The sequence below is a fragment of the Suillus clintonianus genome, assembly GCF_016758775.1.
Source record: "Suillus clintonianus strain FC179 chromosome Unknown DEU56scaffold_179, whole genome shotgun sequence".
NCBI classification, from domain to species: Eukaryota; Fungi; Basidiomycota; class Agaricomycetes; order Boletales; family Suillaceae; genus Suillus; species Suillus clintonianus.
In genome coordinates, this window is record NW_024539403.1 from 1 (window position 1) to 67,605 (window position 67,605).

General features: G+C 49.2%; 18 protein-coding genes across 18 annotated transcripts in view; 10 read left to right on the forward strand and 8 right to left on the reverse strand.

Moving 5' to 3' along the window:
• Positions 1 to 608: 608 nt before the first annotated feature.
• On the forward strand, positions 609 to 2,140 carry DEU56DRAFT_985197 (uncharacterized protein; the record flags this gene model as incomplete). Its single annotated transcript, XM_041360049.1, has 3 exons — positions 609 to 1,104; positions 1,166 to 1,565; positions 1,618 to 2,140. The coding sequence occupies 3 exons, from the start codon at positions 609 to 611 to the stop codon at positions 2,138 to 2,140; spliced, it is 1,419 nt and encodes a 472-aa protein (XP_041201278.1).
• An 815-nt stretch (positions 2,141 to 2,955) lies between these two features.
• On the reverse strand, positions 2,956 to 5,143 carry DEU56DRAFT_192132 (MFS general substrate transporter). The gene is made up of 11 exons (XM_041344995.1): positions 5,060 to 5,143; positions 4,776 to 5,007; positions 4,699 to 4,718; positions 4,544 to 4,651; positions 4,403 to 4,488; positions 4,343 to 4,355; positions 4,067 to 4,288; positions 3,644 to 4,018; positions 3,481 to 3,597; positions 3,285 to 3,425; positions 2,956 to 3,220 (listed from the first exon to the last, which is right to left on the reverse strand). The coding sequence occupies exons 2-11, from the start codon at positions 4,956 to 4,958 to the stop codon at positions 3,040 to 3,042; spliced, it is 1,446 nt and encodes a 481-aa protein (XP_041201279.1). The 5' UTR covers positions 4,959 to 5,007; positions 5,060 to 5,143; the 3' UTR covers positions 2,956 to 3,039.
• A 488-nt stretch (positions 5,144 to 5,631) lies between these two features.
• Positions 5,632 to 7,603, reverse strand: DEU56DRAFT_749137 (major facilitator superfamily domain-containing protein; the record flags this gene model as incomplete). Its single annotated transcript, XM_041349406.1, has 9 exons — positions 5,632 to 5,983; positions 6,034 to 6,252; positions 6,311 to 6,460; positions 6,510 to 6,660; positions 6,712 to 6,915; positions 6,972 to 7,085; positions 7,138 to 7,245; positions 7,295 to 7,325; positions 7,376 to 7,603. The coding sequence occupies 9 exons, from the start codon at positions 7,601 to 7,603 to the stop codon at positions 5,632 to 5,634; spliced, it is 1,557 nt and encodes a 518-aa protein (XP_041201280.1).
• Positions 7,604 to 12,264: 4,661 nt separating this feature from the next.
• DEU56DRAFT_842397 (HAD-like domain-containing protein) lies at positions 12,265 to 13,387 on the reverse strand. The gene is made up of 7 exons (XM_041355032.1): positions 13,365 to 13,387; positions 13,251 to 13,324; positions 13,136 to 13,193; positions 12,982 to 13,084; positions 12,827 to 12,921; positions 12,709 to 12,773; positions 12,265 to 12,658 (listed from the first exon to the last, which is right to left on the reverse strand). Exons 3-7 carry the CDS (start codon positions 13,145 to 13,147, stop codon positions 12,400 to 12,402), a joined length of 534 nt encoding a protein of 177 aa, XP_041201281.1. The 5' UTR covers positions 13,148 to 13,193; positions 13,251 to 13,324; positions 13,365 to 13,387; the 3' UTR covers positions 12,265 to 12,399.
• Positions 13,388 to 14,368: 981 nt separating this feature from the next.
• DEU56DRAFT_692748 (uncharacterized protein) lies at positions 14,369 to 15,433 on the forward strand (the record flags this gene model as incomplete). The annotated part of the gene is made up of 3 exons (XM_041347166.1): positions 14,369 to 14,737; positions 14,849 to 15,001; positions 15,053 to 15,433. Coding segments are annotated over 3 exons (903 nt in total), but the record flags the coding sequence as incomplete, so codon positions are not given.
• A 390-nt stretch (positions 15,434 to 15,823) lies between these two features.
• On the forward strand, positions 15,824 to 17,132 carry DEU56DRAFT_874344 (uncharacterized protein; the record flags this gene model as incomplete). Its single annotated transcript, XM_041355947.1, has 3 exons — positions 15,824 to 16,566; positions 16,628 to 16,727; positions 16,785 to 17,132. The coding sequence occupies 3 exons, from the start codon at positions 15,824 to 15,826 to the stop codon at positions 17,130 to 17,132; spliced, it is 1,191 nt and encodes a 396-aa protein (XP_041201283.1).
• Positions 17,133 to 20,781: 3,649 nt separating this feature from the next.
• Positions 20,782 to 21,187, forward strand: DEU56DRAFT_919727 (uncharacterized protein; the record flags this gene model as incomplete). Its single annotated transcript, XM_041358321.1, has 2 exons — positions 20,782 to 20,936; positions 20,989 to 21,187. The coding sequence occupies 2 exons, from the start codon at positions 20,782 to 20,784 to the stop codon at positions 21,185 to 21,187; spliced, it is 354 nt and encodes a 117-aa protein (XP_041201284.1).
• A 100-nt stretch (positions 21,188 to 21,287) lies between these two features.
• On the reverse strand, positions 21,288 to 22,393 carry DEU56DRAFT_749156 (uncharacterized protein; the record flags this gene model as incomplete). The annotated part of the gene is made up of 3 exons (XM_041349410.1): positions 21,288 to 21,596; positions 21,656 to 22,153; positions 22,208 to 22,393. 3 exons carry the CDS (start codon positions 22,391 to 22,393, stop codon positions 21,288 to 21,290), a joined length of 993 nt encoding a protein of 330 aa, XP_041201285.1.
• Positions 22,394 to 23,106: 713 nt separating this feature from the next.
• DEU56DRAFT_919729 (uncharacterized protein) lies at positions 23,107 to 24,913 on the forward strand (the record flags this gene model as incomplete). Its single annotated transcript, XM_041358322.1, has 7 exons — positions 23,107 to 23,192; positions 23,247 to 23,375; positions 23,439 to 23,634; positions 23,692 to 23,862; positions 23,932 to 24,049; positions 24,099 to 24,514; positions 24,581 to 24,913. 7 exons carry the CDS (start codon positions 23,107 to 23,109, stop codon positions 24,911 to 24,913), a joined length of 1,449 nt encoding a protein of 482 aa, XP_041201286.1.
• Positions 24,914 to 27,255: 2,342 nt separating this feature from the next.
• DEU56DRAFT_842411 (HAD-like domain-containing protein) lies at positions 27,256 to 28,729 on the reverse strand. The gene is made up of 8 exons (XM_041355033.1): positions 28,509 to 28,729; positions 28,228 to 28,395; positions 28,113 to 28,170; positions 27,998 to 28,055; positions 27,841 to 27,943; positions 27,693 to 27,787; positions 27,575 to 27,639; positions 27,256 to 27,524 (listed from the first exon to the last, which is right to left on the reverse strand). Exons 2-8 carry the CDS (start codon positions 28,358 to 28,360, stop codon positions 27,266 to 27,268), a joined length of 771 nt encoding a protein of 256 aa, XP_041201287.1. The 5' UTR covers positions 28,361 to 28,395; positions 28,509 to 28,729; the 3' UTR covers positions 27,256 to 27,265.
• Positions 28,730 to 31,275: 2,546 nt separating this feature from the next.
• On the forward strand, positions 31,276 to 32,357 carry DEU56DRAFT_698014 (uncharacterized protein; the record flags this gene model as incomplete). The annotated part of the gene is made up of 2 exons (XM_041347268.1): positions 31,276 to 31,460; positions 31,523 to 32,357. Coding segments are annotated over 2 exons (1,020 nt in total), but the record flags the coding sequence as incomplete, so codon positions are not given.
• Positions 32,358 to 35,665: 3,308 nt separating this feature from the next.
• On the forward strand, positions 35,666 to 36,202 carry DEU56DRAFT_749147 (uncharacterized protein; the record flags this gene model as incomplete). Its single annotated transcript, XM_041349409.1, has 1 exon — positions 35,666 to 36,202. The coding sequence occupies one exon, from the start codon at positions 35,666 to 35,668 to the stop codon at positions 36,200 to 36,202; it is 537 nt and encodes a 178-aa protein (XP_041201289.1).
• Positions 36,203 to 44,085: 7,883 nt separating this feature from the next.
• Positions 44,086 to 45,174, forward strand: DEU56DRAFT_919734 (uncharacterized protein; the record flags this gene model as incomplete). The annotated part of the gene is made up of 4 exons (XM_041358323.1): positions 44,086 to 44,271; positions 44,320 to 44,505; positions 44,563 to 44,799; positions 44,851 to 45,174. 4 exons carry the CDS (start codon positions 44,086 to 44,088, stop codon positions 45,172 to 45,174), a joined length of 933 nt encoding a protein of 310 aa, XP_041201290.1.
• A 158-nt stretch (positions 45,175 to 45,332) lies between these two features.
• Positions 45,333 to 45,950, reverse strand: DEU56DRAFT_695255 (uncharacterized protein; the record flags this gene model as incomplete). Its single annotated transcript, XM_041347211.1, has 2 exons — positions 45,333 to 45,498; positions 45,547 to 45,950. Coding segments are annotated over 2 exons (570 nt in total), but the record flags the coding sequence as incomplete, so codon positions are not given.
• Positions 45,951 to 46,132: 182 nt separating this feature from the next.
• On the reverse strand, positions 46,133 to 47,486 carry DEU56DRAFT_749138 (uncharacterized protein; the record flags this gene model as incomplete). Its single annotated transcript, XM_041349407.1, has 3 exons — positions 46,133 to 46,431; positions 46,536 to 47,093; positions 47,150 to 47,486. 3 exons carry the CDS (start codon positions 47,484 to 47,486, stop codon positions 46,133 to 46,135), a joined length of 1,194 nt encoding a protein of 397 aa, XP_041201292.1.
• Positions 47,487 to 47,591: 105 nt separating this feature from the next.
• On the reverse strand, positions 47,592 to 49,141 carry DEU56DRAFT_749141 (uncharacterized protein; the record flags this gene model as incomplete). Its single annotated transcript, XM_041349408.1, has 2 exons — positions 47,592 to 47,792; positions 47,939 to 49,141. 2 exons carry the CDS (start codon positions 49,139 to 49,141, stop codon positions 47,592 to 47,594), a joined length of 1,404 nt encoding a protein of 467 aa, XP_041201293.1.
• Positions 49,142 to 53,045: 3,904 nt separating this feature from the next.
• DEU56DRAFT_896330 (casein kinase I) lies at positions 53,046 to 54,151 on the forward strand (the record flags this gene model as incomplete). The annotated part of the gene is made up of 3 exons (XM_041356417.1): positions 53,046 to 53,121; positions 53,182 to 53,456; positions 53,507 to 54,151. The coding sequence occupies 3 exons, from the start codon at positions 53,049 to 53,051 to the stop codon at positions 54,149 to 54,151; spliced, it is 993 nt and encodes a 330-aa protein (XP_041201294.1).
• A 12,598-nt stretch (positions 54,152 to 66,749) lies between these two features.
• The window catches only part of DEU56DRAFT_905420 (uncharacterized protein), a gene marked incomplete at its 5' end in the record, with an annotated part of 982 nt that continues 126 nt past the window's right edge, over positions 66,750 to 67,605 (forward strand). The window contains 2 exons of the mRNA XM_041356718.1: positions 66,750 to 67,179; positions 67,258 to 67,544. Of these exons, the coding sequence (XP_041201295.1) occupies positions 66,750 to 67,179; positions 67,258 to 67,499 (672 nt within the window). The 3' untranslated portion in view covers positions 67,500 to 67,544. The remainder of the gene's footprint in view (positions 67,180 to 67,257; positions 67,545 to 67,605) is intronic.

Here is a 67,605-nt window from a genome sequence, read left to right on the forward strand (position 1 = left end):
CGCATTCAAGTGGGAATCTCCAGCGGGGGGGGGACTTGTCACTTGGTGCTATTTTTGATAATCAACCTACCGATCAGACTCGTCCATCAGATGCGCATCTCATGATCCAGGCCCAGTCATCAGGCGGAAGTAATGTTACCTATAGATAGACTGAAGAAGCACGATGCCATCAAACGAAGGCCAGGAACCAGGTCCAGAGAACCGTGGATTGAGCACCGGACCAGGATCCTCCACTGATATATTAGCCCTATAGATTATAGACAACTGCGGACCTTAGGAATACATGTATCAGTATTGCCCTCTAATTGTAAGTACTTGATGTATTATTCTTACAGTATGGCCTGATAGTGAATGTGCGTGGATCATCGGAGATGTTTGGATGTATAGTTAAATCAAAAGACTCGGAGCTCTGAGCTTTTCCTGCAATCGGCACCATTTCATAAACAGTCCAACTCACGTTTCAACTCACGCGCACGTCTCGCACACGTTTTTCTTCTACCCGATCTCCCACCATGTTCACGTACTATACACCAGCCTGCTACACGCTCGCTCGCCACATATTCAACACACCGTTAAAGAGAGGAGCTTGATGAACTCTCAACTTCAACATGGCTATCTCACCCTTAACTATCCTGTTACTGTTACATATTCCATTTGTTTACGCCTCACTGCCAAGCCTCAATGGCACCAGCATCTCTGCACTCGATGCTAGCGAGTCCCCATCCTACGGTAATACCAGAACCTTGTGGGACATCATCTGGAGTTGCGCTGCAACTCTATTCGCATGCACATGGACTGCCATCCACCCAAACATCCCGGGTATGGAGGAGGGGAAATGGACTGTTTTCTCTCGTCGCCTAGGCATCATGATCATGGCGCTGATTCTCCCCGAACTCATGATCACCTGGGCCACATTGCAGTTTCGGAATGCTCGTGACACTGCAAAGAACTTCAATGATGCCTTTGGTGCCCAACTTCACCGGGCCTGCGGCGACGATCTCGATATAGAAGAGAGCACTTTATCTCTTAGTAACATTCCACAATCAGGTGGTCGGAGGGATAGTCCACACCTGAGCGCTGCCCATGCTGCAGGTCGCAATGGAGGTCGGTTACATTCTCGGACCTTTCGGTTAGCGGTGACTAATGTTTAACTGATGTCTCATAGGATGGACAACGACGCATGGATTTTTCGCATGGATGGGTGGATTCATGCTCTATGTTAATGGGAAGCCGCGAGCCACTCTTCGACCTGACGAACTTTGGCGCTTGGTTCATAAGGAATCCGTGGACGTACCCATAATCGTGGAGGCAGACATAGAAGATCGAAGCAAGGGCGATGCACTATCCAAAGGCATTGCCATTCTCCAGCTTGCGTGGTTTGTTCTCCAGCTTGTCGCCCGTTATGTCCAGAACCTTCCGATGACACTGCTTGAAATTGACACGCTGGCTGTAGCCGCCCTGACCAGCATTTCTTATGGATTTTGGTGGAAAAAGCCCAAGGATGTTAGGCGTCCTTATGCTGTTCATTGGAAAGCAACATCTCCGCCAAGCATATTAGCCTACGAGTATGTCGTCAACATTCATCCCCAAAATTATTCTCATTCACATGCATTATAGAAAGACAGATTCAATGTTTACCTGTGAAAACTGTCTCGATTACTGTTCTTCTTATCTCTATCCCGTTTTCAGTCTTATGGGCGCCGCAATGACCACTTCTCCCCGTGCCGTCCGAGAACGTCGGGTTCCATCTTTGGGTGGCTATGACGGTAATGACGATCATGATCGTAATCATATCATTACACTTTTCATCGGATGCTTCAGTGGCATGGTTTTTGGAGGAATACATTGTCTAGGCTGGAATAATTTGTTTCAGGGGCACACAGAGCAGATACTATGGCGTGCGGCTTCCCTTGTGATACTATCCGCACCGGTGTCTATTCTTTTGTCGTTTAGCTATGCCATCTGGGGGGAGTTCTCGGATGTTGGCACAGCTATCGCAATTGCCGCTGTACGCGCCAGCCTTTTCATATATATTGTTGCACGCATTACACTAGTCGTACTTTTATTGATGAGCTTACGATCGCTGCCTCCTGGTGTATACGATACAGTGGCTTGGACCAAGCTTGTTCCCCATTTGTAGTTTTCTTTTGCATACATCGCGGTCATGATTATGAACTTGCTGCCTCTTCATGGAATCACCAATTTAAAATGCGAGTTAAGCTCAGGTAACAAAGTAAAGCCATACTGCATGAGTGTGAAGGAACGGCGAACACGGTTCCAATATATGAATGTGACCACAACGCCGTCCATATAAGCTGCATGCAATCAAGGAGATCTGAGCATCGTATGTACATTTCTTCGCAAAGTCTGAAAGGGAGGAGGCTTGCAAGCAGCGGGGGCACTGCAGCGGAAAGTGCGGTTGGCAAGTGGGTCTCGCAGGATCTAGGTTGATAGAGCTCGATGCTCATCGACATCAGGCAATACGCGACATATTGATTCAGCGTGAACATGCATGGAAGCTGCAGGAGTGGTTAGAAGTCGTCTATGTCGTGCACGAATGCGTACGTATAAGTCATCTGATTCATCGAATCGGAACAGTCTCCCATAGTTAGACCAATCGACGAAAGTTGGTTGTTCCTTTGTATTCAAATTCATAGAAGCCTCACTCCGAACAAACGTGCCGGGACACTATATGCATCCCATGCCAGCGCACGTCAGGACGCCAGATATATTATGTCTGCTTGTATTTGGTCCACAAGAACAGAGAGCTTTTATATACATGGGCAAGTGATAACGGATAAGTCAAGGACTTACAGTACAGTACATACAAATCGTGGCACCCCAAACAAGGACCCCGGAAAAATATCGTAGCCCCCGCTGACGCGCCAGTTCCCGACTCTCTCTCGCTTATTTTGCGAGCTGTGAGGCAGATATACGCAGTACAAAGAACACAGTAGAGTACATGAGATGAAAGAAAGGGGAAATCAGTGAACGGAAAGGAAAGGAAACACGAGAGACGGACAGGAATCCTACATGCTACTATACTAGATATTTAAAGCTCTCGTTATCATCTCCATCCTGCTTCCACGCATTCTGTTCATTCAAACGTTTCAGATACATATACATCCCACCACCTATGCCCGTTGACACCCCAATTGCTGCAATGCAGACGGCATAGGAATACCGATATGTCGGGCCCCAGTGAGACTGCCAGACGTACCTATGAGATATGTGCAATTGTGGATGATGAGCGAGACTCGGAGACAAGATCAAATATCACTAACGATCCAGCAATATTTCCTGCTTGGGCCAGTGAATTAACCAAAGCAACAGCCACAGCTCGCTTCGCGGGTTCCCCAGTGAAAGTATTGTTGACCCAGCTCCAGAACACCATGTAACCGGCGTTGACTTGAGCCATCAGAAACCTGTACGCCTTTGAGTACAAGAGGCAGAGCTTTATAAGCACATGATGCCACTTACAGTGAAAGATAACGTGCAGCCGTGTTCATCGTGCACATAGATATGACGAATCCAAGGACTGTGACTGCATTAGAGGCAGCAAAGTAGATGTAACGCTTTTTCTTCTTATCAGAGTACCTGATTGTCCATGAGACACGACTATCGATAAAATTGGTTTACCTACCTCGAAAGAGCAAACGAACCTATTGTAGATAATACCCATGGAGGAGCGCAGAGCAACAGAGTTACAGTCGTGTTGTATCCCATTGTCGCGCTGAGGGTCGGGAAGTAAGCGAAGAATGACTGGCCTAAAAGCTGGGCAATGTATGCAGCTACAAATGCCCACACCTTCCCATCAGACAAAGCATCCCACAGTCCTTGCATGCTCGTCCTTTCCCTTACCCCAGCCCTACCTTGACCATCTTCCACAAGGCGAGACACAGCAAGTTCTCTTTCCTCCGGAGTGAGCCATTTCGTGTTGTGTGGGAAATCGGGGAGTATGAACAGCGCGCAAATTGCAACAAACATCGTAATGCCCCCCTCGATAAAGAATAACCACCTAGAGATCATTCAACATAATTGGGCGAGACAGACGACAATTTCTCACCTCCATGCAGCATGACCAAGTTTCCCCTGCATGGTTTGAAGTATACCAGACGCAATCAGGGATCCGAAAGCATTGCTGATCGGGATTCCACAGGAAACGACAGTTACTCTCAAAGCAAGCTCGTCTCGTTTGTACCACTGAGATACAAGAAATAAACTTCCAGGGTAAAAAGGACCCTCCGCAAAGCCAAGAAAGAAACGGGCGAGAACAGCCCCCGTAAAACTTGTGTCGAGCTGTCAGAAACTACATAGCATTATGGGAGGCGAGAAGATATACTTTGTTGTGGTCCCTGGGTACCATTAGTATTCATTTCGTGAAAGATCGATGTCGACAAACCTGTTAATGCCGATATCGCACCCCATACCAACATACAAGATGGAAGAAAGATAGAAGGTCTCCCCAGCCAGTACAGAAACATATTTCTGAAAGAAAAACAGGCGTCAGTTGATTTATCCCCTGATAATGGACACAACTCACGCTGGCACTTGCATCGTGGTGTATCCGACGAATAGGATCGACAAGACCGTGGCGTATTGTTGCCCCTGCAGGTGCAGATCCTGCTCAAAACCTTGTAACCGAGCATTGCTGTTGATGTCGTGAGATTAAAACAAGTATGATAATGCGTCACACACGAAATGTTCGTTCTGTCGATCTAGTTATGGATGCACAGTTACTAAGCGATGTCATACCAACTTGAAATCGAGCTCACGTAGTTGAGAGTATAGATCACCACGATTATCGACATGCGCAAATCGAGCTTCTTGACTAATCTTCGTTCAAGATCTTCGCGAGTACTAGCATACGCCTCATGACGGGGTAAGCTGGAGGGCACCTCGAAGTCGCCGATCGCGCTCGTGATATCACCCATCTTTGTGTCGTTGTGAGTAGACATCGATCCAAAAGATATGCACGCAACTAGAAGGCCTGGAAAAGGCTACCATCTTTTATCTCCCCAAGTCAGACCAATAGAAGATACGTTCATCATAGCCGTACCTGAGTTTTAATCTGTCTGATACCTACAAGAGTCAGGTGAGAGGGGTTGGAAGGCCTTAGGCAGTGTGGTGGAGATGATCTTGTTGCGAGGGGGAGCCAAAGGATGTCATATCTGACGAGATGAAACACCTTCGTGATCCCTGACTGTGAAATCAATTGGCGACTGGACGGCCCGATAGACATTCGGTGCAGACTGGCGGAACCGGCATCGGGAACCAGTGGTAATATTCCCTGGGCTGTAGTAGCAGGCCGCTGAAATGCCGACTGCATGAAGTACTTCCACATTTATCTACCCGCAGATCCGAGTCTTCCTGCACGAACGTGTATATTGATTACGTCAATTGAAGCGCACGCGCAAAAGATCTATACTTACATAACAGAAGTCAGACATGCAAGCATGCAGTAAGTAATATATATAACAGCAATAACAGAACAATTTCCCACTCACGTCAACCTGATCTCTATGTAAGTACATTAGAGGTCGTCAAACTTTCATCCAGGACTAAGAGGGTAGTGGTGTGTAAGTAACCGATATAAACAAACCGGTCGCCAAAAGAAATAGACACTTTAGTTTACTTCGGAAGTTCGGGCATGGTGATTACGTCCGCCTCAACAGACTTGTCGTCACTGTGGGTGATGTGTTGTGTAGGGGGGCCGTCGTGCGTCGGTTGGGGCTTGTGATCTGTGCTGCGGTCGTAAAAGATCGATATCGAGATGAATTGAAGAGCGACAACTCCAATGACGAACCAAAACGTCGCAGCTCGTCCGGCGTACTCATGCGAACCCCCATGGTTGGCCTCTACGGACGTCTCTATTGCGCTCATAGCAGCAAGACCTATTCCTGATCCAAATTGAAGCGCGCCGTTATAGATGGCACCAACTGTGCCAGCCTTGGATGAAGGCGCAGCTTGGAAAATAGCAATGCTGTGGGATAATTAACAGTGTTCAGAAAACCACGGTGATTTGGAATTTACTTCGAATGTGTAAAAGTCATCATGATTCCTGCGCTGCCTAGTGAAAATGCTGGGAACACATACAGCCAATAATTCTCGGACTTCCCCCCGCCGAGCGCGAGCAATAGGGTGGCGGTCATGCACAATGATAGACCAGTGAGAATAATCCACTTAGGACTGAAGATGCGAGAAAGTGATCCTGTGAAACTCGTAGCGAAGGCTACGATGCCAATCGGCGCCCTAGTGAGCAAAGATGTTCTTAATGATCGGCGACGTGGAGTGATAACGAAGGCCTTACATGTGGACAGCCGACGATATTACCGACCACTTAAACACGTTTTGCCACATGATGCTAAACGTGAACATCACTGCATTCCACCAGAAGGAGGGCAAGAGTGCAACGGCGAACAGAACGGAGAAGTTGTGGTAAAACCACGTCTGGGGTGGTCTGGTACAAGATCAGCCAATGATTAGTACTAGAATTCCCGATGACATACATTGCAGCTTCGTTCACAGGCAAGAGTGTTTCCCAGTAGAAAAACCCAACCACCATTAAAATCGAAACGATCAGGAGGACCAACACCATCGGGGATTTCCAACCAACAGTCGAACCGGATGTTACGGCGAAGATGAACAAGATGAAAGCAACTATCAGGGCCCGTGAGTGATGCAAAGAGGATTACGCCGCAACATTTGTACCAGTTAGAATGACTATGCCAACCAAATCAAGAGTTTTCCATTTCGCCTTTTCAGGATCAAAACTGCCTACAGTCTCTCCAATTTGTGACGGAATGATGAAAAAACAGACCAGAGCCACCGGAGAAGCCACGCAGGTTACAAACCAGAAGACCCAATGGTAAGAAGCCCATTGGACGAATATTGCGCCGACCAAGACACCACCCACTATGTAAAGGAGCTGTGAAGCCTAACTTGCAAGATTAGATATGCGGGATGCTCACTGTTGGCGACCGCACCGCAGCCTGCGAAGAACCCTACTGCCCGAGCTTGTTCGAGCGGATCGGGAAATACCTTGACCAGGAGTTTTAGGGCGGAGGGGATCGTCATTGCAGAAGCTAAGAAGCGCTCTTCGTCAGCAAGAACCAGCACAGCAGCGAGAATGGTCACCTATTCCAGTCATTGCTCTGAGAACAAGGATCGGAATTGTGGTGTCAACAAATCCGGCACACAGCGAGAGGATGCCAAGACCGGACACTCCTCCGATGAACACAGTTTCTGCGTGCCATTTAGCATGAATGTTTAATAAGGGCAGCATAGCGCTGACTTGGGTTGTATACGTCGCTGAGACGGCCACTCTAAAACAATGTATTGAAGTACAAGTGAGAGTTAACGGAGGAGCACGCACAATAAGCAGGAATGATGAAAAAGTTAATCGGAACGCACTAATCACCCAAGTGGATTGAGCTTCGTTCATACCCATGGATGCCTCGAGTGTAGGGATCGCAGACAAGAGAGCTGTTGTACTGAAGGTATCCATAAACTGAGCAAGACAACACATGACTAGCAAAACGAGTTTGCGGGGAAGAGAAAGTCTTTTGGGTTCATCATCTTCCAGGGAGAGGGGCGACGACATCATCCTGAAAAACCATGGACAATACTGAAAATTTCAGGCAAGATATTATATTCAGGAGGTCAGGAACGCACCAGCAGGCGAATGGCTGATATGAAATTGGTTGGAACGTAGTAGTATCTTGATGACCAACTAATTGAGTCAGAATCCCGAAGTACATCGTAGCCACGACTCACCGACTCACTGTAATCTCAACTTCGGGCGGACCCAGAGACCCTAGATATCAGTCATTGGGTGATCAAGAAGTTTGAAAACAATTTGAAGTGGGATCTTGCATAAATCATTCCATTGCCACCTCGGAGCTCAACTCCCTTGAGTTTTTACCCTGGGGGCGAGGGCAAGATGTACCGTTGCGTGGGCAGAAGCTGTACTTTTGAGGTATGATGCATGTCAGAGGAAGAGCGTTATGCCTCGTATGGAAGCGCACTGAGCGTTGGCAATGAGATTATGATGACGTGTATCTGGCCATAGGCTACGGGGACCAGCAGCTGGAAGGAATAACTGTCTTCCTTCTACTATTAGGTTCTGCCTACGGGACTAGAAGATCAGTGACATTTGTTAAGATATTTTGAAATGAAACCTTAGTAACAGTTCGTCCAACTGGTTAATCTTACACTTCGTGGCGCTATCGACTCCTATTCCCAATCCTTCTGTCAGACAAATTCCACCCTTATCCGAAAGTTATCGGGACAAATTTGGTGTCAACGCTCGTGTTTGGCAACTCAGCGTTGCGGAGGCATTCAAGGGGCTTAGGGGACCGAGACGTCCTTCAGCCAGCAGGCATTGGAACGAGCAAAACACCGGGGATCTGGATGCCATTGCTGTTCCAGCAAGGTGAGATTCAAATAACCATCGCCCCACTTAACATGCTAGGGAACAAAATCACTTGATGGGGCTGGTGTAGGAATAGCAATCAATGGCGGAACTGCTACACCTACGAACTTCTTGGTGAGTGCTGTGACTCACAGGCGAGATTTACCATACCTATTAATGTCGAAGGCCATTGGGTTCTAAGGTATGACGCAATCACTGTTAAAGAAGCAGCCCCGATTGTGTCCCCAAGCGGCCGCTGAATTGAATACCGATGACGATATGCGAGACCCCGCTAATCAAAATCCAAGACCGGGTATGATCTTAGCCAGTCGGGCTCCAACAAGGCGAAGTAAAACAATGTGTATCCAGTCGCATAAGCCGCAGGTAGCTCGGAAATGGCCTTGTATACAGATATAGTGGGGGCTGGCAAATGGTTGACCTTCGGGCTTCAACCAGGGACGTCTCAGAGCCCAATCTGAACATGTCTTTATTTCCGCGGCGCGTGAAGGATGGATTTGTCGGTCATTCGCAGCAGCTTCGTATTTCAAAGACCTGGGCCAGTGCATGTCGCCAACTTGACCAATTATCATAAGCATGGATTCGATCATTTAAACTGGTTCCCTTAGACCGCCCTGCAATCAACAATTTCACCGAGTCAAATTCGGAGTCATCAAAACAGCGGCACTGTGAATGAGGGAGCCACCATGCATCACTCACAGTGACCCACATGCTTCTAAGTAGAATCATACTCCGCACCTTTTCCCCAACGTTTAAGTTATTGTATATTTTGGGTTTCTTCCGTATGATGTAAACCCTGTAGAGGATGGTGTCTTTTCCTATGAGAGCTCAGAAGCGACAGATTCTCTGTCTTCCTGAAGAATCCATGGAAGAAGGTAGAAGAGACTGCAGTGATTATAAGCACACCGTACTCCAGGGGGGCGTGAACTTTGAAGTTTTAAATTTCGAACTCTGCGGTGTTAGTAAGCTACTGCCCGTCTGCGTCAAATTACGCAATGATCACGTGCCTATACCACATACATAAAAATTATAAACCCTCTAGACTATGATCACTCGGAGATTCAGAAGTGGCAGCATTTCTGTCCCGAGTTCGATAGAGCATTCCAAGGAGGAAGGAAAGAGGAAGGTAATGGGCGTGAATTTAATGACCGCTTAACGGGTTCATGATGTCCTGCTTAAACGCTGTGCATCTTTGGTGCATCGCATACTTATCTCCGGCTTCAAATAAGATTAATGAGATTTTGCGTCGGACATGTAACATTTCTTGCCGAGGTCTCATCCAAATCATCACCTCGTTGGTCTAATAAGTCTACTGCAGACAGTAGGTAGGTCACTTACGGCATTCAGCCACGTTGGTCGGCTTGGATATTCCCGTCGTCTCGAGCAGTTCTTTCCTACGTTCCACATTCTAGAACCACGACGTATCAGATCAAGCATGATGTGATTACCAGTTCTGTTGGCGCGTTGTAAGATCGATCCCATGGCTTGTTCCGGACGTGCCGAACCTCATTTTCCTCAAGCACGCTGACGCCATGATTTAAATCCCGTCAAAAAAGCCACAACAACGAACCAAGTATTTTTGCTAGAGTGCTGGTCCTAACTGACGGTGTGCTCTATAGTTGAATGGTCTTGTCGGATGAGATAGGGAGCCATCAGAAGAGATGGCAAGCGAGCAGATCCCCGGTGTAAGGATGATCGACCTATGCTCCTTTAGACGAATTTCAGCACCCGACGGCGCTGTTGTATGATGCGTAGACTATTTTCTTGCTGTCAAGCAACTGGCACGTAACGCTTCTAACCCACTAGTTAGGAGCGTTGATCAGCGTTTACGGTACGCCAAACCGTGGCACCGTAATGTACGGTCCACCGATCTAGATGCAAATTTTAGGGCTGAATCTGAAGATCTGATATTCGCCTGATTACAATGACCCTTCTCCACATTCCACATATAACAATCGTTGCATCAGCCAAGCCGCTTGCGAGTTTTGCCGTTGGTGGAGAAGCACACCGAATTCATTCAGCCTATACACTTCACCAGCCAACCGAGTAGCACGTACTTATTTGTATTCGAAATCCCAAACGACATCATGGGCAGGGCAGGGTAGCGGAGATCTGTATCACGTCCACCATTCACGATTTGTCTGTCGTCCTGCGAGACGGCGACTGTTCGCACCCCGGTCTGGTATCCATTGAATGATCATCCTACCCAATGCTGCTTTCCGCATATCCCACGTTCGTGAGGTGAACGTTTGAACTAGTCGACTATCTTTGAAGAAAGTGGGAGCACATACTCTGCGCTGACGCCAGCCGCCGCCCTCTCAAAATGAGATATACATATCTTGGTGGGTCACCAGCGAGGTCACCACGTCCGCCTGATACCTGGGGGTGTACCGTATATCCTATGTATCAGGCGCCCTAGATATGTGACTTTGACCTAAATAGAGAGATGGATGATCATTAGAATTTCAATTTAACTAGGAGCGCACGTTCGATATATTCTTGCTTCTTGCGTTGTGAATCTTGTGTGAGGAACGTTTGAACTGTTACATAGGGTACGGTTGAAAAATCGTCACGACTTTTCAATAGCTGTTTATAAACAGATCTAGACCGCCTCGGACCATTTATCAACAGCGTGAATATAGTTTTCACGGTGAAAAATTGTGAAAATTTAGAAATTCCAGTTGGTCACCCTCTTTTTCGACACTGGCACAATATTGTCCTGGGCCACTCGAACATTCTGGGAGCCGACGACAGGTACCGCATCTGTAAACCAGAAATTTGTCCACAGATATGGTAATTTCTGGCAGTTTCCCACAGCCACCCAAAGTGGTGACAGTGCTCACAGAATGTACAAGTCGCTAGGGCTGGCCACCGTAACCGTATACGGTTACGACCGTACAAGTTACGGTGGCCTTACGGGTACCACCCGTATCGTACCGTATGACATACGGCTTGCTGAAAACCCTCGACGGTACGGCACGGGTCACTTTACGGGTATAAGGACAGCTATACGGACATACGGGAGACGAAAAAAATAGAGTTATCGTGCCGACTGAATAAGTCTCCGAGCAGAGCAAATCAACACGATCCTTCAACTCACTTTGTAGTGTCGCCGACTCAGCAACTCTTGCACCTACACACCTAGCCGTGCCACAACTGCTGGAATCCCAATCGTCCACCGCGAGCATCGCCGAGACGGCCGACAAACAGATACCCAATGACGACTAGAACGTCCGAGCGCAAGGGTAACGGGCCAAGATAACGTAGTATACTCACCTGTTAGTACACGTTTCATCAATGCGCTCGGGTAACAAGGTGAAGCCGTACTGCATGATTATGAAGGAACGACAAACATGGTTCCAATATATGAATGCGACCAAAACGTCGTCCAGATCTGCATGCAGTCGAAGAGATTTGAGCATCTTAAGTACATTTTTTCGCAAAGTCCCTCAGCGCGCCACAGCCATCATGAAAGGGAGGAGGCTTACAGGCAGTGCCGCAGTGAAGATATTGTGGCGGAACATAGGATTGTCAATGGCAAGTGGCTCTCGGGCCCAGGATCCAGGTTGATGGAGCTCGGTGCTCATCAACATCCGGGAATCCGCGACACATTGGTCCAGCGTGAACATGCATAGAAGCCGCAGGTGTGGCTGAAAGTCGTCTAGGTTGTGCCCGAATGCGTACGTATAAGTCATCCGATTCATCGAGTCAGGACAGTCTCCCATAGCTAGACCAATCGACGAAAGTTGGTCGTTCCTTTGTATTCGAATTCAGGATCATTCCCTGAAATGAACTCACCCCAAACGAACGTGCTGGACATTACATGCATCCCATGCCAGCGCACGTCGGGACGCCAGAAATATTATGGCTGCTTGTATTTGGTCCACAAGAACAGAGAGCTTTCATATACATGGGCAAGTGATAACGGATACGTCAAGGACTTACAAAGTATATACAAATCGCAGGCTTCAACTTTGTCGAGCTTCGCCCATCAGCCTCGCCAGCTCGTGAAAATCTTTAACCACAAGATCCACTTCACCACCGTCCTTCTTGCTACGCATACTCTCCCTTACTTCACGCGAATCTTCAGTAGGTCGTGGTACGTATATCGTCTTGAAACCGACGCTGGCGGCAGCAAGGAGGTCTAACCTGTGCGCAGCAACCATTGCTATCTTGTGAGGAGGTAAAGAAAGGTGGTATGCTGCTGATAGATAGACCAGTTTATTACTGCTCGGGTATTAGTGTGCGAGACAATCAAAGTGGTGATGGAGACATACGGCTTGTAGGATCCGAAATTTTCCGACGAGAAGATACCATCCCAGGGAACGCCTTGGTTCTTTGCCTGTAACGTTGATTAGAAAAGATATTTGGTGCGTACTTTGGCATCTCAATTACCAGGTCAAGAAGCAATCTGAAGTTTCCATTTGATAGAGCAAGGATATTGACATGACGTTTGAGTTCCGTCAGGCCAGGGATGGTGTCCTGGTACACTTTTAAGATTAATGGTTTAGTACTGAGATATTTCTCTAAACATTTCTAAACATTCGTACCGTCCAAGTTGTGCCAAATCATTGTAAGCTCTTTACGATCGGTATCCCCCCAGACTTCTGCAAGATGAGACCACCGTGGTGTGGTGAGCATATCATCCAGGATCTGCGGTGCCGTTAGACGCAAGTCGTTTATATGGTGAGTACAACTACTCACTTGTCGATGCATAATGTCTGCGTTAAAAGTACCCTCCTCGCCCTGGGTGACTCTTTTGCTATATGAACGTGCACGTCATGATCCGGAAGCCAAGATCAAATAGCAATGAACTTGCATATATGCATAATATCCGGCTCTCCATTCTTGTGCAAAATCGACTGCGCCCTGCGAGCCTAATGTATGCTAGCACTGTGAGAGTATTTACGAGACTGTGGAGCCTGCTACTTACCTTCGAGAAGCAATCCCTTGCTAAGGCGGGCTACTTGCCGAGTGACTGTACTGTGCCAGTTAAGGACGGTACCGAATACGTCGAACAAGCAGGTGTCTATTTCGCAGAGGTCGAGGTGTTCGGTGCTTGTCATGGTCGTTGGGGAGGATGAGTTCCGGGAGCCGGATCAGTTGGAGTCAATGTCGAGTCACATGCCAGTGGCCGTGCATCATTCTACACGCGTAGGTGCATGTGAATAAGAAAGCCTTCAAGCTACCCATCAAACTAGCGCGTCGAGTCTGGATGCGACGTCATTGTTCTCAACAGAAGGTCACATACCAGACAGTCCAGAGTCCAGACTCGACGGCTAGCTAAGTATGATCAGTCCACCGCTGGATCGGTGTGGAAGTTGTAGCGTATGTTGAAAAGTGCGCGGGATCATGGTAGCGGTGGTGGTGGTGGTGGTGGTGGTGGTGGTATCTCCTGGACCATTCGCAGTGCAAAATCTGTCGTCATCATATATTGCACAAGAAGGGGGACACTGATCATGATCGATCGATGATGAGTTGATTTTAGAAGCAAATATGGTGAGAAGTTTTCGGGAACTGCCGATTTCTCATTAATGGTTTGGACATTTAGCAAATCTGCTGGCTGTACAGACTCCAACCCATTCACTCGTGGGGAGAAGTCCTCTCGATCCTAGAGCAGCCACGTTACAAATAAAACATAACATTAGTAATCATAATATAGCCGAAATTTTGGAGGACAACTCCCCACAGAGCGACTGGTAAAACTTGTTGTGGCGCGATAGTAAGGTCTTGTTTGTCCCGCCCAAAAAAAATCAACCTGCCGCCTATCTCACGTATGTGTCAGCCTGTGTCCCGCCCTCCCGCCCCGCCACTTCCATATATGGGTACTACGTACACACACACACTGAACATGTAACGGAGCAGGCTGTATTACAATTAATAGTGTAGTATCCTTAGTACAAGACAATGAAAATACTTCTGTACCCCCGTTGCACAATGTCCGCCAATCCTCCAGCTAGCGCCGTGAACACGATCCTTCAACTTATGCTGGCAAACGAAGTTTCACTCTGGGATCTCACGAAAATGGTGTTGTCAACACCACGGCCGAACTATCAACCAATAAAGGACTCACTTCGGCAGCATGCGGTTGAGATTTGCTGTCTGCTCTTCTCGTCGGTTGGATGTCGTGAGATCGTGTTTAGCTGGGCTTTTGAAATAGTTGTCGAGGTTCTGTGTGAAGAAATAGTTGATCTATCGAGCGAGTGCAACGGCCTGCACTTCAAAGCGTCAAAAACGACGTCTACACAACTTGAAGATTCGTTTATGCGCACACTTGCGCTAAAAATCAAAAAAGTCGCACCAAATGTATTCAAGATGTTGCTCGCTCTGCTGGATGCAAACCCGGGGCGCAGGCGAAAATTCTCGGTGGCGGACATTACAGAAATGTTGCGAGAATACGAGGAAGGTGTACACGAGGACGAGGAGATGGACCTTGGTGAATTTGGGGGGGACGACTCTGCCGTGATTAACGAGTCAGATTCCAACAAAAGGAGGCACGAGAATGACGAAGGGAAAGCACGGAAACGGCAACGACGAGCTGGAGAAAGGAATGCAGCACTAATGATAATAGTGCGTGAGTTCTCAAACAACAATGTGCAGATCTGAGCTGACTTACCGAAGAAAACAGTGATCTGCGCGTGCATCTTTGCGCAGAACTCAAACGAGCGCTGCAACACACTGCAGTGCATCTTCGGCATCTTTCTGCACTCATCTGGCGTACCGCAGAGAGTTATAGATGTACTTGCACATGCTGGCTTCTCTATCAGCACGCAATCCATTACGACAGCCGTAAAATCCCTGTCAAAAGAAGCGGGCGTTCAAATCAAACGAGCAGTGCAGACACTGACAACAGCACTTGCCTATGACAACTTCGACATCGATTTTAAGACCGCACAGCCAACAATCGAGCATCAATCCCAATTCGTCAGTTCAACTTCTGCAACCGCAATACCATTGTATGGTGTTGATGACCCCGCTGTCCTTCGCTGCTCGCAGGAGATACGACAGCGTGAATTGAGCGGTGCGGTAAGGGCATCCCTAGCTGCTGGAAAACTCACAGCGAAGGATTTGCGCATTTTTCATCAAGAACATTCTTACGGAATGGCCTTACCAGGACAACGAATATCTCCACGCGAGGAAAACTTCGCCTGGCACGTTCGCGACATCCTGCTCAACCACGGTGAGCATTTCGACTTCCTAAAACATCAGAATGGCAATCCAGCCATTGTTAACGCCATCCCGCTGCACAAAACGACACAAATACCTTGCCGAGCGATGCCCATTAAACAATCAACGACCGATGGAAACATTGAGGTGATGGACAGCCTTTTGAGACAGGGCGGAATCGGGGAGTGCGAAGACGTCAATTTTGATCCGCAGTACGATGTTGATATGTCTGAGCACGTCCTCCTTGTCCATGGAGATCTTTTGACAAAGGAACGGTTAGATGCGATTGTCAAATCACGACGCATCGAGGACACACCAAAACGCCGCTTTCAACACGTAGTATTCGTTCCTGGTCTCTTCCATTTCAAAATGGCGTGTGCTGATGCGCTGTGGCGGACGTGGATACAACCACAAGCTGGTCGAACGTGGATACAACCACAAGCTGGTCGAACAGATGTCAATAGCCTATGGCAGCATGTTGGGATCTTGAGGCCACGCGAAACCGGGAAATTCGCGTCGAAACCGGGCTTTCGAAGGATGCATGACGTGATCCATCACGATCTCTGGGCGTCGATACTCGACTGTTGGCTGGTTGAGGCTCAAACAAGAAACAGTACATGGGACTCACTCGAAGTGTTTGCAAAATATCCACCAACATGGGAGCTAATTGTTGAGATGTCAGAGTGTATTGTCAACAAGTACGTTACCAATACAACGATACTCATGCACCTGCGCCAACAACCCACACAAGAGCGCGACCAGCGATTTGAAAACCAGGTGCTCCGTAACCGCGACGAACTACTCTACGTTGACCTCTGTCATGCGTTGAACAGCGGGGACATCGGACGAGTCGAGGCCTCTTTCTTATCGTGGATCTACATATTCAAGGCAACAAAAAAGCATAAATATGCTTATCATACAGCGCGCTTTATGGTACAAATGCGATACGTTTATCCCGAGGACCTACAGTGCGTATGATTCTGTCAGAGTATGTTGCACATTAACAAAATATAAATATAATACCTATAGACGAATAATCCGGCTGAATTGGCTTTGCAACCCCACAGGAAAGGCGTTCAAATTTCGACCTGTGGACTGGCTTGTGGAGCGGAACAATCTGTATACAAAGGTTCGAGGTTTTCGTCAGCAAACTAAAGTAGAACACAGCTTGACAGAACATTGGTAGGTCATTTTTGCGGGGACAGGATCAAATCACACGCTTCAACACATCATCAACGAGTCCCCTCTGATTGAGCTTTATCGGGAGTGCCACGTCATGATTGAGAACGGATTCCATCTGAAAAACCGCACCATGAAGCATGCGCCGCCAGATATGACGAAGACACTACAAAAACTGCGTGATGAAATACAAAGCCACTCACCACATAAATTCGTTGCTGGAAGACGTGCTGATTATCGAGTGGAGGATGAGATTGTTGAAGGGATGACCATGTTGATGCGGGACAAGGAAGCGTTAATGGATTGTGATGGAGAGGTGGATGTAATGGGGCCTGAGGACGTCATTGATTATTGACGCTACTGCTAGTAGCACCACTAGGGACCGTGTTTTCTTGATCGATGTTGGAATTGGAACCAGCCCCGCGCATTGGACAAAGACGGTTCCTTGCTGTCGACAGGAACTCAATTGCGATCGGTGCAGAACAACAGTGGACATACCATTATGGCCGACTTGCTTGCATTTGGAACACACTGTTGCTTTGCGTGGTTTCTTGAGCGTCGTGTTGCTACGGACGCTTGTAGAGAGGACTGATGGGTCAAGCGCTGCTTGGGGTAATGTATTGGTGAGTTGAATGTTGGGTTGTGGTGCTGGTACAACGGCTGGGGGAGGATAGTGGTTGCGAACCAAAACCAAGACATTTTCGCCATACTCGTCCGCGTAGCACCAATCCGTTAAGTCTCGGAGGGCAGAAACATCAGATAGCTTTGAGTGGTGGGAGAGATCAATGATCCGTGTTAAGATCGGATCAGGAAGAATAAGGGCAGGACCAAAAAACGGATCGTTTATCCCCAAATCAACAAGCAGCTTCTGGCGCCAGACATTGAGGTCGTTCCGTAGTGCATAGTCCCTTGCGTCCATCTCGTATGCAGCAAGCTTGGTTTTCCGTTTTCGCTTTGGCTTTACTGGAGGAGAGGTGTAGAAAAGTAAGAATGCGTGGGGAGTGCAAACGTCACAACAGAACCGTGGCTTCATTGTGCGCTTCTCGCATCTCGTACAACAATAACCATTGTCATCATCTTATGTTATAGAATCATCAGGAACAGCCATCACATCAGAACACAACAAGACTCACCAATCAAATTATTCCCAAAGTACTCATCTGTTATTCTGCGCCTACAGATCGTTCGATTTTCAGCATCAATGAAGGCTTCCATGGCTGCTACCTCGTACTCTTCTACGTCTAGACCAGCAGATGATGGCAGGAGCTTGCCAGGAGTTAGTGTGGAAGCGCTGACCGTATTCCTGTCAGGTGCAACGGTATCATTAATTTCATCAGCGTCTGATTCACTGCTGCTATCATCGCTCTCGTGACGTTCAGGCTGTTCACAAGTCCTGCCCCCATTATTCCCCTTTATCACGATAGCTCGTTTCACGTCGCCCACAGCCCCTTCAAGGCATACCACCTTCTTTGGAGAACCCTGTTGGACTCTCGCTTTCCGTTTCCCATGTTGTACCTTCCTCACATGTCCCCTCCTTCTCTTGTAATCCTTTTCGACAAAATATATTCCGCTTGCCTCAATGGAAGGATCTCGAGCAGCGCGACCTAGCCGTTGCATCAATGTACACAGACTGTGTATGTATCCCCATTGGACTACTAACTCAACGTCTCGAATGTCAAGTCCCTGATGTATCACATTAGCATGGATGTTTGATTGAAGGCCAGCGAGACGGAGCGAACTGACCATTCCCGCAGCATCCGTACAACACATCCCCCACAATTCGCCTCTGCGTAACTTCTCCATCATGTCGGTTCTGAATTCCTGCGTCATTCCGGAGTGAAACCAGACGATTTTGTGCTGGAGCTCTGGACGAAGCTGACTGTGCAGGTACTCGGCCATTCTCTGCGAGTCTTGTCTCGAGTTACAGAATATCATGAATTTTGGGGGACGTATTGCTTGTAGCAAGTGAAGAACGCGATTGATGTCGTGGAAGCTGTTCGCTGAATGTAGCATCTCAATAACGGCGACCTGTATGTTGCGTCGGTCGTTCGAAAGTCTGATCACTGAGGTGTTGTCATGGCGCATATTCAGAGACGCTAAGACATCTTTCAGGATGTGTGATGGCAAGGTCGCCGAGACAACATGAAAAGGTACATGCGATGGAAGCAGCCAGCGGAGTCTCCCAAGATGACTATATTCAGGACGAAAGTCCTTGCCCCATTGACTAATACAGTGCCCCTCGTCAACAGTGATATTGAATAAGTGCGCCGTAAAGTCTCTCGTTCTCCATATATTGTCGAAGCGCCGGTCGTTAATAATAAGCTCGGGGCTCACGACGATCACTCGGTATTTACGGCTCTTGATATCTGCCTCGTAGATCAGGGTGACTGCAATGATAGTGAAAAAGACTTTACATACCTTGAATTGTGCTGTCTGTTGCATTTGCGCCAGTCAAATTCACCGCGGAAATGCCCAGCTGCTGCAACTCAGTGATGTTCTGGTCACCGAGTCCGTTGAGCGCAGTAATAAGGACTATGATGCCATCATGATTGAAAAGAAGAGGAATCCAGAACGTTAGCGTTTTTCCCGCCCCCGTTGGAGCAATGGTAATAACATCCTTGCGATCCAGTTGTGCTTGAGCACACTGCAACTGAAATTTGCATGGCGCGATGTTGAAATTGACTTCAACGGTGTCCTCGATCACTGAGGCATCTGGGATCGTATATCGTAGAGCAGACATTGCGTGATAAATCTTGTCGAAGAAGGGTTTCGCATCAGGAAATTCACCGTCGCAGCACAGGCTTACATCAGCCTTCCCGAAAGGGAATAGGCGCGTGCTGTGCTGGCGGGGAGCGGGAGGACGACTTGTCAGCGCGTTCGAGGACGAACGAACGGTCCGACACGTTCGAAACGAAGGGCCATCGACGGGCGGCTGCTCCGGGCACGTACTGGCGCGGTTTATATGGAACTGGGCAGGCTGGGAGGCTGGAGGCAGAGGAGGGAAGGGAAGGACGGCATCAATTGGGTTGACGTGTTGACAAGGTGAGAGCCGAACTTGAGTGCCAGAAAGGGCCAAGCGAGCTGATGCCGTCAAAGAACCGTAAATTTCCCACAGAAACCGCAAATTTCTCGACCCGCAGCTGTCTGCTTGGTCTCTTTTTCTCGCAGGCGCGCCAGCCAAACCCAAGGTATGAAGTGTTCCCGCCTGATAACTTCACGGTCTCGAGATTTACCGTCCTACCTACCTAGGGTGACATACTGCCACGCGTGGCTCATATTTTTGGCTCGCCATCTCCGTGTTTGTGGGCGAGGTTGCCATTCTGCGGCGGAGGTCTCCGCGTTTGGCATTGATGACCTCAGGAAAACGGTTGACTGGTGATGCCGCTTGTTCGTGTGCTGTTGTCACTGTCGCGCTAGCGCACGTCGACGAGACTCTCAACTACTGGCTACCATCTGCCCCTCATTCTGGAGCCGAACACTTTTTGCTTTATTCCTTCCTAGGTGAACAATCCGCTCAAGCTCGTCCTATCTGGTGTTCTTAATATTTACCCTTCCTCCCTCTTCTATCCGCTCAAGCTCGTCCTATCTGGTGTTCTTAATGTTCACCCTTCCTCCCTCTTGTTCTATCCCTCGCCTACTGCCTTCTCCGCTCAAGCTCGTCCTATCCAGTGTTCTTAATATTTACCCGTCGCCCACTGCCTTCTCCGTCTCGAGCTCGTCCTATCTGGTGTTCTTAATATTTACCCATTGCCTACTGCCTTCTTCCGCTCATCCCTCGCCTACTGCCTTCTCCGCTCATCCTCATCCTATCTGGTGTTCTTAATATTTGCTCGCCTACTGCCTTCTCCACCTCGAGCTCGTCCTATCTTTTTTTTAAAAATATTTACCCATCACCTACCGCCTTCTCCGCTCATCCCTCGCCTACTGCCTTCTCCGCCCAGTCCTATCTGGTGTTCTTAATATTTACCCATGTTCTATCCCTCGCCTCCTGGATCTCTCCCTCCATGTTCTATCCCTCGCCCCCTGGATCTCCCTCCGAACCTCCACCTGCATCTATCGCTGGTGTGAAATGCCCAGCTGCCATTAGCATGAGGAGGACTGGGCTTGAGGTCCCCCCCCCACCGTTGCCGAGTCACTATCATGCTCGAAGACCAAGCGAGTGAGTTTGTGACCTGAGCATGTTGTTGTATTACCCCTCACCTTTACTCTAGTCTACAGGAACTTGTGTTCATGCTGTGTCAAGCCTACGCTTCTCGAGCTGCGCTGTGCTATATTCTGGCATTCACGCTGTGTCATGCTTACGCTCGAACTATGCATTCTTATCTCAATTATGGTGTTTTGTGTTCACGCTGTGTCAAGCCTACGCTCGAGCTACGTGTTCTCGTGGCGTTCACACTGTGTCACGCCTGAAGGCCTTAGAATCCTTAGTCGAGTGGTTTTTAAAAAATTCAATGCCCATTAATTCAATTTAATTGTGTCAATCAACTGCAACTACAGCCCACTGCCTGATTCATGCACACGAGCAAGTGCGACCACAGTTTGTGCATGGGTCACTGCCTGCTCGGTCCGGGTTGAAGTAGTCTTCTCTCTGGAGGAGAGGTGCATCATTCCACGAGAGGAGGTATTTGAAGATCGTTCCAGGGTTGTCGAAGTTCTCCGCCCAGCCTCCCCATGTGCAGATCTGCCGGAGTGGCCACCTTAGCACCATTGCAAGATACTGACAGCCTCCACGGCGGAACGAGTGGGTGCCATAGGGCCGCGGATCAATGCCGATGTCCAGGAGATTGTTGCGAAAGCACTCCAGGAAGGAGTCCGCGGTCTGAGGGCATGATGTATCAGCGGCGCGGCCACACCACGCAAACCACAAGCATTCCTTACCATTGCATCGTGCGGACTGGCACTAACTCCATCTCTGCCCATTTTTTTCCGAAACACGTACCCATTCACGTCAATGTTGAGCTCGCGACAACGCCACCACCAAGCTGCCCACAGGCGAACTGGACACATCCAAGGCTTCTCTCGGTTTTCGTACAAGTAGAATGGCACGATGCCCCCATATTGATGCGTCTTGCGGAAGGGCAGCATGAGACGGACACGCCGAGGATGCTGTGGTTGACAGTGTTCAAACTGAACATCATTCCAGGTGATACGAAGGACTTCCTCGAAGCGAAGCAACACGAGCATGGCCGTGTTGAACATCAGCTGAAGCATTAAGCGGGTGGTCGAGCCAGCCCAGTTCTGGGGTGCCTGTGCTTTCCGTTTTTTGGATGCTGGTCCGAGATCATCATCGACAAAGTTGATGTTATGCTCGTACAGTTCTTTCATGGTTTGTTCATCGATGGCGCGGGCACTGGTCACCACCTCACCTGCGCGAACCTGTTCCTAGAATGTGAGAACATGGGCCACAAGCATTGGGATGTGAGTGCTGACCTTCCGACGACCGAGGCTGATCATGTATTGCGATACCGTGACAGAGAGTGAAGGGTTTCCCCTGAAATGGCCTGGTCGCAAAGAGTCCTCCAGCCATGGTTGTGTGCCACGTCCATGGTCACGTCCGTACTTGTGGCTGATCGCGGCGCGCATCTTTTGTGCGGTGGCATATGTGACACGTGTCATGGTCAGCTCTTTTGCTTTTCCAGTGAATATATCAACGTCGTCGGCTCTGTTAATGCATTCGCCGTCAGCATGCATGAACGTGGCGGCAAACGCAACACACAAACCTGTCCATGATCCACATTGCGATCCATTCTGGAAAGTCGGCAGGGAGATCTGGGTAGAGGTCCTCGACATCGTTGGCGTGCTTAACCTTGTCGACGTCGCAGCAGAAGTTTTTGAACTGCTCCCAAAGCCTGAAAGCAAGGCAATTAGATGTAGAATATGGCTGGGACGTGAAGATGTTCACCTTTTGTATTCAGACAGTGTGTTGCTCACGATGATGTTCTGTGAGGCTGTCTTCAAGTTTTTCGACATCATGTCACTGTCTAGCTTGCGCTTTTTCGAGGGTTCCGCTGGCTGGCGTAAGTAAGTGCCACTCGACGACTGCTGCTTGTCGTCAATGTCAGCAGCAGCCATCAATGACTCGATCTCCTCCTCCTGGTCATTGGCAACAGCCTCGTATGTTACCATTGCTGCAGCATCAGTAAGGTAGCGCTTTGCACCCCCTAGAGGAGGTGTGTGCAGCTCCATGACACGAGATATGTCGTCGATGGTGGTGGCCATGGTGCAGACGGTAGTAGTGGTATCATTAAGCAGTGTGATCGCCGAGAATTGAACCCCCTGTCTCAGGAGTTCGGCTAAAACGTCTCTCTTGCCACCCACTCGTCAGTACTATGCCTGCCGTGGAGATCATCAGCCTACCTGTCCTGGGGAAAATGCTTGGAGTAAATGAGCAGCCAGAGATGGTAGATTTTTGCATGTGGATTCTATTTCACTCACCATGATGAAGGTAGCGGCTGACTCGAAATCACAGACGGCAGGACACAACAGTGAAGGTGCTGAGAGAAAAGCTCAAGGAATATGGCCTCCAGTCTACTGGAAAGAAGGTCGACCTCATCGAACGACTGCGTGAGTATGCGACTGACGACAGTAGCTGGAGACTGTGAGTTGATCATCAGGCTGGGGCTCCATCTGATGTTCCTGGCAAGCTGACCGTGCTTCACAGCCTCTTCCAACCCGCACAAAAGGGCACGAGAGGAAGCTACACCGGTAAACGAATGGCGAAATTGTCAGCGCAGCGCATCACGTCGCAGTTTGGGGAGCACGAGCTGACTTTAGTGCAGCACAAGAGCAAGCGGGGTGGCATCAGCCGCATGGTGCACAGTCTCACACCCGCTGACATCAACAGCAATGATGCTTGGGTAAGTCTCGAGGCCTCCGAGTGTTACCAGCGCATGCTAACGGGCGAGATTGGCAAGGCAACTGAAGTCCTGCAAAACGTCGAAGCCTGGCAGAGCAAGCCTACTACCACACGACAAGTCACTGCGCTGCCCACTCCTTCACCACCAACAGAATCACCGTGCTCGACTCAGCCCAACTTGAGGAACCCACAAATCTCACTTCCTGATGAGGCTGAACTGACTGCTGAGGTGCGCTTGCATCTTGTTTGGTGGAACGTGCACATCGGCACCAAATTAGCTAACTGAATTCCTTATCAGGATGGTCGAAGCCTGAGTTTGCGCTTCAGACGCTTGGAACGTACCGTCGCAGGCCTGGAGGACACACTCATAGAGCGCGCATATGACCTCGAGATTGGGATCAGCAAGAGGGTCACTCGTGAAATTGCCCCCCCTCTTCAACCATGCCAACTTCGATCATGCGTCAGGCAACAGCGTGCCTCAGCACCCACTTTGGCCTCTTCAGCCCACAGACCAGCCTGCAGCACCAAGGCTGTCCAGCATTGTACCGACTGTGACTCACCCAGCAGTGTCTGCATTGTCGATGCAGGCCGTCACCAACCCAGTCCACGTACCTGCGCAAACCATCCCACCAAGAAATCTCGCCGTCGTCCAGCTCGAAGATGGAGAGCTGGCATTTGACAAGACCGCTGTCATGCGCCCACCGGCAGTGCGGTTCTCGACTGATGTCAGTGCTCTGTTCAGAGAGTGGCACTGCTTGACGTACCTGGTCGTGAATGGGCGCGGAATCCCCGTCAAGTACTGGGGGGAGGTGTACAAGAAATGCGCGGGAGAGAACAGCAAGGCGTGGGCGCTGCGAAAAGTTCAATGGGGGCAATGGAAGGTGAGTTATAGTTAGTACTCACGCACAAGACCTTCGGACCGCTGATGCCTTCCATTTGAACTACAGTTCATCGTCGAGGAGCGGTCACGTTTCGCGTCAGACGACGCATTCTGGGCAGCCTGGAGTGACGCCAGTGGACAGCGTGCTGGATACACCCAGATCTGCGACACTCTGCAACGTCAGCGTGTGCAACAAGATGCACAGGACGCCGCAGCGGCTCGCACATTCTTTGGCGGCAGCCTCGACCACTCGGATGCCAAAGGGGCCTTCGCATACCTGAAGTCTGGTGTGGCAAGGCTGATGAGCAAGGATGTCGACGTTGCTCGCAAGTGGAGGGACTTACTTTCTGCAGACAGCGCTCTCGCCCAGCGCTGGGAGGAGACGCGCAGCCCTCGCTAGTGAGTTGGTACGACGACAATGGCAAACAATGGCAAACGACGACGACGACGGACAGCGTGTTTTTCCCGTCGTTTGGAACTCGGACTCGAAGTTCCACTGGTGCACGTTGTTGGACTGACCTGTCCGAGCCATCTGCCTCTTCCACCACCTACCTTTGGCCTTTTCCTTCCCTTTTCCCTCTTCCGTTTGTACTCGCTCCTTCCCGCACGCCCAGGACGGCATTATTGTTAATTCGAACATAGTACACCTAAATCCCCCACTAAACTCCCTAGCTAATTCGTACCTACCTAGAAAACCAACCACCTACTTTGTTATAATAGAGGCACCTTTCCCTCCCGCTTACTCCCTGGCCCCGCAAACGACGAAACGCGCAGCATCCGCCCTTGTTTTTCCCCCTTCCCCCTCCGCCAGGTGCCAGGGGTCCCGCCACCTCAAACCGTGAACCACACCGCAAATCTCCCACGGCCGACGGTGAATTTCTCCCAGGAAGTAGGAAGGTGATATCTTAATACCGTATATGGAAGTGGCGGGGCGGGAGGGCGGGACACAGGCTGACACATACGTGAGATAGGCGGCAGGTTGATTTTTTTTGGGCGGGACAAACAAGACCTTACTATCGCGCCACAACAAGTTTTACCAGTCGCTCTGTGGGGAGTTGTCCTCCAAAATTTCGGCTATATTATGATTACTAATGTTATGTTTTATTTGTAACGTGGCTGCTCTAGGATCGAGAGGACTTCTCCCCACGAGTGAATGGGTTGGAGTCTGCTGGCTGTACAGTAACATGTGGTCAACGACGACGACGAAAAGCTTTGTGTATTCAAGTCACTAATTGGGACGGCCGTCTATCATCCAGTTCCTGTCATTGTCATTCACAGGACTTGTCTTAAACATCGTTCTCCAAGCCGAGCGGCTCAAATCTTACCTCTGCATCGAATTCTGCTGCTTTCTCGTTGCCAGTCGTTGGTTGTGTTGTAAATTTTCTTCCGGGTTGTCGCTTTGTCACAAGACCCTTGCGCATCAAGACGTGGGCACTAGCGCTGAATCTGCTGTGTCATATATGCACGGCCACGCTATTCAAAACAGCAGAGATTATCATGAGGCAACAGACGCCGTATCCCGTGCCCTCCAACTCTACCATGACTTCCACCGGTACGCTGTCCTGCTATGCATTTCGTTTGTTTGCGCTACACTGCCAAATGGTACCAGCGTCCCTTCACTCGATGCCAGTGATTCTCAATCCAGCAATAATACCAGGACCTTGCGGGACATCATCTGGAGCTGCGCTGCGACCTTATTTGCATGTACGTGGAATGCAACCCATCCGAACATGGTCGAATTCATTATGGTCATCGCGCTATGATCACCTGGGCCACGAATCAGTTTCTAAGTGCTCGTGACACTGCAAAGGACTTCGGTGCGCAACTTCACCGGACCTGCGGCGATGAAATTTCAATATCGGATGGAAGGAATGGTCCACGGTCGAATCCTCTGCGTGCTGGAACTTGCTCGGCCTGTCGGTCATCGGTTACTAACCTACAATGACTCTCTCACAGGATGAACGACCACGCATAGGTTATTCGCATGGATGGGTGGATTTATGCTCGATGTTTGACAAGCCGCGGGCCACTCTTATATATATTGTTGCACGCGTTACACTAATTATACTTTTATTGCTGAGTTCACTTACGCTGCATCCCAGCGTAAACGACACTTTGCTTGCGTCGCAATCATCGAGATAAGCTCCACACAATCGAATAGGGGTTATAAGCATATGTACATTTGTACATCACAAAATCTATCAGCGTGATACGCTCCAACGGTGTAAAAGGGAGGGAGGCTTATAGGCAGTGAAAATATTGCCGATCTAGAGGACAATGCGCTTCGCAAGTGGATCTTCCAGGACCTCTAAACATATTAGTCAAGGAGCTCGATGTTCATCCGACGACGCGCGACATGTTGACCCAGCGTGAACATCTCCCCTAGCCAGACCAGTCGAAGCAAGATAACCCTTTCCTTCATGTTTGAACCAGGACTACTAGTGGGGGATAATTTTTTGATGGGGACTCGCTTTGGAGGAACGTTGTGTGCCAGGACATCGCACGTATCATATGCCAGCGTACGTCAGGACATTAGAGAAATTGTAGCAGTTTGCGTTTCGGCCATGAAGAACGGAGATCTCTCATATGTGTTGCGTACACGAATATCCCCTTGTCCTCGCATCACTAGGTGCTAGAACAAGAAAGACAGCTTACGGAAAATACCTCAATAATTTGAATTTGTTCGTTCGCTGCATTCCCAAGCGTTCTCACCGCTGGATGGGACCTACAGGATATATACGAATCGCGGGCTTCAACTTTGTCGAGCTTCGCCCATCAACCTCGCCAGCTCGTGAAAATCTTTAACCACAAGATCCACCTCACCGCCGTCCTTCCTGCTACGCATACTCTCCCTTACTTCACGCGAATCTTCAGCAGGTCGTGGTACGTATATCGTCTTGAAACCGACGCTGGCGGCAGCGAGGAGATCGAACTTGTGTGCAGCAACCATTGCTATCTTGTGAGGAGGTAAAGAAAGGTGGTATGCCGCGGATTGGTAGACCTGCTTGTTGCTGCTGGGGTATTAGGGTGCGAGACAGACGTAAGAGTGATGGAGACGTACGGCTTGTACGATCCGAACATTTCAGACGAGAAGATACCATCCCAGGGAATGCTTTGGTTCTTTGCCTGTAGTGCTGGTTAGCGAAAGGATTTCATGTGTAGTGCGGCGACTCAATTACCAGATCGAGAAGTAATTTGAAGTTTCCGTTTGATAGAGCGAGGATGTAAACGTGGCGTTTGAGTTCTGTCAGGCCGGGGATAGTGTCCTGAAACGCTTTTGAGGGGTCAGCAGTCGGGTTCAAATGGTGTTACACTGCAAGTTCGGACCGTCCAAGTTGTGCCAAATCATTGTTAGCTCTTCACGATTAGATTCCCCCCATATTTCTGCAAGATAGGACCAGCGTGGGGTGGCGAGCATATCGTCCAGTATCTGTGATATTGTCAAACACGGGTCGTGTGTATGCACGCTCAAGTCTGAACTCACCTCTCGATGCATGATGTCGGCGTTAAAAGTACCCTCCCCGCCACGGGCTACTTTTTTGCTACGTAAAAGGGCAGATCATGATTCAGAAGCAAAGGGTGCAAAGCAATAAATTTACACATGAGCAAAATATCCGGCTCTCCATTCTTCTGCAAAATCGATTGCATTCTGTGAGCCTGATGTATGCGACATGGCGATCAGTGAGAATTTTATGGGAATATGGGATCCGCTACCTTCAATAAGTAGCCCCTTGCTAAGACATGCTACCTGGCGGGTGACTGTACTGTGCCAGTTAAGGACGGTCCCGAATACGTCGAACAAGCAAGCGTCTATTTCGCGAAGGTCGAGGTGTTTGGTGCTTGTCATTATTGCTTCAACAGACGGAACAGATGAGCCGGGAGCTGCTGGGAGTTCCTGGAATGGGTTCAGGTGGTGTGAGTATTCGGGCACATGGCACCATCACTGCACACGCACACTAGGGTAGAGAAGAATAAGGAGGCTACCTACTACCTACCAAACTGACGCGTCAAGTCTGAAGCGCGTGTCGAAAGGCGCCTGGTGTCTCCTGGATCAGCCACAATGCAAAAGTTGTCGTCATCGTGTGGAGAGAGCAGTAAAACCTAGCGCTGGACTAGCACTAGTCTACTAGTAGTGGACCTCCAACTGATCATGTGCCATCATCGATCAATGATTCATGTAAGTACGGGAATTGCCGATAGCCCTTTTTTGGAAGTGTGACTTTGTCGAGCTCGCTATGGTCAACGACGATGAAAGGCTTTGAGTACTCAGAGCTCACTAATTGGGATGGCTTTCTGTCATCTAGTTCCTATAATCCTCATCCACGTAGTGACTTGCCTTCGACGTCATTCTCCAAGTCGATGAGCAGCTCGAATGCTACCCCTGCATCGTATTCTTCTAGCACATCATCACAAGACGCTAATGAACAAGACTCGGATTGCTATATAATCGATGTTCCTAAATCTTCAACAGGCGATATATTCAACGAAAAACACGGTTCTACGCGTGCTGAATTCAAGGTACGTTCGTTCGCGTTTCTTCTGCTACCACTGCGGTTTACAACTCCACTCAGCGCGTATCATCGATTGAATCGCATTCAGCCGCACAGATGCCCCAACTCTTTCACCCGTCTAATCTCGACACACAGTTTCCATTCCAGCATGCTCGCGACACCTCGGCTGCCGTGAGCGTGTCTTTCACTGACAGGTCCATCATCCTTACGTATTCTTCTCCACAGGATGAAGATTTGACCCAACCTGAATCGTATCTTTCTTCTTCACAGCACAGCACCCGGAGCGTACCAACTTCACTCTATGTCGCGGAGTCCAACTTATTCGACCTGTCTATACCTCCTCTCCTAGCTCACAACGACGTGATTGAGTTGACTGATGATGAAGACCCTTTCGGACATAATTCTATCAATAGTGCTAGCGATCATGACAACGAGGATGAGGAGATTGCTGTAGACGATATGCTTGTAAGTATTACAACATCACAACATTAACGTTCCTTAAACCCACTTTCTGACCATTAATTGCCAGACTGAATTATTTCCCGCGCCCGATTCGTCTTCAGGTATTGTCCATTCTTCAAGATCACCCTCGCCCGAAATGGGCGACTCTCTATTCACACCTCCTCCACCTTCCCGTAAGCCCCGCAGACGCATCGTCCTCGACTGTGTATCTGTGCCACCCTTTCCCAAAGGCATTACCAGGGCTGATTACAAGGCCTCGAACGCGTCCACTAGCGCACCTCAGCAGGGTGTAGAGCACCAGTCAATCAGCCACGCCCTAGCCGCTGCATTCGCTCAAAATGACCGGCCGCCGTCACCCTCCCTCAATCGCAAGGGAAAGGAGCGCGAACGCCCACGCCCCGCTCCCGTACGTCCGAGAAAGAAGTACAAGCCTCGTTCTCGAAATTTCGGAGATGACGTTTCTACGGTACCCACCCAGATCTTGGACGCCCAATATCCTGCCCTCGAGCTTGACGTTCGCGAGCTGCCAAAATTTCTGCCACACCACGAGAATATCTTGCAGTCAAGTACCTATTATATCTACGTCAAACGCCTTCAACGCCTTCACGCAGAACTGCATGAAGGTTTACCGGAGGTGATTGCGGAGATGAGGGCTTTTGCGGTCCCGGACGATGAGAAAGACGACGAACTTATCTTGCCTCATGTTCTCGCACCGCTGTTTGAGGATAGGCCGGATATTGAAGCAGCGCTGACATCATACTGGGCACGCTTCCCTCTCAAGAGTTCCTCTCGCAAGGGTCAATCTTCGTCCAAGTCCAAGCTAGGATTCGCTAGCACTGTCCCCGGAACCCATGGTCCTTCACCCCCAATCGCCGTTAACGACATCTCGCACTATACCGCACTGGAAGAGGATCAAACCCTTGACTTTAGCATGGAGATGGATCAATATTTGAACGACCTTGGAGATTCTCCTGCGAAGTCGTATCCCCCAGGCATTAAGGACACTCGGTCCGCGCCAAATGCCTTCCTTGGTTTCTTGCACAATATCCCGCGGCTACCCCATGACGCAGCGTCGGCTACGCGAAAAGATTCAGAGGACAGTTTCTTCGGGGTGCCTCCTAGCCCGAGGCTAGTACCCGAGTCTCCTTCGCTACAGCTCACAGACACGTACGCTACAAATCCCTCACATAACCTGGATGCTAGTTTCGATCTTGCGCTACCTGAGGATGGCCAGTGGTCTCTGTCCCCTACCATAGAGAAAAATCGCATATCTCCAACAAGTATTTCTTCTTCAGGCAGCGCAGGTACGATCGATCCCTCGCTGCTCGGTGGTAGTGAACCGCCTCCCAAATCGCCTTTGCCCCCATCAACAAGTGCCCTAAATTCGAAGAAACCACCAGCAGGCCCTATCATATACGTGCGCAGGCCTCCAGGAGTGTCCGCGTCGCAGGAAGCACCAATGCTCTCAGGCAATGCGCCCGGCAAGTCGAGAAGAAATGTTCAGATCAAATATCGTACAAGTGAGTCCGTGTCTGTCACGGATGAAGGCGACGCGGCAACTTCAGCGAGAAAGCCGGATGACCGGGAGGTTAATGATAACGGGGGGTGGATTGCTGAAGCGATTACTGATCCACCGGCACAACCCGGGGCGCGGCCAAGTCTTAAGATACTGATTCGTCGATCGGGCACCCGTACAAGCTCTGATGGGTCATTTGCGCCGTCCAAAGCGTCGACCCCAACTTCAAGTTCTCCTGCTGTATTTGCCACTCCACTTCCGGAAACGAAACGTCCTAAGGTCCATGCACCTCCTCCAGCTCAAACCCCGCCACAAGACGATGGCGAGCCTGATGTCGTTAAGACATTCTGTCACCACTGCCGAAACACGAACACCAGACCCAAGATGCAATGTTCCAAACGCCGTCCAGACCGCCAAATCTGCGGGAAACGGTTTTGCAACCGATGCATCCTGAACCGGTCTGTCGTCTTCCCCCTTTACTTCATCTCCTTTCCTCATTAATTGCGATGTATGTGCTCAGGTACCCTGAGATGACGTTTGTTCGCAATTACAAGACATTTGTCTGTCCGGTCTGCCTTGATACCTGTAACTGCTCCTCATGCGCGCGGAGACGCGGGGAGGAGTACATTTCCATGCGTGGAGGTGGATTTGCGGGGTCTCGCACCAAGTCGGGCATTGTACTCATCCCTGACAGTGCCCATGCAGGCCCAGTCCAGGATGACTCAATGACGCCTGAGCCTCCTGAAAGTGCGCCACAGACGATGTTCTGGGCTCATGTTTACGGTCTTGAAGGCGAGCGCGTCGGTCGTGCATTTATTGACGACGCCAGCGCCTCTGCCCCTGTTCGGCCCACGCAACCCACGAAGCAGCGCGCCCAAAAAGGACGAGCGAAGCAGAAAGTACAAGCGAAGGCGAAGGCGAAGAAAACACCGAGGGTATTCATCGGGACGCCTCTACGGGAGTGGAAGATCCGCACGATTAAAGACCTCGAGCCTAGCGCTGAGATCCCGCCTCTCGTCTCGGAAGAAAACTACGAAGGGAAAGGGAAGGGCAAAGCTGTTGAACGACCGCGTGTTTATATCGGCGATGCGAGGTGGTTACACCTACCATATGCGCGTATGCCTGTGTCGTCTCAATCTTCGCGCGCGTCATCGCCGGACTCGGAATTGGAGCTGGACTCGGATGGGACGTTGACGCCGTTGGAGGATTTGGAGGAGGAGATGGGGTGGCCGCAGCCTGAGGTGGGGGAGTCTGTGACTGTGACGTGGGGGTCGACGCGTGTGCAAGATCGGAGTGCGTCTAGTTCGTTGTCGCCGGATGATTTGGTCAAGGCTATTGGGGTTGCGTTGGCGGCGACGCGTGAGGGTTCGGGAGAGTAATGGTGATGCTGTGAGTTGTTTTTGCATAAATTTGTTTTTGTTGTCTATAAGGGCGGCGCGTAGTGAGGTAGGCGTTCATGGTACTACTACTACTACTTAAGTACGGTATGCTCCACATTGGGTTGTGGGGTACCGTTTAATATTGCATGGCGATCCTTTAATGTCGGATAATATGTGAAGGCGATTATTTGGTGACTTTCCGAAGTATTTGAAAGTCTTGGTCTACAGCAGGATTTGTACCAGAAGAGCTCGAGAAGGCCATCGGACGTTGGAAACATTAGAACATAATTAATGTGAGGGAAAACATACTGGTAACTTCATGATTTGCATCACATTGAACCCCTAGCAACCAGGCTATAGTGCCAGATTGAAGCATAAAAGTGTATGGGCAAATAAGCAAAAAATGGCTAGTTCTCCGGCGTTGATCTTTCAGCTCCGTTTTTTTAGCTGACACGCATTTGACTTATAGCCAACCCATGAGGCTCTGTTTAAACTTTACATCGACTAAAAAGTACGCAAATTTGTTCATTATTACCATTTCGCTAATATTACACGCAAAGGGTGATTCATCAGGCAAAAACTGGATGCAAAGCAAATGACTCCTACTCACAAGTTTAATGCAGGAACCGTTTTGATCACAGCAGTCACGGATCGTGTTGCACTTCTCGTTCAGCGCACTACATCCTTTTGCACTGACAGATATTACAGATGCTGTCAAAGCAACAATAATGGTGAGGAAGGAGAAACGCATTGTTTGTGCGAGGAGGTGGGGTAGACGGTAGGAAAATGACCTGCTTTTATCCTATCGTGAATTAATGCTTAGTGTTGCCGACAGGATTCGATTTGACAGAATGGTTATGCCTGGCGGATGATACTGTACAACGAGAGTTTAGGCAGAGCCTATCCCTTCCGATACGAAAGCAGTCGTAACATGCCGTGCGCCTACGACCCTGATCCTTTGTGTTTTGATATTGGATTATTGTCAGTCTTGTATTTGCATTTTAGTGGTGCGTGCGCACCAGTCCTCGTATCCAGTAGTCGAGAGGTAACGTCCAATGATTATGAGCTAATAATGCGACGAGGAGTACTAAGTTTTAGTTAGGTGAGAACGCGAAGCGCTTTCCAGTTCCGATTTGCCTGATTGTAAGAGACAGGATGGCCTGCGAGGTTGGAGGGGAAATCCCACTGGAGGAGTGCGACGGCCAATATCAATGGGCCATGGGCTGGGACAGGGTCATCAGCTGGTGGGCGATATTACACACTATGACGTGTCAAGGACTCAGGGCTCCTTACAGATAAACGGCCTGTAAAAGATAAACCAGAAGTTCAGTTCGCCCTCGTCAACGAAGGAAGGTGATACCACAAGACGTAGTCCAAGGCAAAATGGTCACAAAGTCATAACCGGCGTCAGAATCGATTTGTTTCCTGCTGCGAGCTGTGTCGAACTGGAGGCCATGAACCGTGTCTTGGCTAGTAATTTTGGCAAGTATGATGTGTTCCAAACCAGCGAGACCTCCTGGTACACATACTGCGGTCCGTGCGGGAGGCTCAAATAAGATTTTCAAGTGACCAGGATGTTAACAGACGGTTCTATTAGGATCCCACTCACTTGAAAATCCCACAAAGAAGAGTGACCGCCTGACCGATGGGCCAGTATGGGCGCGTTTTTGTAGAATCTGCGAACGAACTTCTTCATGACAGCCATGTAACGCACAGCATGTGCTTTCACCCCTCTTCAGTAACAAGTTCATCGAACCTGCCTCTCCATTTCTGGTTTAGCTACATCCTGTGCGGGAGCGCTCCAACCCAACCCAGCTTGCTTCCTGTGAACCAACGAGCGCTAACTCAGTCCCCACACGCAGTGTCTTCTTTTCCACGTGAGGTTATCTGTAGGTGTTCGCAATCAAAGTTCTGTCGAGAAAGATCTCTGTTTGGAATTTGAGCCACAACATACGCAGCACCAATATTCACCATCAGAATATATACATTGCCAGTGTGAGGTCGAGTCGCGCACCTTGTTACTACGCCCAGTATTAATATCTGAGACCTGACAAACATCCATAAGTGAATAAGACCGAAATGTATATAAATCTAGACATTTTGAATGAATGCACCGATTGCAAGGCATCCCAAACTTACATGAATCATCCATGAACTTCCCGCCGTTTGTGGTCGGCTTCAACACTCCGAGTCGTCGTCGATATCCATAAAACCTCTGAAGGTAGAATCTGGACGGTACTGGTGGTCCAGGTCATCGGGACATGTGCTATGGCGCAAGAGAGTTCCGAATAACCCCTAGAGACCACCGCGGCGAGTGTTGAAGACAAGGAGAACGATCCAGAATTTCATACTCCGACTCAACTTCACTAGTGACACTAGTACTGTGTTTCAACATCTCGACGACATTGGATCAAATCGAACGGTTTTCCGGCTGATACAACCTTTCCAAATGACTACGATGCATGTTCTTGGGCCGGAGCACACTGGTCTGTATTTCCATTTCAATGTCGAGAACTGAAAGGCGCAGCGCTTTCCACTGATGCCGATTCAGAATTTGGTTGGTACAGGAAAGCTGCACCACGGCGCCACCACTCAGATTATAGATTCCTGAGCGCGAGGTCGACTTCCCACTGACGCTCGCCCGCGAGCGCATCGAAATTGGGGGTGTTGAAGAACATTATGCTTCCATTATCTGCTAATGTCAGGTATTACTCATGATTCAAGTTTGATGACTCTCGAGTCTCGTTGCAGGAAGCATGCATAGTCAAAGTTTAGCAGATTAGTGCGGTACACACCGCCGGCTGATATGCGCTCTTGATTAACTAACATCAACTCGTCTGAAGTTCGCAAGACTCTTATCTATGCTCTAGATCTCACCTAGGAGATCGGGCATTGATTTTAGTAAAGTTGATTCTCGCTCCTGTGCTTATGATGCGGTTTCTGAAGCTCAGCTTTTTGTGCGTGCGCACCCCCTGAAAGCAAACTCAGGATATCTAGGGTGTAGTATGATGTTTGAATCTGACTGATTTTTGTGGATGACGTGACCAAGCGCGTTCTAGAAATTATTGGTACGGAAGCAATACCACTCTTACATAATTACACTCATATTTCGAGTTTTTCGACTCAGTGGCTACATTTGTGCCCCTAATCTACATCGGGGTCGATACTCTCCAATTCCATAACAATTAATTTACTCATCACTCATGCCTCGAATCAACTTTCGTGCCCTAGCTAACAGACGTATACGTCTTTACTCTCGTCCGGCGGTACAACATATACTCGATATGTTTGCTAAGATTCCAGCTGATACAACTGTCCCAAACGATTACTATGGGGCTTACTTCTCAGTTCTTTGGAATACCTTCGGCTATCCTCCATATACAAGCCATCCAATGTATGAACTCCCAGAGTGTTACAAGGATCCAAGCCTCCTTCCAGAGGGCAAGACTGCCGACGACTTCTTTGTCACCTATGCTATTACACTCGAAAACAACCCTCTCCTCTTCCTTGAAATAAAGCCTCCTGGTCAACTCAACGACCTCTCGGCTAGGATTGCTGCGGACAAGCAGATGAGGGAAAGATTTATTAGCTTTAAACCCCTAATGACAACACCCAGATTCTATGGTGTCAGTGCCATGGGACAGAGGCTTGCCTTCTATGGCATGGACAAATCCAGCAGCTGTGTACTCCCCAAACTTCCAACGTCGGGAGATATTCCGATTGATTGGTGGAAGACGGACATCACGACGAGAGCTGGACAACAAGAGTTTAATGGGGTTGCACGGGATGTTAGAAACATGACAGAAGAAGTTACAACGTAAGAACCGTTATTGTGTTTGCTGGTGGCACTCTAACATGTTTTGCTTGGTCTAGGGCTTTTTGGCGTCTGTACCCATCCTGATTATGATGGCACCTAGCATGGTGTGTTCAAGACCATGCGAAAATTAGCTTCACTCTGATTCAGGGAGACTATGATTCACGTTCTGGCCTGTATTTTGAATCGCCGTCGAGTCTTTGATTATAGTAGTTGCATATTTTATTATCATCCTCTGTAAGATAGGTACACTTACGTTCTCGCAAGGGGATAATCAAGTCAACTGCGACGCAAATAGGCAAAGCAAACATACGTCTAGGGGATCATGGAGCTCATAAACTGTGTCCATGCGGGAGGATGAGGGAAGGAGTTTGCGTTGAAAGCATGCTCCGTACCACGCACAGCATGTGCTTTCACCCCTCCCTTCAGTAACCAGTTCATCAAACCTGCCTCTCCATTTCTGGCTTAGCCATATTCTGCGTGGGAGCGCTCCCACCTTGCCTCCTGGGAACCACTGTGCGCCAATTCAGTCCCCACATGCAGTATGTTCTTTTCCACTTGAGGTCATCTGTAGGCGTTCGCAATCATAGTTCTGCCGAGAAAGATCTCTGCTTGGAATTTGAGCTACGACATACGCAGCACCAATATTTACCGTCGGAATATCTACATGCCAGTGTGAGCTCGAATCGTACACTCGACTCGATATCACACACCTTGTTGCAGTATTAATACCTGAGACCTGACAGACGTCCATAAGGCTGAAACGTATATAAATCTAGACAATTAAAATGAACGCACCGATTGCGGACCATCCCAAACTTACATGAATCATCCATGAGCTTCCCGCCGTTAGTGGTCGAACACTCCCAGTCATCAACGATGTTCAAAAAGTCTCTGAAGGGAGAGTCTGGACAGTACTAGTGGTCCAGGTCATCGGGACATGTGCTATGGCGCAAGAGAGTTCCGAATAACCCCCTATAGACCACCGGTACTAATGTGCGATTCAATCATTCGGATTGAGTGAGTACTTGTTTGAATACAAGGAGAACGATCAACTCATGCTCCGACTCAACTTCATTACTGCCTTTCAATTTCCGATTCGCTCCCTATTGAGAGGCGAGAACTAGAGTACGAGTCTCAGTCACGGTTAAAGGGACTCCATTCAATGTAGTACTACGAACCTAGAGTACGAGTCTAATATATATAGTGAGTACAACAAAGTAAGGATGAAAGAAATATAATACACACCTCAGTCACGGTTAAAGGGACTGAGGTGTGTTAGCGCGTGTTCGTAGTCTTATATAGAGTTAGAATACGGTGAAAAACGGAAAGAGAAAATAAGTAAGGTACGTCCCAATGTCTTGCATTTATATACGTCAAGGCGTTGTGACGTCCTGGTCGCCCTGGTCGCCCTGGTGGTTAGGCGTACTCTCGACACTCCCACTCGCCATACCACGCAGGGTAGTCTGACGGAGACCCATCTCCTCACGGTGACGATTCACGGCTGGACGAGGCAGCGCTTTCGTGAGGCTATCGGCGAGCATTTCCGAAGTCGATTTGTACTCGAGTCTGATCTGATTGGACTCGACGAGACTGCGGACAAGGTGATAGTGCACACGAATATGCTTTGCCTTGTCGTGGAACTTGGGGTTCTTCGAAAGGGCGAGGCTGGCTTGATTGTCACCATAGAGAAGGGGGGGGTCGTAGAGATCAGGGTCAACACGGAAGTCGTGGAGTAGTTGGATGAGGTATAAGGCCTCGCGAGAGGCATTCGAGAGTCCAATATACTCTGCTTCTGTTGTCGACGTCGCAACGACAGACTGTTTTTGTGCCTTCCAGCTAACTGGACCACCGAACAGCTGATATACATACGCGCTCGTCGACTTGCTGTCATCGCGATCTGCGGCATAATCAGAATCTGAGTGGCCTATCAGCCCGTCATCAGTGAGACCGAAAACGAGTGTGAGGTCCGTCGTGCCGCGTATGTATCTGAGGAGATGCTTGAGTTGGCGGTGGTGATCAATGGTGGGGTGTTCCATGTAACGTGAGAGGGAAGAGACGGCGAATGCGATATCGGGACGTGTTGTACGCATGGCGTAGTTAAGTTCTCCAATAGTGCGACGGTATGGGATGGATGCGATAGCGGTCGCTTCGTCGTCAGTAGGACTTCGTGTCGCTTTCTGGAGCACAATGCCTGGAGACATGGGAGTACTGACCGGGTTACATTGAGACATCCCGGCGTTTTCAAGAATCTTCTCCAGATAGGTCTTTTGGCTGACAGATAGAAGTCGTTTCTCGCGATCACGAGTGATATGCATGCCGAGGAAATGTCTAGCAGGGCCTAGATCTGCGAGGTCGAAACGTTGGTTGAGTCGTGCTTTAAAGCTGTTGAGGAAGTCGCGGGAGTTCGATGCGGAGAGCATGTCGTCGACGTATACGACGAGCCAAATGATCTTGTCCCCTTCGTGAAGGACATATAAGCTGTGATCAGCCTCGCTTCGAACGAACTTGAAACCCTCCTTTCGCAGATACTCATCAAGCGTCTGATTCCACTCGTACCCCGCCTGCTTCAAACCATACAGCGCCTTCTCCAACTTCCATACCCAATCTGGATGCTCTGGATCCTCGAATCCGGCTGGTTGCTTGAGGTATATATCCTCCTTGAGTTCAGCATTGAGGAAGGCCGTACGTACATCCATTTGGTCTAATTCAAGGTCGAATTTTGCTGCGAGCGCGAGGAGGATTCGGACGGTATCGTACTTGGCAACGGATGCGAAGGTCTCCGTGTAGTCGACCCCCTCGACCTGTGTGTATCCCTGCGCAACGAAGCGGGCCTTGTGCCGAGTGATGTTGCCATCCTCGTCTGACTTCACTGAGAATACCCACCTGGATCCAATGGCCTTCCTTCCTGCTGGGAGAGGCACCAGACGGTGAGTCTTCAAGTCGCGCATGGATTGTAGCTCAGACTTGCAGGCGTCTGACCATAGCGGCCACTCAGGTAGGGAACGAGCCGCATTGATTGATTTTGGGATGATGAGTGGTGTAGGAGGTATAGGAGGGGTGTCTGTTGTATGCATGGCGGATTCATGAGATGGAGGTGGGTCTGGTAGGACTGGGACATGGGTCCAGCGCTCAGCTACAGGAACTCGCTTGGTGGGTATGGCCATGTCACTAGGTCCACTTGGAGCGATATAGCCAGGCTGAGTAGGTTGGCGTGGACGTGTGCTTCGACGTGGAGCTGGAGCTGGAGCTGGAGCAGGAGCTGGAGCAGGAGCTGGTGCATTGTGGGAATGATGGGACTCGACTGGAGCGTCTTGGGATGTATGGGACTCGACTGGAGCGTCCTGGGATATGTGGGACTCGACTGGTGGGTCAACATCACCTCCCACTGACACCTGTGGCACAGGAGGTGTAGCAGGGGTCATAGATGGCGGCTCACCAGATGAAGGAGCACCTCCCACTGAAGAACTGACACCTGGGGTGTCTCCCACTGGAGGATTGACGCCCTGCACAGAGTCTGCGCCAGGAATGAGTGGAGCAAGGGGGGATAAGGTGGGGTCCCCATAGAAAACGGCCTCGTCAAATTGGACATGACGGGACCGAACAACGCGTTTTGCAGAAGGGTCCCAGAGGATATAGCCAGCGTTGCGTACGTGCCCCAGGAGAAAACATCGGCGGGAGACGAACTCGTATTTGCGGCGGGTGTCATCAGGGATGTGAGAGTAGGCGAGGCAGCCAAATGGGCGCAAGTAGCTTACATCGGGCTTGCGGCCATAAAAGGCCTCAAACGGAGTCCGACCATCAAGAGCTGAGGAGGGGAGGACATTCTTGATGTGCGCAGAGTTCAGTATCGCCCAGCCCCAGAAGGAACGCGGGAATCCACTCTGGTGATGGGAGCTGAGGGCACGAGTAACAACCGTTTGGTGGCCACGTTCGGCGACGCCGTTTTGCTGGGGCGTGTAGGGCATGGTGAGTTCATGCTCAATCCCGCGCTCTGCCAGGTAATGAAGAAAGTCCTTCGATACGTACTCCCCACCGTTGTCGCTGCGAAGGCGTTTGATACGCCCGCCAGATTGAGTCTCCATCCACGGTACGAACTTCTTGAAGAGTTCAAAGACCTCGGACTTCGCACGCATAAGGTACACGAGTGAGTAGCGTGTGTAGTCGTCGGTAAATACCACGAAGTAAGAGTCGCCAGTGGAAGACGCGATACTGACGGGGCCCCAGACGTCCGAGTGTACAAGCTCTGCGGGTGCCGATGCTCGTCGTGCAGCAGCAGGGAAGGAGGAACGTCTGTGCTTACCCATGAGGCAAGATACACAGTGGATCATATCACCACTGGTACCATGGTGTGTCGAAGGAGGGAGTGATAGGCCGTCAACGTGTTCGCTCGCTTTCAGAACTGTTGAGAACCCTGCGTGACCCAATCGACGATGCCACGTGTGTAGGGATAAGGGAGTGGACGGTGACTGTATGAGCATGGCAGATGCAGTGGGTGCACTGGCAACGAACTGTGCATCGAGTAAGTATAGGCCGTTGCGAGAATGAACATGTGCGAGCGTTCGCCCGTATCCATCGTCAGCGCGAAGCATGCCTCCTTTGGAGGAAGAGATGAATGAGATGCGTTCAGACGCGAGGCACGACACAGAAACGAGGGTGCATCGCAGGTCAGGAACATGAAGGAAGTCAAAGTCCCGAGTTGTTGAGGAATGCTCATAGTGTAAGGCGAGTCGTACAGTTCCCCAGCCAGGGGCTAGGACCTCATGATTGTCGGCGAGTTTCACACGGATGGGCTTATCGAGCTTCGTGTAGTGAGCAAAACGCGACATATCAGGTTCCATATGGGCAGTGGACGTGGAGTCTACATGAATAGAGCCTACAGGCATAGTGAGGGAGGACGAGATATTGGCAGTATGCTCTTTTAAGGTGAGAAAGTAGGGAGACTGTGGTATAGTGTTGGGTGAGGTAGCGCCCGCATCAGGTTGGTCTGCCAATGGAGATTCCGTGTTAGCGGCGACAGCGGTAGGGGACGAACGTGGTGCTGACTTCTTCTCATCCTTAGCGAGGCGTGCACGACACTGTGCCCAGACGTGGCCAGCCTTCTGGCAATGGCCACACTTAGGCCTCCATCCTACGATCCAGCCGTCTCCCTTCGACTCGTCGAATCCCTTGGGAGGGACACGATCACTCGTCTTAGGAGGCGCACTATTCCCTCGATGTCCAGACAGCATGGCGACATGCTCTGGTGCGCTGTTGGTCCCTGCACGATGCAGCTCCTGGGTCTTCAACCGATTCACGATGTCGTTGAAGTCCAGTGAGGTGTCACTGTTGACGAGCGTCTGGCGAAGAGGGTCGTAGTAGTTGGGGAGAGCTCGGAGGAGGATGTGTACGAAGATGGCGTCTGGAATCTTGTACTCCTCCTTCGTAACAGTAGCACCGGATGTGGTAGAAGCTGGAGTAATTGAGGATGTGGATGGTGCAACTGAGAGTGCTGCAAGGTCCGACTTCAAGACAATGAGTGTCTGTAACGTCTCCGCGATGGACATGCTGTCGTGCGCCTTTGGAATCGTGAACAGACGATCGAGGTACTGATTGAATCGAATGGCTTTCTGGGGAAGATATTTCTTCTCCAGAGCGATCCAAGCAACATGTGGATTGTCGATATCTCGTAGGTAGACGAAGTCTTGGGCGTCAATGGCTGTGGAGAGGGCACTGAGCGCGAGGAGTCGGCGTTGTTTGTAGAGCTTCACCCGCTCGTCGTGCTTCTCCATGCGGAGGATGTTTTGATCAGAGTCGGAGAGTTGGGCTGGTGGGGACGGTTCTACTTCGTCTCCACTGACGTAGGGCCATAGCCCGATACCACCGGCCCACATCTTGAAACCTGTCGCCCACTGTGAGTAATTAGAGCCGTTGTGGGAGAAATCGTAGAAGTCCGCTATAGTGATAGCGTACTGATCCTGCTGGGTGCGAGAATAGTAGTCGACCCAAGGGGATAGCTCTGAGAGCAGTTCCTCAAGTATGAGCGAGGGGAACAGTGAAGAAGGAAGTGATGCGCTGAAGACAGAACAGCTGTGTACGCGAGGAGATGCGGAGATGCGAGAATGCGCGGAGATGCAAGGTATGTGGAGATGCGAGGTATGCAGATGCGGAGATGCGAGGTATGCGGATGCGGAGAAACGAGTGAATATCTAGAGGGTACCAGGTATGCGAACGAGTAGGGTACCAGGTATGCGAAACGGGTAGGGTACCAGGTGTCGGAACAGGTAATCGGGTAGAGCGAACTAGGTACCAGGTATATGCGAAGACGTGCAGAAACCGCCTTGCAAAGGAACTCAACTAGGACTAGCAATAGTCAACTGTCAATGGCGATGCGAGCGTTCGCGCGGGATGAGAAGGCAAACAGATGATTGCTCAAGCAAGGAATGACAAGGTAAAACTAAGCTAGTGACTCCGCAACACACAACCAGAGAGAGGGAATGTAGGAAAGTGTTGGATACCAGTCCGCAACGTAGTATATAACAGAGTCCGTAAGAAACCGGAACTGTATAAGCGAATGCATATGTACGCGAAGTCGGAGGGGGATAATATGTAAGTAGCACTATGCGACCTCGTGCATGGGAACTGATATGTAACTGGCCCTGCGAACGGTTAGGAATGACTAACTAAGGATGAGAACGCACCAGTGAGGACGGACGGATGCAGACAGGACATGGACGGATAGTGCGTTGCGATGCGATGAGTGCGCAGATTCCGCAACCTCGTGTGATGGTCCGCAACGGCCTGCGGAGGGTATGCGTGACTTTGTCCAGTAAGGGGAAATGGTGCCGTACGGGGCTGCAGACAGGGCGTCTCCTACACCGTCGAGAGTAAGTTTCTCGTGCGGGTACTTCTCGGTCTTCGGGAGAGAGTCCGATGATGTCATAGTGATCGACAGTTAGGAGTGACACTTCGATATTGGTTTGGATCCCGGTAGGAAGCGTGATGGGTGAACGGACGTTCGAGAGGTGCTAATGCGAGAGATGGGGTAATACCGCTGCCCTTTCAGACAGGGCTCATAACCTATTGAGAGGCGAGAACTAGAGTACGAGTCTCAGTCACGGTTAAAGGGACTACATTCAATGTAGTACTACGAACCTAGAGTATGAGTCTAATATATATAGTGAGTACAACAAAGTAAGGATGAAAGAAATATAATACACACCTCAGTCACGGTTAAAGGGACTGAGGTGTGTTAGCGCGTGTTCGTAGTCTTATATAGAGTTAGAATACAGTGAAAAACGGAAAGAGAAAATAAGTAAGGTACGTCCCAATGTCTTGCATTTATATACGTCAAGGCGTTGTGACGTTCTGGTCGCCCTGGTGGTTAGGCGTACTCTCGACACGGGGTGGTGCTGGAGCTTCTCGCAGGTACCGGAGCAGGTCTTCATCACGCTCCCACTCGCCTCGTAACCATCGTGGACGAAGCCGAAGGCATAGGTCTCGCAGTCGTCGTCACAACGACTCATCCCCATCTACAAGTCGAGAAAGGTCAGCATCCAGAGATCGATCGCGCTCAGGACGTGCCTCTTCAACTCTCACACGTCATACAACGCCAGCTTCCACTAATGAGCATGAAATGGGAAATCAATCCTCAGCACGTGGTCGTTCAACTGTGCAAAGGGGGGGTAAGTCAGCTAGGACACGAAGAGCAAGGGCTGTTGCAGAACCTGACAGAGCAAGCCATGTCGAACTGCGTGTTGGCGAATATGACGATGATGCGGAGGATGTGACTCAAAGTCGGAGTAAACTATCCGCAATCGGCAAAGAGGCACGAAGCGAGCTAAAGGCAAGTGCTTTGAGTAGCATTAAATATAGCGCAAACTCAACAATCTTACCTAGCATTTGATCACCATGAAATTCCGTCACGTTTGTGATGTTTCTGAAGGGAGAAGCTGGCCAGCATCAGCAGATGAAGAGCGCATCAATGAAGTGACAGGTGAACGTTACCTGATGCCAGAGTTCACCAAAACGGTAAACGACGACCATAACCGCAAGATCTTTGCCAAGGTCGCAAGTTTGGTCTGGCAAGACCTTCAGGTAAGTCATATGCAACATGATAGGTAATTGCGAGCTCACCTTTTGCAGAACATGGCCAACAGCGACTGCCTTGTGAATCGCAAGGTAAAATGGAATAAGCAATCACTTTTCACATTTGCGAAGGAGACATACCGTGGATTCAAAGAAGACTGGCGGGCCCAGAACGACGCCGAGAAGAAAGCTGCCAAAGGTGTGAACCAGCGAAGCAATAGACGTGCTCAACGTCGCAAAGAAGTAAGTGTTAAAGTTACTTTTCATCAATGTGAAGACTTACTATGACGGACGGATTAGAAAGCAGATCGGCTTATGACAGCGCGACAGGGTTACATCGAGAAATTTGGTGTTGATCCGGTGGACCTTGTGCATGCAGACCATATGTCGGATGAAGCATCTGGGCCAGATGATGATGATGAGTTGGAGGATGATTGGAAGCGAAGGATGGCGGAGAAAATGGGAATGCCTGCCAACTCGCAGGTTGAAAACTTGTCATTCCTGGAGGTTACAAGAAGTCCATGGAGATCTGACGAAGTAAGCGTTACGCAGTCCTCAAATACGAATAGAAACTTACAAAACCATTAGCTCGGTCAGATCTTTCATACCCTGCATGATCTTTGGCAAGCGTCGCTGACCTCCAAGCAAAAGAAGTGTTTCCACATGATCCGAGTCACCGGCACAGATCGTCAATCACAGCGTATCCCCGATTTCACTCCCTATACCTTCGGCATCAACATGGAATGGCTCGAGGCCAACAAAGATAGACTAGAGTATCAAGACTTACTCAAGGAATGGGGCGCATGGGAGGACCCAGAAGGTTTCGGCTCGAAAAAAAGGGAGCATCAGGACGATCGAGGCACTCCAAATGACGAAGTTGACCAGGACAACACTAGAGGAAGAGAAGGATGATTCCGCGGATTATGTTTTCTTGAGGGCCGGACCAGCGAGAAAGGGAAGGGTGGTTGCGCGGGTGATGTTTTCTTGAGGGCCGGAAACTAAACAGTAGGATGCTAAGTAGTAGAGAAGAGTCATTAATCATTGTATGATAGAGAAAATTTTGCACGTACACGGTCAAGCGTTGTTGTTATCCACAATTCTGGATTACTGGTCTTGATGATTCCACGAGCAATCTGGCTGGTGATTTGATCAAATGGAAGAATGGTAGGGGGAGCTCCATCTTCGCCTGGGCTCCAGTACTCGTTTAGTTTAAAACACATAACGTCGAGCTCTGGACTTGAAAAAAATGAGTCGGAGGGATAGAACTACAAAGCAGACACTTACAACTCGCTCCATGGATCATCTTCGACAGGCACCAGCGGTAGTTCTATCATCCACCTGAGTTCCGCAAGAAGCCGATTTCCATTCGCTATCCCCAACTGTGTATGACGAAAGATGTTGATTACTTCGCCATACCATGACTTATCCATGTATACAACCTTGACGAGAGATGATCCGGCGGACTCTCGAGTACTTCTTGCCAACGGTGTGATGCGACGTCCATCTAGAAGTGCAAACTGATAGTACAGCGCAAAGTCGTTGAGTTGAGATGAACCTGGATGGGGATTTGATTCAAGTGCGTAACAAACGCTGTGGGGTTGTTGTGAGTTATAGTGAGCATATAATGCAACACGAGCTGCGTCGCTGATTCGTTGTGGGTTTGGTATCGATGGGCCAGGCTGGACGTGCAGATACGAACTTAATTCTATTGAGCAGTCGAAAATCAGCAAGTTTCTACGAAAATTGATGAGATGAAACATACCGTCGAAGCCTGTCCCAGCGGCAGCATCTTGTATAGTTCCCGAGGCCTCGTGACTATCACCAAGCATGCGTTCTAGAAGAGTCTTAACAATAGGACTTTCAGTGTTCACTATCGCATCACGAGCCTGAAAATCCCACTGAGAGAAAGCACGATAATGAGCAAAGAAATTACCAAGGAATCTATCTGTGCACCACGTGAAAATTCTCTCATCATCGATATCTCAATCTGACCCCCAGTCCAGTTGTTCGAGTTTGAACTCTTGAGGACTTTATTGAGACACTTGGAGAGAAAAGCCCAAAAGTTATAGACCGGTCCGTAGTCAAGGATCTGTTGCCTAAGATGAATGGCCCAATGAAAGTTCGGTTTGAGGGCATCGACACCATACAACTGTTTAGCATACGATAAGACTGAAAAGTGCGTTCAAAGCAAGATCGTACCCTTTTGTACTCGAGCAAGTACTCTTGAAGTAGCATCTCTGCACGAGGGAGCATATCCAGCTTGATTGAACTACCACAGAATATCTTGAGAGCAGTCGAAAGGCGCAGAAAGTTGATCGGTTCGGCACGTTGCATGCGAACCTTCGGTGGCTTCGGTGGCTTCGGTTCCTTGTCGTCTTTCGCAGACTTCTTTTTGTTGCCTCGTTTGGCAGCCGCAGACCCTTGTGGTGCTTCTCGGTGTGCCTTCCAAGCCTCGTAGTCCTTGATAAACTGATCCTGACGTTTAGAAAATGACTTAATGGAAGTTTTTTGATCCGACTCCGCTTCCTCCACGAACATGTCCCAAATTATAGGTATCTGAATTGCGTGTTGAATATAATGGATGCAATATAGAATGAAATGACTTATGGTGATGGGCCAGGCTGTTGTTGCAGCAAACTTATATTCGTCAGCTGTCAAAGACCCACCTGCGGGCTCTCCAACACGAAGCGGCAGCTTTCCAGCCCAGAGCGGGGCTTCAAACGTACTGAGAAAGGTATGCATTAAATTGAGCTCGCGAGTTCTTGTCTGAGTAGAGGCGCGAAGGGCCGGGGTCAAGATCCATTGCGTGTACCATTGAGTCTTAATAATTCCTACAAGGTCCATATTAGCTCACTCGTTCATTGTTAAAGTAAATATGACGACGCACCAAGTAATAAATTGTGCATCGGATCAATTATTGTCTGTCGCACAAGATCAAAATATGGGAGCCGCGCAAGCTCGGTCCAACGGACGCCGTGTTCGTCAAAGAAGGTGTTACGTTCATCTCGTGTTTCAAGGGCTTTCTCTTGGAAACATCGGCGTCGATGTTCTTCACCATTACGTGGATCAAATTCTATTGTTATGGTTAGTTCAAAACTGTAAGCCACTAATGAAATGAGGCACGTGCCGTTGCGTAGAGATGCATCAGAGAAGATTTCATCCTGGGTTACCTTGCACTTAGGGCACGGAGAATTCTTGTGGCTGTGGTCGGCGAAGCCACACATCTTACACATGGCTGGATGGTCGCATACAATACCTAGCAGTACGACACGAACTCTTCGACCTAGAAAATATATGTTAGTGCGCCAAAGGGTCAAACACTGTTAGAACTAACCCTCTGGGTGCCCTGGGGTATGATAGACGACACCTTCCTCATAGAGCTTGAGTAAATCGTCGACAACAAGTCGTAGATAGTTTTGGAGCTGAGCGCCTGTTGGTTCGGTAGGTCCAGGTGTCATGAACGATACCAAAAGGTTCTCGGCACGATACCTAAAGACATGAATATAAGATACAGAATAAGTTAGCAGCAACTCACCTTAGTGCCCTAGGAAGGTTTGAAACACATAGTGATAAGACGCCAGAGGAATGGCTTGGCCCATAGACACTGGTTTTACGTCCAAACCTTGGAATAAAGTTTAATCAGTACTCATCATATCGAGAATAATATGGTAATCACATACCAGTCGAGGCTCATGGTTACACCAATGCGAAGCTCCTGTGAGGTTTCCATCCCAGAAAAGAAGGGTGTTTCATCTGGGCCCTGGATGGTGCGCCATACTGCACCATCTGAGATATCATGAAGCTCCCCCGGTTTAACTGTGCGTGATTTCCAGGATTCACATGCTGCCTTGTTACCTCCACGTGCAAGAAAATCCGCGAGTAAGGAGGATGGTACCTGGATAGGTGCTGCACACACTGGAGGAGGGCGTTGAGCTTTGCGGCCTGTTACCATCCGAAAGAGCCTGTCGGAGACTGGTTTGAACAGCCGACTATCACAGTCGGGACACAGTGCATTGGTGGGTATATCTGTAGGGAAAATACGGTGACAATGACCACAGACTGGGTAAATAGTAAACCTGTCGTGGAGATCGAGGCGATGAATCACTGTGTTGAGAGTCGTAGGAAGAGGCTGCGTGGGATGAAGTATGCCTAAAGAGAGGAGAATGATGGTAACACAGTGAAGAATCAGAGCACAAGCACGAAAGGAAACACGATGCTTCGCATGTAGAATAGCCACCAAGATAATAATGATACGTCCAAACCAGTCCGGATGAGCATCTTGATATACCTGACGTGGATCAAGCGGGGCTTCGAACTCGCTTCTTGGTGTGATCTGCACCTGACCCACGGGCTGACTGTTGAAGGGGGTAGCCTGTACGTCTGGGATGGTATCTGCATCCAAATCTTCATCACGTCGTTCTGTATGGAGGAGCGGGTCGTGGTGGACCTCATCACCTGCATCAGGGTCATCATATAACCCAAGAGAGTCTTCTTGGGGAGCCTGGGACTCGGATTGTAGGACATCACTTTCTTCATCTTCTTCGCGTCGAATGGGCTCAGCCATGACATGCGTGCTGCTGGCCTTCTGCCACAGGCGCTTTACGGCAGGTAAATGGGTTTGGCGGGGGACAAGGGTAGGATACGATTGTGCAAGAGGGATCTGGCGACTGCCGGTAAGTAGAACAGGTGTAGTACGTGTCGCTAAGAGTGGAGCAGTGTGGGCTTCGGGGGCAACCCGAAGATATTTGGATGGCGGAGATTGTGTAGCGTCTGACGAGCTCGAGTGCTGAAGATGTTGGGATGATGATGGTATGGGGTCATGAGAAAGCGGTGTTGGAGCAGGCGATTCTCGCTGGGGATATTCGGCATCGATCTCCATAGGTTCGTAGCTATCCATGCTTAAAACTCCAGTTAGTATGGTGCTATATATATATATCGCCAAGTACTCACAAGGGCGACGGTGTATGGGTGAAATTTTCCCGAATATCGGACTCTTCACTGCGCGATGTAGCTGATCCCAAAGGCAATACCTGTGCATGATCAGTAAGAATAGCACCGCGTGAACCACTCGTTCGGGATGAGGAGACATGTGTTGAAGCGCCAACACGGGTGCGAGCAGTCGACACCACCCCACGAGGCGGTCGCGGTATCGTACGTCCACGTTGAACGACAGGGGGAGGAGCCGGACCTCTAGCACGGCCTCTCTGTGCAATAGCAGACTGGCCGAGGTTCTGGGCTCGGCGGTGATTGTCGCGTAGATAACCCGGAATGTACTGGCCACCTTCAGTAGAAGTCGCACTCTTACAAACGGTGCAATTGCACCAAACAACGCGCTGGCTTGAGAGCGTGCTTGGATTTACAGTCTAAACAGTTTGAACATTGAGTATTAAACAGAAAAAGTGTGCAACTCACCGACATGTTGCAGGATCACGGAGATGGCAGGAAGAAAGAGGGAGGCACTCGAAACGACTCGCGTCATAAGCAACGGCTTTGAACGACTTGCTTTTGCCTCGCGGTAAGTCATCTGGTCAGCTGGGTACACACCTGACCTAAAGTTGGTTAGTGGTTCCCTTAAGTTATCACACCAACCAGAGAGGGGATAAGGTGGTCTATTTGCAATAGATAGTAGCTACACGAGGCTACATGATGCTGAAACGAGGCAGCGTGCTCGACGATCCGAAGAGCCTGCGTACTGGTAAGTGATTGACAAAGCGAAAACTCCGTGTAGTTGAAGTGTATGACTAAGTATCTGTACACGTGGCTACTTCGCCTAATCAGGCCTACTTCAACAGACATTAACCAAGGGCTAAACGTAGTGAATTGGTGAGTGGGCCATGGCACACGGCCGTCACTCGCGGTATATTGCGCGCTTAGTCAGCCAGCCCAGGCTATACTGTCCTATTTATGCATGATATAACTAGGATTGTAGTACTGTAGTCATGCATGTTTTTACTGTAGCGAGCCCTTAGTAGGATCACAGATAGAACATGCACGCTACCATGCATGGCGTGAAACACAAATGTGAAGCGCCAATCATGCACGCTACATACTGATACCATGCATGACGCGGTGCGTGCCATGTTTATCACATTACTCAATTTGAACAGCGCTGCGCGTCGTTCGGCATACCTGCGCAGCGCTGTATTCCGCCTTTGCATCCCGCCGTCACATCAACCACCCGCCCTGGATTCATTTTTATATGCAGCATCTCAGCATCTCTTTCGGCGTTTATTCTTGCATTCTAAGCCTTTGTATACTACTGCTCTCCGCTTGCCATTAGTCTGGTGTCTTGGCAATGCTCGCTGCTCAATACTCATCACTCTGGCGGCCAGGTCTCAGGCTTTATTCCCGCCCCTTCGCTTACCATCCCACACTTGCTGTTTCTATCCTGCTATATCCTGTTGCTGCCCTCCCAGGCTGACCTGCTGCCGCACTCACGCTGCACCCACTGCATGAAGCATTGAAAAAATGCTAGTTTCACAATGCCCACTTCTCCGCCACTGGGAGTACTCCAATCGATACTGATGACTCTATGCTGAATGGTAGGTCTTAAATATATGTATTGTCCGGAACCACGCTAATGATATTCTATGCTCGCTCCACTCTTCCGAACCCTACGGTCATACCACTTTGCCCATCTCTCACACTCACTGGCACTTGTACATTCTGCCACCCCGCTGTTAGTTCCGCCCTGTACATACTCCGGTACCATACCTACACCTTATCATGGCTTCTCGCACCGTCTCCATGCTCTCGCGCCTGCCTGCTACCATGCTGTCACACTCTTAGACTTTAGTCCCATGTTTATCTTTGTATTGTGAATGGGAGTGGTTCAAATTCACGCAAATTGATTTGTTTTATTCTACCTGAACTTAGTAGTGGCCGCAATTTGAGATGCTCTAAAGTTATTATGATATTTTGATAAATCTCCCAAGAACATGAGCCAGTCAGACAACATATGATATTGTGCACTACCTACATGGTGTCTCGCGGACAAAAACACTCAGTACATTCAGGTCTCGAGTTCACTGGACTTGTGAATATTATAATATGAATTGTTCTTGCGAGGTATCCCTGACCCATCCGATAGGTAAACAGTCGCGCGACTCACTACTGATACATGTGCTTACATGTACTACTTAGTACAATTAACTCGGATGACTCAATTTATATTTTGTAAGTGCTGTTGTACACTCGTCTAAGGTGCGTGTGGGGTGTATCAAAAGCTGTAAACTCGGTGAATAACAGTGGGACCTCTAATATGTCAGGAACTCAACAAATCATTCTCTTCATAGAACAAAAAGTCCGCAACAAAATGCCCCAAAAACAAGCGAGAATGATATGCTCGCCGTCGTGCACAGTGAGCAGGAGGGGCGGGATTGCCACCGTGGCGCGCCGCCAGGTACGAATCCAAACCGACACATGTATAGATTAGATCATGCATGGCTGTGACTGATATATGCACTAATTGCCATGCATGACTGCGGTCATCATGCACGACCTACTTAAGGCAGGGACTCATATAATACAGCAAGATTATGTGTACACCATGCATGAATTACATACTAGGATAGCAGTAAAACATGCATGAGGTCTGAACTACAGTAACAGTAATATCATGCATAACTACCACAGCATCAGGTGGCCAGCCTGGATGTCCCTTTTCCCCAACTTCTGCCGCTGCGGTTGCAATTGTCGTCTCCAATATCAATATTTATTTTATTGACTTTGCAGCCTTCGTTGTGCTCGCTCCCTTTCCGACCTGGCCGTATCAACAACTTGCGTTCTTACGGTGGACCTCTGGTGTTTTGCGTTTGCAATGCTCTTATGCTCTTCGCAAGTCGACGTCGAAAGCCTCACCCTTCACATAGCGTTCGATACCTTGCACGATCTTGTTCAGCTCAATATCTTCAGCGATACAGCCAGTGATTGTCAAAGAGGAAAGAGCAGAGATATCTACTACCTCTATGACGCCGGCAGTCCCCTTATAAGCTCGAATTCTGAAATGATAGGTCCTACTTCTCAATTTTCGGGGCCAATCATCCTCCTCCCGTGTCCGCTCCACGCTGTTTCTCTCTGTTAACAGACACGGGACTCTTTAAGCATAGCGTTTTCGGTGTGTTTACCACGATAGCCCCCAACGCCATCGGGAGGTGATGACATCCTGGGGTGGTGAGGGATGGAGCAGGGAAGGAGGAAACCATAGGCGGGGTATCCATGCGCCTGGTAGGGCTCCGACATGTTGAGGAGAGGTATATCATTCATTCAGATATGATGCCGAAGTGCGCCGTGACAATACTTGTAATGGCGGTGTAAAAAACTGATTTGTGCCCCCATGATCGTGATGCTTCTTCAAACTTGTTTCCCAACTTGTGGCTATCCAGATTTCAGATTCAAGATATTATTTCCAAACGCTTTTAAATTGCTCAAGGTACTTATACCACTTGCTATACGTTGTCCAACTGATAAATCCTCCTGTCTCGTATAGTACAACCGCAGCTCGGCTACGGCCCGCTCCGGCTTGGCGTTCATCGGTTTGCAAGTATTTTGGCTATTCTAGTGAGCCAAGCTACTTATATATAGTTTGGTCTGGTTCATTAGCCGTTTGGAGTCCCACGAACCAACTGTGAGCCAAAAATAATCAACAGCGGCTCGAGCTGGCTTGAGGCCAGCTCAAGCTGATTTATAAATACGAAATCACGTCTTTGTCGAAGTCTCATACCCAGTTAGTTCGACTGTTGCTCCTCGAGGCCTCAAGGCTCAAGTTATCTCATAGTATACCCACCATGAACCATAAGGTCCCGATACGAGTTGACAGTAGATTCAGACTTGGAGATGTTTTGGGATCTGGTTCATACGGTGTGTTGTTCACAAGCTGACTATAATTATAAAAATTAACATACTATGGACCCTACTTAGCTGTTGTGTACCACGCTCGGAATATCATCAAAGATGATGCAGTTGCCATAAAACTCGAATCCATCACAGCCCAGCCATCTTCTGTACAACGCGAATACGCCATTCTGAAACGACTTGAAGGTGGAGTTGGGATACCCCGCGCTCTCTGGTTCGGTCGAGAATCAACATATCATGCTTTGGTTCTCGGCCTCCTTGGGCCATCACTGCAAGATCTTTTCCTCGCACATGATCGAAAATTTAGCCTTCATACTGTTGTCAATCTAGGAATCCAACTGGTCAGTCGGTTCGTGCTGGGTTGTTGCAGATAGGCTAACCCGTTTTCCAGCTCTCACGTCTTGAGTACATCCACTCAAACAATTATGTTCACTGCGATATCAAACCGCAGAATGTCTTGATGGGCCTTGGACATTTGAAGCACACTGCATTTATAATCGATTTCGGTATCGCGAAGGAATACTGGGACACTGCAACCAGAGTCCATATTCCCTTTCGTCAGAATCAACGTCTCACCGGCACTCCTGCCTTCGCTTCAATCAACAACCACTTAGGAGTTGACCTGGGTCATCGTGACGACCTTGAATCGCTTACATACATGTTGATCTATCTGTTACGCGGCTCCCTTCCATGGTTAATCAGTGACCACGAGAAACTCTCCAGCTCTTCCATACTCGAGCGCAAGGTCAACACCACCATTGAAGTCTTATGCAGTGGAATTCCCGTCGAATTTGCAAGTGTTCTCATCTACACGCGCTCTCTTGCGTTCTCGGAAGACCCCGACTATGAGCATCTTCGTTCATTGCTTTGTGGTCTTCAAGACGCCTTGGCTGCGCCATCTACATGCTCGCTGGATTTCAGCATGCCTAATAATCACACCACACATCACCCTCCAATCTCCAATGAACGCTGGATGGCCGAGGCGGCCCCATGTCTGCCGGATGCAACACCACTTCGCAGATCTACTCGTGTGTGAGTATTCTGTCTCATTTTCCCATTCACAATCTGAAGCTAATGTAATTTCGAAGTTTACACCAACGTAATGCCTCTCCCATGCACCCACCTGCACTGCGGAAAAAACCATTAGTTGCTAGATCACGCTGTTGAATATGTCTTTCTATTTCTACATAACTGTACAGTGTACAAGTCTACAATGTGTTTCTCATAGGTTTCAAACCATTCAATGCGGTCAAATACATGTCGACAAATTTGATCATCTTGAATCCTACTGCGGCTAGGCCTGATTCCTGACTCCACGCTGAGTCACGCAGCTTCTTATCTTTTTCTCACCCTACCATCTCCTTGCCCATCGTCCTTGCAACTTGCAAGTGCTGTTTTTCTGCAAATTGGTCAGCCTGCTACAGAAACAAACTTGTCCTGGATACCTGTACCTTACTCCTGAAGCCTGAGTCCCAACATCCACCAGCCTCGCCTTATTGAATCATATCACCATCATGACCAACCTTCTGGATGACGCAGGGGGGATTTTCCACTAACACCCCAATGCCTTTCCACATCGCAATTAAATGCTCAATCAATCAGCCATCGACTCCTGGAATGAAGGTAAGCATTAACTTGCTCGACCTTGACCCAGTGGTTGATATTTGAAACACGTGTTCAGTGATTGTCAAACCACGCACCCTGGGTCCCTGACAACCATCGCAAACCATTTGCAAACATGAGATGTCCCTTTCGCTGGATGCCCTTTCTATATCTATATTGCAATCTGGCTTCTGGACAGCCGATTGACTCTGAGGATGTAGGTAAGCCTTACTGTGCTCGATATAACCAACTGATTGCAAGATCTAGGGTACATCTGAACGCACATCTTATGGTATCAGTATCCCTCTCATTGGGTAAGGTAGTGGGCATTGGGGAAACCCCACACATATATTGTGCTGCCCAGGACCACTCGAATGAACAAGATCTTACAGTACGTACGCTGGCCATACGTTCAGTTGTCCCCTGGTGTCATCACAATTAATAATGTTGTCCAGACCTTCCCTTGTGCGTACATGTTGGACTTGTCATTGGTTGACTCGGCACTGGCATTTCCCCGCTTTTTCCCTTGACGAAGATACATAAAAACTGTGTCTTTGAATCTTTACTCTCACTCAAACATGCCTCCTCGTCGACGAGGGCAGAAGTCTCGAGTTACCACTGTGCCTACTCATACTGCCGCTGCTCCCATTGACGCTACCCCCATCGTTACCCCCATCGCTGCCACTATCGTGCCCATCGCTGCCGATGTTGCGCCCCCCATCGCTGCCAATGTTACGCCCCCCATTGCTGCCAATGTTGCGCCCATTGCTGCCAATGTTGCGCCCATCGCTGCCGCTGTTGCGTTGAACGTAACTATGCTTCAACACCCCCAAAGGCAACGTCAACTGCCTTCGAGGTTCCGCAATAATAGCCCAGTTCGTGCTGGCACTGGTCGCACACCAGATGATGGAGAATACATTGACATCCCCAATGTCTCCGGGGATGAAGAAGATGACTTGCCTGCACCCAACGTTAGGGCTCCTCCAGTTCCCAGCCCTCTGCAGACACTTACCAGTACTATCTACTCCACCCAAGTCGATCCCTTGGCTACGGGTGTCCGAGGAGCACAGCCTAAAACCAGTGCTGATGTCAATTTCTTCTTTAGGGAAGATCCAGCTACTAAACGCAGGATCTGCCGAATCTGCGAGTGAGTTTTGCGTCTGCAATTATTTCGTTCTTTCTAACGGCCTTGTCCAGGGGTTTGCGGGTGAAGGACCCTTCACACCTGGTTATGTCGTATAAGCACTCAACTGGCACTTCTGCCCGTCGTACTCACGCTTTCTACCACCACTCTGACGTTTTCCTGCAAGAGGCGGAGCGCCTATGCTGGCCTATCTTCATACAACCACTCAATGACCGACTCGCTGAAGGGTGGACTTTGGCAGCTATCCGTGAGAGGCTCCGGGACCCTGCGTATCACATTGAGTCGCTCGGTACCATCCCTAATCAGGGACACGGCAATTTTCCACCTGGAACCACCTTATCTCCAGACGATTATATCCCCGATTTCAGCATCGACGAGATGCACCGTCAATTGGTGAAATTCATCGTTGCAGATGATCAAGCAAGTTGATATTTACTTTCTACGTGCCCTTGCTAATTCAATTTCTGCAGGCGATGAACGTTATAGAATGTCTAGAATTTCGACGCCTGATACGTTTTTTGCGGGAGGATTTGACCGATTCAGACATTCTCCACCGCACAAAACTTCGTGAGCTCATAATTGTAGCGTGGCAAGAATATTTCCAGGTGTTGAAAGGTGATCTTGCCGTGAGTGTCTAGTTATCGAGAATCCCGCCATACGTCTTATGTATTCTCACAGAGGGCGCAAGGAAAAATATCCTTTACATCTGACCTCTGGTCTGATCAGAAGCTCCGCCCCTTCTTGGCTCTCACAGCTCATTGGATTGCCAAGGAAGAGCAGACGTCGGTACTTGTCCTGAAGGCAGCATTAATCGCATTTCATCACGTTCCAGGAAGTCATACCGGCAAATCTCTCGGTTCAGTAATACTGAATCTCCTCGATCGCGCTGACGTTGCAAAGGATGTGAGTGTTCAGCTGTACCGTATGATGTACTCTGACTTCGTTTAGCCTGGACACTTTACTTTGGACAACGCGGCGAATAATCAAACATGCATGAAGGAACTTTCAAACCTACTCGAAGAACGCGAGATCACATATGATCCAATCGAAAACCGAATTCCTTGCTTTCCGCATGTGATCAACATATGTGTAAAACATATTGTTGACGACTACGCGACAGCGGATTTCTCATCTGTGGAGAATACCTGGAATGTGTGTGGTCAAATCGTCGTCAAGAATCAGTATGTCGGCGCCATCACCGGTAAAGCTCTCGAACGGGCCAGAAATCTTGTTCGCTCCATCCGTGCATCAAACCAACGACGTTCGAATTTTAGGGATACCATCGTGATAGGTAATGAAAAGGATTGGTTCCGGGGAGATACAGGCGAGCCTATAAAGCTCCCTACAGTCGAGCTTTTGCTCGATGAGCCAACCCGCTGGGATTCAGTTTATGTCATGCTCAATCGTCTACGCAATCTACGTCAGGTGAGGTCTCATCTCACTGAATATTTGTCGTGGGCTAACCATTGCTCAGGCGGTTGATATGTTCTTCGAGTCTCCCAACCAACGTTCTATATACGACAAAAAGTTGAGCCCAATAGAATGGCATTTCCTACAGGACTTCGAAGTAATTCTGGAGGTCAGTATCGACATCTTCGTAACCTATGTTGTATTTAACCTTGTAATTTTAGCCCCCCCACAGAGCTCAGCAATCCATGTCGAGCGAGAGCACTCCCATGTTGGGTCGTGCGGTTCCAGCGTTTGAAAGGTTACTTGAGGATTGGAAGCAGGTGGCCAATAGCGCCCCGCACTGTGCACCGCTCATCAACATTGGTTTGACTTGGGCGGAGAAGTATGACGACAGGATGTCCTGCACAAATGCATATGCCGTTGCGATGTGTGAGTCCCTCACATTTTTATAAAATTTGATGTCTTATGATCGGTTTATAGTTGTCGATCCAACCTGCCGAATGTCATGGGCTACGGATCATTGGGATGAGGACCGGGTAAAGTCAGCAAAGGAATTCATTTTCAAACTAGTACGTCTATCTAGCTAGCAACAGCATGCGCTCATATGTCCTTTAGATGCATGTCAAGAGAGCACAGCGGACCTCCAATACACCGGCTCCAATCCAACCACCCCCAAAACTACAATCACGCACGCTAGGCTCCCGTGTCTATGGACTTCGTGAGGGGGATGCACCGCCAGTTGGTGACGATATCGTCCAGACAATCGATCAGGAGTTTGCGGCTTATACCACAGCTAACATCAGCCCCAGGGGAACAAATATACTCTCCTTCTGGCAGGTGAGAGTCGTCTCCGTCAAGTGACGTATTTTGTTGTTGACCACGAGATTTTGACCAGATGTCTGAGGGGATGTTCCCAACAGTTTACGCCATTGCTATGGACTACCTCCCAGTCCAGGCATCTGCTGTTCCCTGTGAGCGAGTGTTCTCGTCGAGCAGCGAAACGTACACAAAGAGGCGTAACTGTATCAGCCCGATCCTCATGGAAGCGCTACAGATGGTGAAGTTCTCCTTAAAAAAGGAGCGACTTAACTTCACCAAAGGTTGGGCGGCATCGCAATGGGCCATGGAAACTGGGGTGGTATCTGACAATAGCTTCGATGAGCTTTTGGGGCCTGTTTCAAGTGGACCTACAGATGACAGCAGCGCATATGACGCTGTCCTCAAAGCCATCGCAGAGCAAGAGTGCGATGACATCGACGACGAGGTTGTCGTTTATGATATCTGACATGTCCTTGATCTTTCATTTTTGTTTTTCACGTTTTGTTTACCCTCACGCACCTTATGATTCTTCTTGCATTGTGTTTGCATATTGAATTTCAGTTGTTATCTGACAGTCTCCTCGTCTAGGCAATCCGGATATTCTTCAGTCCACTACTGGGTAAGATCCTTGACATATGTTGAGCTCGAGGATCACCCTTTCTCGGCGCCAGTTTACTGACCGACGAACAATATACTCGAAATGACCGTGTCACACTTCTTCTATGAAGACCCAAAGACACAAACTCAGATGCCACTGACCGTGTATTTAGGTGGTCTTGGTCCTCTCAGAGCTCGTTTCTATCAGGCTGCCCCCCCTGGACTGTTGACTAACATTGCCGCCTTCTCCTACCACCTTCCTGCCTCTGCCGCCATACAAACCTCTGCCCCCCCTGGACCGTTGACTAACATTGTCGCCTTCTCCTACCACCTTCCTGTCTCTATATCGTTTGCGGACTCCCAATACCCACAAGCCCCTTTTGATATCCAACCAGATGATCCAGGACTATTCGCAGAACCGCGTCGATACCCTGCACATGAAGAACTTGCTGCACCTTGGAGAAGATCGATACCTTACTACGCTCCTCCTAAAGCACTTCCCGCTGCACAAGACCCAATTCGTTCGTGACGCCCATGCGTTTACCGTAGCGCCTGATGACTGGAAGATTCTGCTCTCTCAACGTCGTCGCTGGATCAACTCGACAGTCCATAACCTTGGAGAGCTGATGTTCTTGGAGCAGCTTTGTGGTTTCTGTTGTTTCTCGATGCGGTTTGTGGTCATGATCGATTTGGTTTCGACTATCATTCAGCCTATCACTGTCGGCTATGTGCGTCCGATTTCTGTTCTGGGTTTTCTTCGGATTCTGACTTGAAGTTGTAGATCGTGTATCTCGTTGTGGAAGTCATCACGAAGGCGGAAACTCTCCCTGTCATTTCGCTCGTCATGATCGGTGCCGTGTATGGCTTACAAGCCCTCGTGTTTATCCTCCGGCGCAAGTGGGACATGGTTGGATGGATGGTCTTCTACATTCTGGCCATCCCGATCTTCTCTCTCATGCTCCCGCTCTATTCGTTCTGGCGTATGGATGACTTCTCCTGGGGTGCCACCTGTGTCGTGTTGGGTGAATCTGGCAAGAAGATGATCGTTCATGTAGGTGTTTTGTGGTCCCCGTTATTTTGATTGATACTGATAAAGTTTCTTTAGGATGAAGGCAAGTTCAATCCTCGCGCGATTCCTCTCAAGTCATGGAATGATTACGTGCGTGGTTTTAGGTCCCTTTGTAGATATATTACTGATCTGGTTTACAGGAGAACGAGCTCTGGGACAAGGAGTCGAACCACAGTATTGGCTCATGGGCTCCTCCCAATCAGTTCCACAAGGAGGGATATGCAGCATCTTCCCCGCGACCACCTACTGTACCCATCATCCACACATCCCTAGCGCACCTTCCGAGCTCATCGCCGTCGTGGAATGTATACCCAGAGGACTTGTATAGCGGAGGTGCATATGCTAACCTACTCTAGGGCGGGTACGTACTTGCTTATTCGTACTCGTGTTCTAGCGCTGACGTGATATACAACCCAGATGCAGTATTGGCTTATAGGACCGGAGGACGGGCGGCATGTGCGTGTGTTCGTGTGCACGAGTATCATAGCGGCTAAAGGTGCGTGCAACCGACGATCGAGGTAGAACATGTAACTGATGAACCCGCTTCTTTCATTACCACCCGCAACTATCCCCCTATCCCCCATACCCTTCAACGCCCTTCGCGATCTCTCAAACGCCTCCACCCAACGCCGCCGACTCCCGCCGTTCGCGACCAAACACCCTCACCATCCAACCCCGCCACCTCGTTCTCCAACCCTCTCGTCCTCTTTCACCTCCTCGCTGCTTTAATTTGCAGCGTTTCTTCGTCATGGATGGCTCACGTAGCTGCCGTGGGGGAGAAACGCAGCACAGTTCCTACTTTAGTTTAGTTTTTAATCAAACATTAACGAAATAATCACATACTTGGTCTTGGGGGGCCATTAGCGCCCGTGTGATTATCGATCGTGCGTTGGTAGTAGTTAGATCTTCGATAATTCTAATGTAATCTATTTTTGATCAATGTGTAATCATAAAATTAAAAATATAAAAATATAAAATTCTAATTTTAAATCAGCTGGCTTGAAGCCGGCTCGGAGACAGTAAGCGCGCTTATTAACTGGGCCAGGCCATGAATTATGTAAGCCATAACTAATCACACGGCTTGGCTAATTACAGCTCCGCCCACGGCTAAAGCCGGACAGAAGCCGGACCCACGGCAACACTAGTCTCGTAGGAAAGCAGAAAATGTCTCGGAATCATAGCCAAGAAATAGCAACTTTCTTTTCAAACTCAGGTCTTCTCTCAGCTGACGCGAGCCTAGCATCCCTAAGGCGCCAAAATCATGGTTTACAGTCATTCAAGATGGTGTGTATCACGCACACTTATCTGTCTTGATTCAGGGTCTTGCCTTGAGACCCACACATGACCAGCATGAGGCTCTACCTGGCTCATTATTCCCTTACAGTTCTTTTGTGACTTTTACAGGATTGCAACGTCAGACTGGTCGTGGTCGCAAAAAATAGCGCACCCTGGTATTGCTGTGGTCGAGCAGGGTCGTATCAGGGTCTCAAGAGCTCAAAAGCGCTTAGCAGAGCTCATGGAAGAGAACAAGGTGTTTCGTACAATATTGACTTAATCTTACTGACCGAAACGCTCCCTTCGAGTGGCGTTCAATTAGTAGATTCTTGCGCCCACGAACTAATTTTTATGGTGAAATTGAATGCAGGGACACGCTACGTGTTCCCCCATATATGGCATACACCATCAGCTGGTGAGTGCTTCTTGATCAAGCGTGATGTTGCAAAGCTTAGATTTATTTTTGCAGCTGCAGCGTGTTTTCATATCTCAGTCACTGCTCCAGATTCCACCGAAGGAGATCGGGTGATGACTCCAATTTAATAGAGGCTTATCGTGCCTGTTTATGTGCTCATACCGCGGCTCCTGAAATCAGTGCCCACTCGATCGGATGCGAATTTCACGATTAGTCAGGTTGTAGTCTGGCTGGCCACTCGGTCGTTCTGCCCGCCACACTGCGTATTGGCAAGAGTCATGGATCCTGGGGAAACCAGCGAACCCTGACGCAAGCAAACTCACCACGACATAAGCTCTAGGAAGCTCGGTGTTTGTGATGTCGGGTTACATTCGTTGGCAGTGCTACAGAACGTTGAGTCACTTCTTCACGTAAGAGTAATATATTCGAGACGGGCAAGCTCACAACAAGTGGACCCTACTTGGTGAGGCATCCAAGCTACACCGGGTTGGCCATGCCTTTTGCTAACGCCCGTGCGATGTACGCCCCCGGCTCCTAGCTTCGACTCGCTGCTAGTCTGCAGCATACTCTGAGACTTCAGCTCAGCGCGTACTACCATACAGCTGCTTTGTGGTGGGTGTACGATTCAGGTTGATTAGCATCGTCTATGTTAAGCGAGTGTCAACTGAACGTCGAATTCTTTGGCTGCTGGTTGAGGTATCCCGCAACATCATACTCAACGAAGTCCTGGGTACGGAAAAGGACATCAAGGCCCTAGTGAAGTTTATTGAAGAGTCCAGCGCATTCAAAAAGGTCACACCGGAACGAGAAGAGGACTGGGAAGAAAGGAGAGGGATAGATGCCTGATGAGGGCGGAAAAGGAGGAGACGAAGGAGGGAGGAGACGAGGAGAACATGGAACGAGGAGAAGATGTTATAATCAGCCTGGACGCCGAACAAACTAATACGCGCACCGGAACTTTTCAAACGTGGACCGCTTGGCTATTCGTACTATACTTACACCCCCTACCCTGTTACAATACTCCCCAGTACAGCCCCCAACAGGGCACCGCGTCTTAACAGTTTACTTTGTTTGTTGCGGTATATAAATATAGAAGTTCTCTCTCTCTCTCTCTCTTTGGCTGCTGGTGCTTCGACTCAGATGGTTGTTCGATGGTGTATTGCGGAACACATGAATTGTCAAGAATACAGTGACTTGATATCAGACAAGGAGGACGATATACGTATACGCGATTATTACTGTCATGAATGGAAGGTACACATCAACCCGAGTGCGCTCCGCTCGGCTCTATCACAGAAATCGAGAGTTCACTTGAGCGACCTCCACCTTCCATCGGTTCATCAGAACCTACACCTTCCGTTGGTTCCTCAGTTGAGCAACCCCCATCTTCCGTTGGTTCCTCACTCATCTTTGCTTTCCCTTTTCCTATATGCCCCGAGCATCAGTGAAGTATGTTTAGTAAGTCGGGTAACATACTGTGCCTTTATTTTTGTCGGCTTCCTTCTGCTTATCATCATCCTGAACAGAGTGTTTTCAATCAGCTACACATTACACGATCTCATACAGAAGACTTTACTGACCGAACCTGAAGCAGACGACCTACTGCCATTAGCGGCTCCATTCGCTTCCGGCTTCTTAATGATAGGCACTGGATTTGGTTTCCCCTGCGGCTGTGCGCCCTGTCGGTTAGTGGCGTTCAGACTGAACACGTCATTCAAAATCTTCTCCAGCTCCTCATCGTCTGCATCAGCGGAGGTTGGGCTACGACACCCCCTCTCCGCTGCGCTCCTGGCTGCACGCTCGCGAGCTTCATGTATCCCAAGGACAGTGGGCATCTTGAGCTGCTCACCCTCCTCGGCGGACATTCGGCTCGCCCGCTTGCACAGGAGCATGTATGCAGGCAATAGCAGCGATTTATGGATGTGGTATTTCTCGTACGTGGTGATTTTTCAATGGGTTCAATATCGAGCTTTTGGAGCTCGTCGACGGCGAGTTTCTTCATCTCTGGGAATTGCCAGATCGTGGAGAGCTCGAGTATGGTGAGCCAGTGTTCTTTCGGTTTGCTTTCGCGTCTGTACGAGCTATGTCCAGTGATTAAGTATGATGACTGTAGAACACAATAATTTAAACGAATACTTACGGATCGTACCAGACCCATAGTAGCTTCGCAAAGTCGGCGGTGCTTACCCGATCGATTCGAAATGCAGTGGAATCTGAAGTTCCCTCCTGGGGAGCTTTTTCAAACTCCTTGACAAAAAATTGCGACTCGCACTCAAAGAAGTGCTTGTGGACACGAAAGAGATTTTCGACCTACTCGTACGTGGCGATCAGCGCGAGCGGGATATACAAAAGTGTGGCGTACATGGAAGGTGACATTACCGTCTTCGAGATAGTACTCTGGGTGGTGGTGTACTCGTAACACACCATTTCGAGAGCTGTTTGATGCCATGGTCGATAAAAAGCAGATGATGATTTGTGGGTGATGATAGTTTCAAAGCTGGTCGGAGTTCGCGGAAACGACACGGGCATTTTATGTGCGTATCTAGCGCTTGAAGGTCACAATAGCCACCAGTGTGATTCGTTTGAAGATAACTCGGGACGATCCGCTGGAACATGCGCTGACTCCCGTGATCTTACAAGGTTTAGAAGCCTCGTGTTCGTTATTCGGGCAAGCGTACTTGGGAAGAATGGGCTAATTGTGAACCGTTCCGCAGCCAGAATCGCCGATGTAGCTCGATGGAGCCTGATACAACGATCGCCAGCATTTTACACGAATCCAGTGCACACAGGTGCCTATAAATCGAAGTCTGATGAATCAAAGATAAGACGGCCTGAACACGAGGTGGTCATGTGCAGCCTGATCCAATTAATTGCTGCGGAGAGCTAGAACTGTTACCTAGAAGAGACGAGCTGATCACTCCACCAGACAATTTACGATATGAATGTTGTAAGAGGCGAGTCAGACGTGTAGCGAGTGTGCACCATGTGTATTCTGTTCCATATTCAACAGAACCCCTTTGCATACTCGCTGCCGCCGGTAGGCAGTAAAGATATAACACATGGAGAAGCAGACCAGCAAAGAGGATCTGCATCACTGGCACTCTGAAGATAACCATCAAGAGCATTGCATGAGAGTTTAAGCTGAATCGTCGAAGCTGTAGCTTATCATCCAAGTGGTAAGCTCCTTGGTTTAACAAACCGCCATTACTTTTTGCGTTATGGTATACACAAGGAGCTCGGGCGTGAAAGTACGAGTCAAGTCGCTGAGCGTGCTGGTCAGATGGAAAGAACTCTTATTGAAAACCTGAAAACGGTACAGTACCACCGGCAACGCCCGAAAGACCTGCTTACACAGCAGTTCCAAGCTGGTTTCTGTCAAGGTCAGGACTGTATGATAGACGCACTTGATTGACTTCTGACCTGCTCTCGCCCTTGCTCATGCTGGATCGGAGCGTCTCTGAATTTCCCTCAACGATTTATTGCACACGGTTCGCCACATGGATGACCTCGCGGATTATCTCTCTAACATGCACCGGGGATTTCATTTGCTGCCTTATGAACCTCCACGTTCTCTGCGCCTTCGCTTCTGCTGTGGTCATCGTGTCAGCTGAAGATGAGAGCGCGGATTACGAACATGACTGACGGGCGTTCCATCTTTCACGGTGCCGTATTTGAAGATCATAAGTGACCCCAGTTCGTGCTGATGAGGGCCGGTTACCCGAAAGCCAAGATCAAGTCATAATGAATTGACTTGTGCAGATACGCTGTTCTGACTTCTGGCCTACTCCTCGCGAGTGGAATCCGAGGTAGTTGATACCGACAGGAAAGCAGTACACTTGGAGTATTTTTTTTGTGCCGCGATGCAATATACTTTTTCTTTCTTTCCGTTTTAGGCCACACTATCGCCGATATCCGCCACAATAAGGCTTGCTCGACATAACATGGCAGTACCTCTCGCAGTGAATACCAAGGTTTCTGAGGTCTCATCATTACGTTTGATGCACCGCGGCTGCGGAAAGTTCGAGTTGGACTTAAGGTACGATCACTTGCATTGAAGTTTGTTTCAAAGAACTTGATTTGTTCTGCCACATTTCGTTATTTCTCCGACACCTTAAGTCCCAGCTTCAAGTTATCATGAATTGCCAATACACGCAGCTACAGCTTCGAAAGAGAGCAGAGTGAACAGATCATAGTAGTCGGATTACACTTCATGGCCCTCCTTCGCTGCGCTGTCCTCTCATACATTCCGTTTGTTTGTGCTTCACTCCTGTGTCTCAATGGCACCGATATCGAGTGCACAACCTGCTGAAGCCCGCGACCATCATCTAGATGTAGAAGCTACGTTGCGTAAGGAATGTCCGGAATCGAGTGGAAGTTCAGGCGCTCCCAGACCTGCAGAGTTTAGAGGTCAGTGCTCAGACTATTCGGTACTGAACATGCAACCAATGTTTCCGCAGATTGGACAACTACTCATGGATTCTTCACGTAAATAGGCAGATTCATCCTCTACGATGATGGCCAGCCGCAAGCAACTCTTACACCTGATGAACTCCTACAATTTGTTCTTCAGGGATCTGTGGACATACCTGTCATCCCGAAGTCGGATATTGAAGACCGAAGCAAGGGTGACATACTATCCAAAGGCGTCGCCATTCTTCAGCTCGTATGGTTCGTTTGCCAGTGGATGTCCTCGGCGGCTCCGCTTCTGCTGCCAGTGGTTATCGTGTCAGCTGAAGATGAGAGCGCAGAGAATCAAGCTGGACACGTGGGAATATGAGAATGCTGTCCAGACTCCATGCAGAGCGCTCGTGAGCCACGTAAGTCTTTCATCCTTGAGCAGTTCTCTCAGGTGATGATTAGGACGAGTGGGTGACCGAGGATGCTCACTGATATGCCGCTATTCCTTTGGCTTGTAATATACACCACTACAGCATGACTGACAGGCGTAACAACGATCGGCCATCGAAAATCCTTCCGACATAGTGGCAAATCGAACCGTAACCAGTTGAGGTGATATCGAATTTTGCTTTTGCTCAAATTTTGTATGGTATGGGGCCTTCAAGCTTCTTCAAGCGAAGATGTTGAATGGAGTCTGGGGTCTGTGAAACGTTGTGAGTGCTGTGTCACAGCCTCACAGGGGTAACAGTTCAAACTTTGTTTGAAGTTACTCAAAGGAACCGACTCGGGAAGGGTACGACACCTTTTTGTACCTGGACCCTGGCTTATCATGAATTGCCAATACACGCAGCTACAGCTTCAAAAGAGAGCAGAGTGAACAGATCATAGTAGTCGGATTACACTTCATGGCCCTCCTACGCTGCACTATCCTCTTATACATCCCATTTGTTTGCGCTTCACTTCTGCACCTCAATGGCACCATTATCCATACACTTGATGCCAACGACTCTCCACCTAGCAATAACACCAGAACTTTGTGGGACATCATCTGGAGTTGTGGTGTAACCTTATTTGCATGCGCGTGGACCGCCATTCATCCGAACATTCAGGGTATGGAAGAGAAGACACGCTATATTGTCTTTCGTCGTATAGCATCATGGCCATGGTATTGGTCGCTCCAGAACTCATTATCACCTGGGCTTCGCGGCAGTTTTTTCAGCGCTATTGCAATTAAAAAACGGTTCAATGATGCCTTGAGTGCACAACCTGTCGATGCTCAAGACCACCGTCCAGATGTAGAAGCTACGTTGCGTAGTGGAAGTGCAGAGTTTAGAGGTCAGTACTTGGACTATTCAGTAGTCAAACGTGCAACCGATGTCTTCTCAGATTGGACAATCACTCATTCGTTTTTAGCATGGATGGGTGGGTTCATCCTATACGTCAATGACGAGCCGCGAGCTACTCTTACACCACCCGATGAACTCCTACAATTTGTTCTTCGGGAATCTGTGGACATGCCTGTCATCCAGAAGGCGGACATCGAAGACCGAAGCAAGGGTGACATACTATCCAAAGGTGTCGCCATTCTTCAACTTGTATGGTTTGTTCTCCAGCTCGCCGCTCGTCGTGGCCAGAACCTTCCAATAACTGCTTGAAATCGACACCCTGGCTATAGTTGTTCTGACATGTGTTGCCTATTGCTGGTGGTGGAAGAAGCCAAAAGATGTGAGACGTCCTTATATTGTTCATTGGAAAGCAACA

Coding starts and splice junctions, on each gene's coding strand:
- DEU56DRAFT_192132 (XM_041344995.1), bottom strand. CDS start 4,958: ATGTCTACTCACAACGACACAAAGATGGGTGATATCACGAGCGCGATC. Junction 4,489..4,543: donor ACCACGATGCAAGTGCCAGC/GTGAGTTGTGTC, acceptor TTTTTCTTTCAG/AAATATGTTTCTGTACTGGC. Junction 3,598..3,643: donor GGTTCGTTTGCTCTTTCGAG/GTAGGTAAACCA, acceptor ATGGACAATCAG/GTACTCTGATAAGAAGAAAA.
- DEU56DRAFT_842411 (XM_041355033.1), bottom strand. CDS start 28,360: ATGACAAGCACCAAACACCTCGACCTTCGCGAAATAGACGCTTGCTTG. Junction 27,944..27,997: donor CCGACATCATGCATCGAGAG/GTGAGTTCAGAC, acceptor ACAATATCACAG/ATACTGGACGATATGCTCGC. Junction 27,788..27,840: donor GATTTGGCACAACTTGGACG/GTCCGAACTTGC, acceptor ACCCCTCAAAAG/CGTTTCAGGACACTATCCCC.
- DEU56DRAFT_842397 (XM_041355032.1), bottom strand. Junction 12,922..12,981: donor GATTTGGCACAACTTGGACG/GTACGAATGTTT, acceptor TAATCTTAAAAG/TGTACCAGGACACCATCCCT. Junction 12,774..12,826: donor TCAGATTGCTTCTTGACCTG/GTAATTGAGATG, acceptor TCAACGTTACAG/GCAAAGAACCAAGGCGTTCC.